This window comes from Xenopus laevis, chromosome 5L (genome assembly GCF_017654675.1).
Source record: "Xenopus laevis strain J_2021 chromosome 5L, Xenopus_laevis_v10.1, whole genome shotgun sequence".
Taxonomy (NCBI): Eukaryota; Metazoa; Chordata; class Amphibia; order Anura; family Pipidae; genus Xenopus; species Xenopus laevis.
The window spans coordinates 9095204-9167292 of NC_054379.1; positions in this window are offsets into that span (position 1 = coordinate 9095204).

Consider the following 72089-nt stretch of genomic DNA (forward strand, 5'->3'; position numbering starts at 1 on the left):
AGTGATATTCTTTAACAATGTGTAATTGGTTTTAATTTTTTCTTATTTATGGTTTTTGAGTTATTTAGCTTTTTATTCAGCAGTTCTCCAGTTTGTGATTTAAGCAATCTGGTTGCTAGTGTCCAAACTACCCTACCAATGAGCATTAATTTGAATACGAGACTGGAATATGAATAGGAAAGGCCTGACTAGAATTTGCATTCTGCTTGTGCCTATCAGGAACTCCCTAGTTTTGAACCAAGGACCTGTTGTATATATTGGCTGCTTCTGTTTAAACCACAGGAGGCAATGTGTTTGCTCCCCCCCCCCCATCAATAGTCCCTGGTCAACACCCGTTGCCCATCTGCAGGCAATGGCTCATTAAAGGGCTATTTCAGCCCACTTCCCTGACTCCCTGGTGCTGGATCAATGGCCCATCTGCCTTGTCCAAGTCTTGAGCTACTGTTCCTTTGATCTTGTTCCTGCTCCTGAGACCTTGTTTCTGTTCCTGAGATCCTGTTCTGGTCCTGATCCTAAGTTCTTGTTTCAGTAAATCCTGTCCTGCCCTTTGTTCTCCATTATCTAGTTCTGACTCCCCAGTTGGACTGTTGGCCAGTTTTCTGGATTCATGTTGTCTGTCATCTGCCCTTGACCTTTAGCCTTCAGCCTATTTATATGGACTTGATTCTTTGCTGCTAGTCCTGACCCTCAGCCTTCCTAAAAGACTCTCAGCCTTCCTAAAAGACTTTGTTTTTCTGTCTGAAACTGACATTTTCAGTTTATTAAATATTGTTTAAGATGCAGTTCATGCCTAGTTTACAAGTGGTAATTACTCAGCACATAGGCTCCTGTCAGTTAAATCCCCATGGAGAGGGTCAGCAACCTTTACAATAGTCTTTTGACTGGGACATAATGGGGCTCATTTATCAATACTGGGCAAATTTGCCCATGGGCAGTTACCTATAGCAACCAATCAGTGATTAGCTTTTTAAAGCCAACTGTAAGAAGAACAATGAATGCAGCAATTTGATTGGTTGCAATGGGTTACTGCCCATGGGCAAATTTGCCCAGTGTTAATAAATGACCCTCAATGTCTTTAGAAGAAGAAATAAGGGGTGTGCTCTATTTATCCCTGGTTATCTGTGCAGAGCTTCTACCTGATAGACACATCTATTTGTAAAACCCAGCATTGGTTGACAAGAGTTCTGAAAATGCCATATAATTGGCCTCAATGTAAAAAAATTACTTAAATTGTGTAATAGGAAAGATTTTTTGTCATTACAAGATTGAGTCATTTTCCCACGTGGATTGACTTGGTGGTCAATCACACAACTTTGAGCAGGTGGAAAACTTTTTGCCCTAAGTTGCCTATACTTTCTAGTGAGAAACATACTTTTAGTTCAAGGAAAACAACATAGATGTTCTTTTGTTTTTACTAATTCTCCAATGGTCGTCTTTGAAATAAGACAGAAATACTATATATTGCATATTCTATATATTAACCCATATTTTCTTCTTCTACAGATTATTTTACAGATATGGAATCCATTATCCAAAATGGCTGGGATCTTGCTTTTCCATAATTTGTTGTGCTATCCTGGTGGATTTAGACTGGGTTAGGTAATGGCAATTATACATCATTTCCTTATTATAATTCGGAGAAAGGATAGAATTATTTATTCAAAGAATATACCGTATGGAATGGAATTGCCGGCTTTCAGAGTTTTCTCAATAATAAGCTCCTGGATGATAGATCCCATACCTGTACAATGTTTGGCTGTGTCTTACATATTAAAAAAAAGTATTTAAAAGACTTTGAGGATCTCTGTTATGAAGCCAAAATGGATTAATGAACCGCGGAAATACTTTCTCCCAGATAGGTGGGTATAAATAGAACATTATGTGTAAATCCGGATAAAGAATGTCTTGCACAATATACACAAGGATCTTCTGGAATTTCAGGCAGAAATAGAATTGGGGGTCTCAGTTACCAGCGAGTGCAAGAGAGACATTTTAACACCAATTTTATTAGGTGCAGGCTGACCTTACACAATCTATTGGAAACAGACAAACCTATATATTTGTCAACATGAAAAGTGACTCTCACACTCCAGGAAGACCTTGATACAAATATAGCCTCTTGCAATTACATCTCTATGAGCGTGCATAGCAACGCCAACACACAAAGTCGTTATATAGACACAGATACTTCGGCCATAGAGATACATACATCTAGAGTGACAGTTCTATTAACATACGAGCCAATTGCATAGAGATGTCCAACGTGATTAGTGTTCTTTACAAAATGTGTTTATTTTATGATCAGTTGGGAGGCTCTGGGAGAATTTCAGTGTTAGAGAAGGTTGTTATAGAGTCATATTAAGTGTAGGTTAATGCAAAGTAAAGTTGCATTAAAGGATAAGAGATGTACCAAGGTTCGTATGGTAAATTCGAATTTGAATTTGAATTTTCGAGTTGTTTTTTTGGACAAAACTCACATTTTCAGGTTTAAACCCACCAACTCAAATTCAAATTCGAAATTCATATCTGGATTCAAAGTAGAGATGTATCATCCCCTACCCTGGAAGTAACTCGAATTCAATAGGTCACCACCTGCCGAGTTCATGTAGGAGTCAATGGCTGAGGTCCTCTGACTTATTTGAAGAAGTTAATAGTCTCCCAGAAGTTTTTTTCATTGAAAAACTCGATTCAAATTGCATTCGAATTCGATTCGAGTTTTCAAGTTGTAACATTAATTCTAGATGTTTGAATTTTTTCTTAAATAAGATACCATTCGAGTTTCGAGGTCATTCAAGGTAAAAAAAAAACCTAACATTTGACCTTTGATATATCAGTCCCTAATTTTCAAAGAGAGCTCCCTCCTGGTGTGAATGTCCTAGCGCTGGCAGGGCCAATTTTTTTCTAAAGACATTACTGTTACCCCCAACCAGAGTGAGGGCTCTATTTGTCTGCACCTTTGGTGGGGGAAAATATTTTAGGGCAACAGGTGCCCTTCAAATGGACACTGCAGTCCCATGGGCAAGTGTTAACATGATACTTGCTGGGAAATGTTCACTATTTGTTAGTGAGACCAGGACCAATCATAAACTATGACCAGTCAAAAGACTTTGCAATGTAGCCAGTGTGAACCTTCCTTTTGATATTGTCAATGATATGCTGCGGTTCAACTCTGTAAAATAAACAAATTGCTCCCCCATGGTTGATTGAATTACGATTATTAAAAATTCAAGAAACGGTATTGTGAGGGTATCTGGAATAGCGCGGTGGTCCTTTGCGCTCGCCGATTCTTCTTTGATGTCGTGCCTCGCCACATATGACATCATCGTGCATGGTGCGAAGTTCAAATATTTAAAGGTGCCATGTACAGTACTTTTTCGCATTGCCCAATGTAAGGTCTATTCCTTTAGTTCTTGGGTGTGTTTTTCAAGTCTGGTCTTTGTTCCTGACCCTTGCCTGTCCCTGACTTTGCTATCCTGCTGCCTGTACTGATTCTGACTCTGTACTGCATTACTATTTGGTTTTTGACCCCAGCCTGTGATCTTCACTATTTCTCTGTTTCCTGATCTAGTACTGCATTGCCTGTTCCTACCCAGCCTGGTCATAGACTATGCTTCTGATTTCCCATTCTACCACTACACGTTTGGTTCCCTAGCCTGCCCAGAACTCTCTCCTTGGTCCTCTCACATTAAGACCTGGTGGCATCTGAGTAGCAAAGGTGGCCACTATAGGCAGAAGGGTGAGCCGAGACTGGGTCTTTGGAGTTAGTTCTGGATTTTGGATACCTTACGTTACACGTATTAACAAATCATCTAGAAATATATCTGAGAAAATGTGATCGATTCAACACAACAGGATACACCAAACCTCTTCACCATAGGAAAACCATTCATTCCTCATTTAATGAGAAAAGTTGAGGAATTGCCTTTGTAAAAAGTTTTATCAGCATATACAGACCATAAAAAAAAAGTTAAGACTGATGTTCTGATATTAAATGCCTAAAGTTTCAAAATCCTTATATCAGTAATGATTCAGGCCTTCAAAGTTGAGCACAGGAGGTCACCATTTATTTGCCAGGCGCAAATTTGCGGTGAATTTGTGCGATTCAGCGCCGGCATAAAAAAAATGGATGCCGGCGTCCGTCTTATGGACGCTGGCGAATGTGTGCTAGTGTCCAAAAAACGGATGCCAGCGTCAAAAACGAGACACCAGTGCCGTTTCGCAAATTTTTCGGCGTTTCGTGAATTTCTCTGGAAATTCGCAAATTCGCCCATCACTACTTAATTAACCAAACATAAACCAAACATTCAAGTTTTTGAAAATTTAATTCGAATTTGGTTTTTTGTGCAGAAAATTTTTTGAATTGTGGCAAAAATTTTAAATCAAATGTTGATAAATCACCCACATAGAGGCAGGAGAATTGGTTCCTAATAAAACTGGCCCGGTGTGTGTGGATGTGAGTGTGTGTGGTACAGGGACTGATGTATAATCTCTGTAAATTGCTACAGAATATGTTGACGCTATATAAATAATATTAGTACAGGTATGGGACCTGTTATCCAGAATGCTTGGGACCTAGGATAGATAACTTTCTGTAATTTGGATCGTCCTCCCTTAAGTCAACAGTTCTAGAAAATCCAAACATTAAGAGGGTTATTTCTCAAAACCTGAGTTTTTCAGATTTTTTTTTAAATAAAAGTCTGACCAAGCTAGAATCCACTATTTGACTTTATTTATTATTTGAAAAGCTTGATTTAATCAACTCAAGTAAGAACTCGATAAAATTGAACGAAAACCTGAATCGTAAGATTTTTGCCTAAAAAGCCAGCAAAAGTCGGATTTTCGGGCTAATTCCAGCGCAGACCACAGAAACTTCAAAATTGGATAGGAAACTCTGCCATTGACTTATACACTTGGTGGATGTTTGGATTTTGGCTTTTTGCTGTGTTTGTCTTTAATAAATCTCGAAAAAAATCGAGTTTTGCCACAAAACACCTGACCGGAGTTTAGTAAACAACCCCCTAAATAAGCCCAATAGAATTGTTTTGCTTCCAAAACAGGATTAATTATATTTTAGTTGGGATCAAGTACAGGCTACAGGAAAGGGAAATGATTTTCAAACATTTGGATGATTCGGATAAAATTGAGTCTATGGAGATGGCCTTTCTGTAATTCTGAGCTTTCTAGATAACGGGTTTCCGGATAAAGGCTCCCATACCTGTAATAATAACTTGTGAAATGATGGAACGTCTTAAATAGACAAATCTGGAATGGAACACTCCAGCAATATCCGCACCGCAGTTGTCTGTACACTCATCTCCAGCGTTTAGTGCATTAGTCCTCAAATGTATCATCGTTTGCATTACTCAGATGAAGCAGACACTCTGTCATTGACCCATTAGGGTACAATCTTCTATATATTTACAGGAATGACCATTGAACTGGGACTAGTTTGGCCGTACAATGTTGCGTTTCTCCCTCTCGCATTTCCATATGCTAAAACAGAGCCATAGCTGTTTACATAGCAGTTACTCTGTTGCTTCCATTGCATTACCAAATACTAGTCTGGTGCTATAACGTTTAGTTACCGTCTGAGCGCAGCTTGTTTACCCGCTGAATGGCTTTGCTTATTTGGCTGTATCAAAGAACAAAGACGGAAAGGTGTGATTTTCTGGGATTTGAAATAAGATAACGCTCCTTAGTTTCCACCAGGATGGGGTGGAGATGGACAACAACCTTAAAAACGAAACCGAACAGAAAGCCTCTCTCTTCCAGAGCACCAATAATATACGGCAATAAAAATTAATGAAGGGAAAGGAAAATCCAGACATTTAAATTCATTCTTTGTTTTCAGCTGTGTAACATAATCAGTATTTTATGGTGTGTCCTCTGATAACATGAAATAGCTCCCTGTATTTTCAGAGACATTCGTGGAGCAAAAGGGGCGAATTCAGCGAGAGATTTCTGAATCACAAGGGCGCTCTTTTCTTTTCAAATGTGAAATCTCACACGTGAAAGATAAAATGAGAGCACTGTGCAAGCGACTAGCTCCCTGGCCGGTCATTCATTCATTCAACAAAATTAATATATATAAGTAATTAATTTCTAACTAATATTGTTTTAAGTGTTTGGCAAGAAAGTTGATGCTAAGAATAGGAATTTAACGTTAATACGAGTTTAGTTTTGGTTTATGCACAGGCCTTGATTTGGGGGGAGTATGCACTTGAGAGGGTGCGGGAGCTAGGACCCAGCGGGCCTAGGGATGCCCAAGCCCGAAATCTGGGCCTGTTTATGCAACAATAAGATGGAAGGAGGTCTAGGGCAAAATTAACTTTGTTTGGGTCCTTAGGACCCTACTACCTATAGCCATTGTTGAAGGACACAAGTTGACCTTCAACAGCTGTTAAGATCTGTAGGTCAACAACCCTAATATGATGTTTTTGTTCCACCATCTTTCCCAAATGTCACTATTTTGCATTGCTAGGTTCTCCTACCTACAGCTCTTTGAGTCTCTTCTCCCTGTATACACCCTCCTCCCCGAAAACATCTGCTAAAAAAGGTTCATTGACAACAGAGAATAAAGAGAGTGTGTAGGACCTTAATATGGAAACACTGGAACCACCTTCTCAGCAGCAGTTTGGCAATAAAATGTGAATAAAAACACGTAACCTTGTTATAGTGCTGTGTCAACCCAGTAAGGCGTTATCATAGGCAAAAATGGTAGTACAAGACATCTAGTAAAGGTGTGGTGAGGTTCAAAATCAAACCCCAAGTTATAGAGGCCCATTTTTTTCAAAGGTCAAATCTCAATCTTATTAGAGTTTTTTGAAAGCATGATTAAACTCTACGGGGTATATTTATCGAAGAGTGAAGTCAGAAATCGCACAGTCCACTAGAGTGAAATTCTGCCACTCTCCATTCATTTCTATGCGGTCTTATTATTATTTTATTATTAACATGTATTTATATAGCGCCAACATATTGTGTAGGCGCATTTATCAAAGGACGAATACTCTTTTAAAAATTCCATAGAAATGAATGGAGAGTGGCGAAATTTCCCTCTAGAGGACTGTGGTGATCTCTAACTTCCCTCTTTGATAAATATACCCCTACTTCTCTAAAACCACGAATGCCATGAGAGATATGAAAAGATCTGAATTAAAAAAAAAAAAAAAGTACGAACAGGAAAAAAAACTCTGAACGATGCACTAAAAATTACAAATATCTTTGAAACCTTTAAAAATTGGAGTTTTCCTGGGTGCTCCTAATTATTGTTCTGATTTGATTCTCTGGTTCCTGACCTGCTTTGACTTTCTAATTGCTTATCACTGCCTGCCCTGATCCTATTGCCTGAACAGACCACAAACTTTCTTATCCCTTCGGAAACCATGAATAGAATTTTACTGCATCCAGCTTCCTCCTTGGTCCCGAATCCTAAGCAACTGAGCCGTATAACCTTGACACCTCACTTCTCATCCCACTTCGAATCTTCAAGTCCACCATGATGCTCTCAATACAACTGTGTCTCATGGCAGGGTAAAGAACAGGTCTGGGGCCCATCAGGTTATCTCCCGGTGCCCTGCCAGTCCAGTCGAACATTTTTCATTGAAAGTGTTTGGTAAATTTGTAAAATTCGGCTGCGTCAAAAAATTTTGGACGTGCGTCTGAAAAGTCACTTGCGTCAAAATCGCCGCACATTAACACTATTTGGACGCCCATTGACTTTAACGCCAGCGTCAACATTGACTTTTCGGACGCACATCCAATATTGGACGGGGGCGTCAATTTACGATTTTCAAAATTTTTTCACGAATTTTTCGGAAGAAATTTCACCCATCACTGGTGTTTGCCCATGCACAAATTGACATCCTTAACAACTACAAAAACACAAACGTGTTCTTGTGTGAAGCAGAAGGTTTTCATCTCATGATTTTGTTTTATCATTAGAAACCAAAGTGGTAATTATGCCATTGACTGTCACTAGCCTTAGGGCTAAGAATAAGTGGGATTCACTATCAACCTTTTCTTCTAAATTCATGTCATCAGATAAGGCTTCATTGGTGGTTACTGTTGACTCTCATAATCAAGGTGTAATTGATAAGGCATATAATGAGCCCTGTTCATTGATGATTTTGGCTTTTTGGTGAGGCACATCATCAACATTTACATTTAAATTGCATTTGAGAAGCCCCCTTTCTGCTGGAAACGTGTTGCATGAACTGATCAGTGGTTGCTCCATCACAGTGAACAATGATGTGTTCCATCACCCTGAACAATGCCAGGACATAGCAGCTGGCGCTGAAAGTTTGAATTTAAAATATTTATGTTGCTTCTAAGGACATGATATCATAATTGTTTGAAAGAAGTGCATATTTCTGACAAGAGTAAATCCATAAATACCAGAAGGACCATATAAACAGTGGAAGATGACACACGTGTTCTTTTTTAAAGCACAAAAATGTCTATAAATCAAACGTCACATCTTAGTCCTCATTCATTAGTATCTTGGTGAGTGTGAGATCTTCAGGCTGGTCAAGTGACTGCACAATGATTCTTTTGTTCTACCTTCATACCCCAAACTGCACTAATTGCACTTATTCACACACACAACTTCTATATAGATAAGAACCATAACAACATAATAAAAGTAGATGCAGGAGGGGACATTTACAGAAACCCCAGAAGCAAGAGCTCTACGGGTGCCAAACATGGGCCTTTAAGCTTCTTCAAATGGCACTGGTGTCTGGGTGTGCTTTGCACCTTGTGCTGGACAAGAAGAGGGTTCCACTGTAGGCAGAAAAGTTGATATGTAGTGAGATTTGCCAAAAAATCCAAAACAAAAGTAAATTAAAAATATAAAACTGTTTATTAGGACATAAGATAGGAGGCCTAATGCGTTTCATGCCTATTGGGGCACTATTGGTTCCACTGTTGCCTTCACCTGTCGGTGGTTCTTGCTTGGGCATCTGAATGCTATGCAATAGTGATGGGCGAATTTCTCCCGTTTCACTTCGGCGAAATATTATCGAATTCGTGAAACTTGAATTCTGATGCCCGCGTCAATCCGCGTCAATTTTGTCGCCGGTGTTAAAGTCAATGGGCGGCCGAATGGTGTTGATGCACAATGTTTTTGACACAAGCGACCTTTCCGACGCGCATCCACATTTTTTGGACGCCGGCAGCGAAACCTTAAAATTTGCAGCAAATTCGCGCCTGCCCAATTTATTCGCCCATCACTACTATGCAAGTTAGGGGACGGGTAACAGAGAGAGGACACTTAGGTGCAACCTCCATGGCTTGGGTGCAGGGCTGATCCTATCAAATGTGGGGCCCAATTGGGACCATGTTGGCGGGGCCCCTAGACAAAGTGTTGCTGGCTACTGACACACCAAGTATTTAGGAAAATAAGGGCATACAGGCACAAAATAGAAAGGAAAGGGGCAGACAAGGTAAGAGAATGAGAGGGATGAAATAGGGGCACATAATAGGGGCACACAGGGTAAGAGAGAAAGGGAGGAAATAGGAGAGTGGACTGGGCCAATTAGTTTGGGGCAGGCTGGGCCGATTCAGCTTGGGAGCAGGCTTGGTTGGATTGGGGGCAGGCAGGGCCTATCAATGTTGGAGGAAAGATGGGCCTATGAGAGTTGGGGGCAGGCTAGACCTATGGAGTTGGGGGATAGGCTGGCTTATCAGAGTTGGAGGTGGGCTGGACCTATGGATTTGGGGATGGGCTGGACTCTCAAAGTTGGGGGCAGGCCAGGCAGCATCATGTGCTGAGGGAAATATTATCTGTGCTGCCCTGTGGTGCGGGGCCCCCAGAGGTGCTGGGCCCTATTGGGCCCAATTAGTCCAATAGGCCTAAGGCAGGCCCTGCTTGGGTGAGAGCTACAACATGGAGCTGGTCACAGTTCCTGTATAAACTATAGCAAAAAAGTTGTGCTCACCACTAAATTTGAAACTATTAGGTGAGATTGTGACCACAAACTTCATACAGACAAAGACAAGAGCTCGTCTGCACTCAACGCATTATCAATAAATAGAGAACACTGAGACATTTTGCACCTAAAGTTACTAAAAAATGCCTTAAGCTGGCCATAGACACACAGATCCTATCGTACGAATCGAGGATTCGTACGATTTTCGGATCGTGTGTGGTGTGTGATCTTTCGTCCGGTGGAGATCGTTCGATCGGTCAGGTTTGATTTTGACCCGATCGATCCCGCCGGAGCCCATGGAACATCGTAATCGGATCGTTCGGCCATATGGTGGAACAATCAGATTACCCCCGATATAGCCATGCTCGTTAATGGCATATCGGGGAAAGATCCGCTCTTTTGGCGATGTTGCCAAAACGAGCAGATCTTTGCGTCTATGGCCACCTTTACACTTTAAGCTGGCCATAGACGCAAAGATCCGATTGATCCGACTGATCTCCACTGGGTGAGAAATGTCGGGACTCTCCACACACAGTCCGAAAATCGTACGAATCCTCGATTCCTACGATCGGATCTTTGCGTCTATGGCCAGCTTTAATCAAATAGCAAATGACAGTAAACAATAGTCTTCACTATCAGCACCTACTTGGACTTTGTCCAGATGGCAGTCAGAAAAAGTGGGTGCCAAAAGTCACACTCAAACTCATATGTTCCCCCTGTCTCTGTTTCTTACAGTATCAGGCAACATTTAAAGGGTAAGAAAGACATAACTGCACAGCACTAATAGGGAGATAACAACGGTATTATCTTCATTCCATGTACAATGATCTCTTTTTTTACTCTTCAACGAGAAAATAACCAAAAATGTATATCCCACGGCAACATTTTCATCATGCTTGTACCACTTGAAGAACGGATAGTTCTGCCCTTTTCCCTGGCCAGGGTTTTTTTTAAAAAAAATATAATTTTGTTGGAAAAATACTGGTGCTCAGCATATACTGTGTGGCAGCTCTTGTGCCAGTGTAGAACCCAAGTGCCACCTAGTGGCAGCTCAACACACAGTTCATGAAATCATTTTTTTAATTGAATTTATACCTGTTTTAAGGTGCTTAAAGGTATGGAACCTGTTATCCAGACCTTGGGTTTTCTGGATAAGGCATCTTTCCATAATTTGGATCTCCATTCCTTATGTCTACTTAAAATACATTAAAACATGAATTAAACCCAATAAGATTGTTTTGCCTCCAATAAGGATTAATTATATCTTAGTTGGGATCAAGTACAAGCGATTGTTTTATTATTACACAGAAAAGGGAAATAATTTTTAAAAATGTGGATTATTTCAATAAAATTCAGCCTATGGGAGATGGCCTTTCCATAATGTTGATCTTTCAGATTTTCAGATAAAATATCCCATACCTGTACTAGGTGGCCAACACTTTGTCTCAGGCTCTTTAACATTGTGTTTTTGAGTTACTGGAAAAAACTGAAATTGTAATGACAATAGTGGTTTCTTGCACTGTTGAAACTGGTGTGTTTGCTTCAGAAAGACTACTATAGTTTATAAAAACAAGCTGCTGTGTAACCATGGGGGCAGCCATTCAAGCATAGGATACACAGTAGATAACAGATAAGTACTACTATAGTTTATATAAGCAAACTGCTGTGTAACCATGGGGGCAGCCATTCAAGCACAGGATACACAGTAGATAACAGATAAGTACTACTATAGTTTATATAAACAAGCTGCTGTGTAGCCATGGGGGCAGCCATTCAAGCATAGGATACACAGTAGATAACAGATAAGTACTACTATAGTTTATATAAGCAAACTGCTGTGTAACCATGGGGGCAGCCATTCAAGCACAGGATACACAGTAGAGAACAGATAAGTACTACTATAGTTTATATAAACAAGCTGCTGTGTAGCCATGGGGGCAGCCATTCAAGCACAGGATACACCGTAGATAACAGATAAGTACTACTATAGTTTATATAAACAAGCTGCTGTGTAGCCATGGGGGCAGCCATTCAAGCACAGGATACACAGTAGATAACAGATAAGTACTACTATAGTTTATATAAACAAGCTGCTGTGTAGCCATGGGGGCAGCCATTCAAGCACAGGATACACAGCAGAGAACAGATAAAACACTATTGTATTGGACAGGACTACACAGCAGTTCATTTCTATTAACTATAGTAGTACTTATCCATTATCTACTGTGTATCCTGTGTATTTATATAAACTATACTAGTCTTTCTGAAGCAAACACACAGCTTTTCCCAGTGCATGCTGGCAGTTTATTAATGTTAATTACTTTAAATGCTTTCATTTTTTTGGGGTTACTCTTCCTTTAAAGGAGAAGTAAACCCTTCGTGTAGGCCTTTGCAAAGACCCCTTTCCCCAGCTGCATTAGAATCTGTCAACAGAATGATCCTCCGCTGGTTCTACACATAAAGGGCAATGGCTCTAGATAAGACTGACAGGAGGGCAATGGGGCAAGCACTGCGTATCTTGACAGCGCTATATAAATAAATGATGATGATGATGATGATGATGATGGGGTAAGAAGGCGACAGTAGGACTTGTTTAACATCCGACTGAAAATCTGGATTTCACTTTATTCTCCTGACAAGGATAGAACATTGAGTAACGCAAACGGACAAGCATCTTATATACAGTACAAGTAGGTAACAAGTCACATAACAAATACAATAAATATATATATAAGTACAGAAAGCTTAAAGGGACTTTAAATTAATGCGTCATATGATGTAGAGAGGGATATTCTAAGATGATTTGCAATTGGTTTTCACTTTTTATTATTTGTGTTTTTAGAGTTATTTAGCTTTTTATTCAGCAGCTCTCCAGTTTGCGATTTCAGCCATCTGGTTGCTAGGGTCCAAATTCCCCTAGCAACCATGCACTGATTTGAATAAGAGACTGGAATATGAATAGGAGAAGCCTGAATAGACAGATGAGTAATAAAAAGTAACAATAACAATACATTTGTAGCCTTACAGAGCATTTTGTTTTTTAGATGGGGTCAGTGACCCCCATTTGAAAGCTGGAAAGAATCAGAAGAAGACGGTAAATAATTAAAAAACTATGAAAAAGAAAAAAGGCCAATTGTAAAGTTTTCTTAGAATTAGTCAGTCTATAACATACTAAAAATTAACTTAAAGGTGAACCATCCCTTTAAGTGCCATGTAGTAAGAGAAATACTAGGAAGGAGGTCCCTGCCCCATGGAGCTTACAATCTAAGTGACAAACAAAATATATAAAATACAAAATATTGTATTTTATATTGAAGATACCAGAATAAATAAGACACAGCATCAATCTTAATTCATTTCTTGTAACAAATGCAAAACCTCAATTTTTTTTTTTATTTTGAATTCAGGTCACTGTACAGCCCGTTTGCCACTTTTGGTGTGACACTGCCACCTACCAGTCTGAATGGGAATTACATGTGTGGATATGGCCTGCAGTATCTGATGTTATAACAAGTATTTGATGTTATGGCAACAAGTTGCAATAATGATCATATTCTGCTAAATGCACTTGATCATCTCTGAAAAAATGGGAAAATTTTAAATTCTGATAATTATTATAAGGTAAGTAAAGGTTGGCTTTCTTTCTTTATTATTATTATTATTGTTATTGTTATTATTATTGTTATTATTATTATTATTATTACAGAATATTGTCTGTATCTTTTCATGTTGGCTAAGCCACTGCTGCATTACTGTATGCACAAAAAACAGAGTTACTGCAATTAAAGGGGATCTAAATCCAAAAGATAAATTCATGCAAATGGACTCAGCACTTTTGCAATGTTTTATTCATTTTTAGTGGTCTCTACGATATCAGCAGTGAGACTGCTAAGTGTCAGCAAGCTGAAGTGTCTGTCACTTTCTATGAACTTCCCGGTATATTCAGTCAACTGTAGGGCTGGTTGACTTTTGGAGTGAGCAATTGAGCCAAAAGCCTTGGTATTAGCAGTCTAAAACTGCTAATATCTCAGAAGCCACTAAACAAAAAAAAAATGCAAACTACGAAAGTGATCAAAGGCATTCTGTGAGGAGTAAGTTTGCATAAATTAATCATTTCAAATTGGGGGGTTATTTACCAAATTTATCTCATATTTTTTTTCGAGCAAAAACCCAAATGACTTCTAATGATGTTAATTAAGTATTATTGCAACTCAATCCTCTTTCTCAGTTGTGGATTCGGTTATAATGTATTCTTAGGGGTTATTTATTAAAGCTCAATTTTTTTCTGTTTAGGCGTTTAAAGAAAACTCAAATTTTTCGAGAAAAAAAAACCTCAATATTTATTAAAACCTTAAGCTGCTAAAAGTCCATCCGAAAATACTCGGATGGACTTTTTTCCCGAATTGCTTGAATTTTACAGGATATTTTCTGAATAGCTCAAATTTTTTCGAGTTTTTGCCGGAAACCCCTGAAAAAGTCGGATTTTGGTCTAAAATTTCAAATCGAGATAGGTGCCTCTCCCATTGACTTATACAGGGCCTTGTCAGGTTTGAGATGGTGGATTTTTGGATTCTGCCTTTTTGCAGCATCGGGATATAATAAATCTCAAAATATTCCAGTTTTTTCTCTGTAAAAATGTGAGTTTTCTAGTGAAAAAACCCTGAATATTTTGAGATTTTAACAAATAACCCCCCCTAGGTGTAGTGTTTATAGCCTAATATTCTTTTTAAGCTTTAGTTCTCCTTTAGGGGGAAAAATCTGGCTCTGGCTACATGAAGTCCTAATGACATAGCAGAACTAGATATTGCTGGACTCTTTATAGAGAAAGACCTAGCCATAGGGGCAAATTCACTAAGCGCCGAAGCGCCTAACGCTAGCGTCAATTCGCTGGCGTTGGTCATTTTCGTTACTTCGCAAATTCACTAACGAACGCTGGCGTAAATTCGCTAGTGTTACTTCGCACCCTTACGCCTGGCAAATTTGTGCAACGGACGTAACTACGCAAATTCACTAACACGCATATTGTACTGAACGCTACCTTTTACGCCAGACTTCCTTCGCCACCTCAGACCAGGCGAAGCGCAATAGAGTAGATAGGGATTGCTTCAAAAAAAGTTAAAATTTTTTCTAAGTCCCAAAAACGCTGGCGTTTTTTCTATATTATGGGTGATAGACTGAAAAAGATCGAAAAAAATTTTGGGGCTCCCCTCCTTCCCCCCTACATTTCCAGACTCATGGCAACTTAACTATACAGTGGGCACATGTGTAGGGCAAAAAAAAAAAATTATTTGATGTTTTGAAGGTTTCCCAGGTATTTGTAGTGATTCTACGTATTCCTCCATTTATATTTGAATTTGGCGCCATATGCAAATTAACCATTGCTAGCGTAACTTCGCTTCGCTTAGCGAATCAACACTAGTGCAACTTCGCAACCTTACGCTACCCCTGAGCGCAACTTTGGATTTTAGTGAATTTACGGAGCGCTGGCGAAACTTTGCCTGGCGAAGTGTCGCGAAGTGCGGTGAAGTTATGCCTGGCGCAACTACGAATCTTAGTGAATTTGCCCCATGGGGTCTGATTCTTCTATAGTTGCTCCACTAGAAGAAGCCCCCTGTCCTCTACTGCTTCTACCATGTACAACCCTTTCCTTGCTGCTCACATTCATCAGCCCTCCACATGCTTCACCATGAATCCCCATCCAAAGGGAGAATGAAACTGCCATTTAGACTGTCGGGGTGAGTGTTTCAAACAGTTGGGGCTGCCACACTAGGCCCAGGCATTTGTAGCCTGGTAGCTCTTCTCTCTTGTAAAGTTTTCAACAAAAAACATAAAACCTATATAGTTTAACTAATGTCTTTTTCTTTAGAATAAACAAAGAAGGAAATTATATGTCCCTGAGCCCCCATGTCCGTACCATTCTGGACCCCTTTGTAACGCAAATTGTATATTCAAATGAATTTACTGAAATATTGAAGCCACGTGTCATATCCCAAGGGAGGGCCCTCAAAGAAGTTTCTCATCTGTCCATTCCATGACAACATTTTTGTTCAATTCGTGTTTTGACCTCTGCCTGCCTGACTATTCTGAATTCGGCTAATCCCGACCCTTGTCTGCCTGACTATCCTTGAACTCTGCCTGTACCAACCCAGACCTGATTGACCTCGCTTGAACGCCACCTATACCGACCACTGCCTGTCTGACCCTGCTTGTACCTTCCGTCCAAAACCTCGGTAATGACCGTGTCCCTTTGTCTGTCCAGAACTCTTGCTTTGCTCCCTTCAAGTTAAGACCTGGCGGCATCTGCTACAGGCGGAAGCGGAGCTGTGACCAGGGAGCTTAGCACTTGTTCGGGATTTAGGAAGCCGATCGTGACATATTCACATTTTCACTTGTCCTTATTAAGTAAAGGTTTGAATTTATTAGGTAGGGTTTTTTTTTTAAATATACAATGGTAATTAAATACATAAAAACAGCAAATAAAATTGTTGATGGCTTGTGTCTTCCATCTTTGCATCCTCAGGTTTGTGTGAAGCCTAGGAAGGTAAATTCAGAATGTATTATTGATATAATATTTAGGGGGCTATTTAATAAAGTTACTAAAAGCTTTTTGGCGCAAAACTTGAATTTTTGGGGGGATTTATTAAAGTCAGATGCTTCAAAAATCCTCCATCCCTGTATATAAGTCAAGGTGGAGAGGTCCCTATCCTATATGAAAGTTTCTGTGGTGTGCACTGGAATTAACTAGAAACTCCGACTATTTTGGACTTTTCTGGCATTTGTACAAAATTGTTTGATTTTTTTAGAGGCTTTTCCCGAATTTTACGTTTTCTTCTGACTTTTTCCCGAAAAGCGAGAAAAAAACTTATGATTCGGGAAAAACCTTTTCGGAAAAATTGTACGATTCGGGTTTCCCCCCCGATCCAATTAAATTGTGTTTTTTTAATAACAAATAAGGTCCAATCATGGATTCTAGTTGGACTTTTTTAAATTAAAATAATCAGAAAAATTCAGATTTTAGTAAATAACCCTCCCCGTGTTTATTATGAATATTTCAAACTCCAGTGCAAAATGTGTTACAATTCTGCTGATGGGGAATTTTCAATATTACATTGTACAAATCACGTGTGCAAAGTCCAATTTGGGAATGTTTTTACCCACATGAGGTGGGACATGAGGGGGGACATTGTGGACATTGTAAATTAACCCAATGGTATTCTAAAGGGCAGATTTATTAAGGGTCGAATTTCGAAGTGGAAAATACTTCGATATTCGACCATCAAATAGAATCCTCCGACATTCGAATTCAAAATCAGAGGATTTTATTCATCGTACGATCGTATTCTGATCGTTCTCCGATCTTACTTCGAATCGTACAATTTGAACGATTTTCCTTCGAAGTCAAAGTTTTTTAAAGAGACAGTACTTTGATTATCGAATGGTCGAATAGTCAAGCGATTTTTACATCGAAGTCGAAATTAAGCGTGTGAATTAAGCAGTCAACTATAAGCATAACTGGTATGCAAATTTGGGCCTGGGCCTCCTATTCTAACCAAAAAAGAAAATCTCCCTTATCATTGCCAATTTCTTCATCAAATCTTCTCTATCTACCCATATACTTTCCCCCATGAAGGTTTTGTCTTCCATCTTTGAATCCTCAGGTTTGTGCGAAGCCTAGGAAGGTAAATTCAGAATTTTTTATTAATATAATATTTAGGGGGTTATTTACTAAAGTTACTAAAAGCTTTTTGGTGCAAAACTTGAATTTTTGGGGGGATTTATTAAAATCCTCCATCCCTGTATATAAGTCAGGGGGAGAGGTCCCTATCCTATATGGAAGTTTCTGTGGTGTGCACTGGAATTAGCTAGAAACTCAAACTATTTTTGACTTTTTTGGCAATTGTACGAAATTGTTTGATTTTTTCAGAGGCTTTTCCCGAATTTTACGTTTTCTTCTGACTTTTTCCCGGAAAGCCAGAAAAAAACGTATGATTCGGGGGAAAAACCTTTCAGAAAAATTGTACGATTCGGGTTTTCCCCCCGATCCAATTAAATTGTGTTTTTTAAATAATAAATAAGGTCCAATCATGGATTCTAGTTTGGGCAAACTTTTTTAAATTAAAATAATCAGAAAAATTCGGATTTTAGTAAATAACCCTCCCCGTGTTTATTATCAATATTTCCAACTCCAGTGCAAAATGTGTTACAACTCTGCTGATGGGGAATTTTCCAATATTACATTGTACAAATCACGTGTGCAAAGTCCAATTTGGGAATGTTTTTACCCACAAGAGGTGGGACATGAGGGGGACATTGTGGACATTGTAAATTAACCCAATGGTATTCTAAAGGGCAGATTTATCAAGGGTCGAATTTCAAAGTGGAAAATACTTCGATATTCGACCATCGAATAGAATCCTCCGACATTCGAATTCGAAGTCGGAGGATTTTATTCATCGTACGATCGTATTCCAATCGTACTCCGATCGTACTTCGAATAATACAATTTGAACGATTTTCCTTCGAAGTCGAAGTTTTTTTAAAGAGACAGTACTTTGATTATGAATGGTCGAATAGTCAAGCGATTTTTACATCGAAGTCGAAATTAAGCGTGTGAATTAAGCAGTCAACTAAAAGCATAACTGGTATGCAAATTTGGGCCTGGGCCTCCTATTCTAACCAAAAAGAATATCTCCCTTATCATTGCCAATTTCTTCATCAAATCTTCTCTATCTACCCATATACTTTCCCCCATGAAGGTTTTGTCTTCCATCTTTGCATCCTCAGGTTTGTGTGAAGCCTAGGAAGGTAAATTCAGAATTTATTATTAATATAATATTTAGGGGGTTATTTACTAAAGTTACTAAAAGCTTTTTGGTGCAAAACTTGAATTTTTGGGGGGATTTATTAAAGTCCGATGCTGCAAAAATCCTCCATCCCTGTATATAAGTCAGGGGAGAGGTCCCTATCCTATATGAAAGTTTCTGTGGTGTGCACTGGAATTAGCTAGAAACTGCAACTATTTTGGACTTTTTTGGCAATTGTACGAAATTGTTTGATTTTTTTCAGAGGCTTTTCCCGAATTTTACGTTTTCTTCTGACTTTTTCCCGAAAAGCCAGAAAAAAACGTATGATTCGGGGAAAAACCTTTCAGAAAAAATTGTACTATTCGGGTTTTCCCCCGATTAAATTGTGTTTTTTAAATAATAAATAAGGTCCAATCATGGATTCTAGTTTGGGCAGACCTTTTTAAATTAAAATAATCCGAAAAATTCGGATTTCAGTAAATAACCCTCCCCGTGATTATTATGAATATTTCAAACTCCAGTGCAAAATGTGTTACAATTCTGCTGATGGGGAATTTTCAATATTACATTGTACAAATCACGTGTGCAAAGTCCAATTTGGGAATGTTTTTACCCACATGAGGGGGGACATGAGGGGGGACATTGTGGACATTGTAAATTAACCCAATGGTATTCTAAAGGGCAGATTTATCAAGGGTCGAATTTCGAAGGGGAAAATACTTCAATATTCGACCATCGAAAAGAATCCTCCAACATTCGAATTCGAAGTCGGAGGATTTTATTCATCGTACGATCGTATTCCGATCGTACTCCGATCGTACTTCGAATCGTACAATTTGAACGATTTAGGGGGTTATTTACTAAAGTTACTAAAAGCTTTTTGGTGCAAAACTTGAATTTTTGGGGGGATTTATTAAAATCCTCCATCCCTGTATATAAGTCAGGGGGAGAGGTCCCTATCCTATATGGAAGTTTCTGTGGCGTGCACTGGAATTAGCTAAAAACTCAAACTATTTTTGACTTTTTTGGCAATTGTACGAAATTGTTTGATTTTTTCAGAGGCTTTTCCCGAATTTTACGTTTTCTTCTGACTTTTTCCCGGAAAGCCAGAAAAAAACGTATGATTCGGGGGAAAAACCTTTCAGAAAAATTGTACGATTCGGGTTTTCCCCCCGATCCAATTAAATTGTGTTTTTTTAAATAATAAATAAGGTCCAATCATGGATTCTAGTTTGGGCAAACTTTTTTAAATTAAAATAATCAGAAAAATTCGGATTTTAGTAAATAACCCTCCCCGTGTTTATTATCAATATTTCCAACTCCAGTGCAAAATGTGTTACAACTCTGCTGATGGGGAATTTTCCAATATTACATTGTACAAATCACGTGTGCAAAGTCCAATTTGGGAATGTTTTTACCCACAAGAGGTGGGACATGAGGGGGGACATTGTGGACATTGTAAATTAACCCAATGGTATTCTAAAGGGCAGATTTATCAAGGGTCGAATTTCGAAGTGGAAAATACTTCGATATTCGACCATCGAATAGAATCCTCCGACATTCGAATTCGAAGTCGGAGGATTTTATTCATCGTACGATCGTATTCCAATCGTACTCCGATCGTACTTCGAATAATACAATTTGAACGATTTTCCTTCGAAGTCGAAGTTTTTTTAAAGAGACAGTACTTTGATTATGAATGGTCGAATAGTCAAGCGATTTTTACATCGAAGTCGAAATTAAGCGTGTGAATTAAGCAGTCAACTAAAAGCATAACTGGTATGCAAATTTGGGCCTGGGCCTCCTATTCTAACCAAAAAAGAATATCTCCCTTATCATTGCCAATTTCTTCATCAAATCTTCTCTATCTACCCATATACTTTCCCCCATGAAGGTTTTGTCTTCCATCTTTGCATCCTCAGGTTTGTGTGAAGCCTAGGAAGGTAAATTCAGAATTTATTATTAATATAATATTTAGGGGGTTATTTACTAAAGTTACTAAAAGCTTTTTGGTGCAAAACTTGAATTTTTGGGGGGATTTATTAAAGTCCGATGCTGCAAAAATCCTCCATCCCTGTATATAAGTCAGGGGGAGAGGTCCCTATCCTATATGAAAGTTTCTGTGGTGTGCACTGGAATTAGCTAGAAACTGCAACTATTTTGGACTTTTTTGGCAATTGTACGAAATTGTTTGATTTTTTCAGAGGCTTTTCCCGAATTTTACGTTTTCTTCTGACTTTTTCCCGAAAAGCCAGAAAAAAACGTATGATTCGGGGAAAAACCTTTCAGAAAAATTGTACTATTCGGGTTTTCCCCCGATTAAATTGTGTTTTTTAAATAATAAATAAGGTCCAATCATGGATTCTAGTTTGGGCAGACCTTTTTAAATTAAAATAATCCGAAAAATTCGGATTTCAGTAAATAACCCTCCCCGTGATTATTATGAATATTTCAAACTCCAGTGCAAAATGTGTTACAATTCTGCTGATGGGGAATTTTCAATATTACATTGTACAAATCACGTGTGCAAAGTCCAATTTGGGAATGTTTTTACCCACATGAGGGGGGACATGAGGGGGGACATTGTGGACATTGTAAATTAACCCAATGGTATTCTAAAGGGCAGATTTATCAAGGGTCGAATTTCGAAGGGGAAAATACTTCAATATTCGACCATCGAAAAGAATCCTCCAACATTCGAATTCGAAGTCGGAGGATTTTATTCATCGTACGATCGTATTCCGATCGTACTCCGATCGTACTTCGAATCGTACAATTTGAACGATTTAGGGGGTTATTTACTAAAGTTACTAAAAGCTTTTTGGTGCAAAACTTGAATTTTTGGGGGATTTATTAAAATCCTCCATCCCTGTATATAAGTCAGGGGGAGAGGTCCCTATCCTATATGGAAGTTTCTGTGGCGTGCACTGGAATTAGCTAAAAACTCAAACTATTTTTTGACTTTTTTGGCAATTGTACGAAATTGTTTGATTTTTTCAGAGGCTTTTCCCGAATTTTACGTTTTCTTCTGACTTTTTCCCGGAAAGCCAGAAAAAAACGTATGATTCGGGGGAAAAACCTTTCAGAAAAATTGTACGATTCGGGTTTTCCCCCCGATCCAATTAAATTGTGTTTTTTAAATAATAAATAAGGTCCAATCATGGATTCTAGTTTGGGCAAACTTTTTTAAATTAAAATAATCAGAAAAATTCGGATTTTAGTAAATAACCCTCCCCGTGTTTATTATCAATATTTCCAACTCCAGTGCAAAATGTGTTACAACTCTGCTGATGGGGAATTTTCCAATATTACATTGTACAAATCACGTGTGCAAAGTCCAATTTGGGAATGTTTTTACCCACAAGAGGTGGGACATGAGGGGGGACATTGTGGACATTGTAAATTAACCCAATGGTATTCTAAAGGGCAGATTTATCAAGGGTCGAATTTCGAAGTGGAAAATACTTCGATATTCGACCATCGAATAGAATCCTCCGACATTCGAATTCGAAGTCGGAGGATTTTATTCATCGTACGATCGTATTCCAATCGTACTCCGATCGTACTTCGAATAATACAATTTGAACGATTTTCCTTCGAAGTCGAAGTTTTTTTAAAGAGACAGTACTTTGATTATGAATGGTCGAATAGTCAAGCGATTTTTACATCGAAGTCGAAATTAAGCGTGTGAATTAAGCAGTCAACTAAAAGCATAACTGGTATGCAAATTTGGGCCTGGGCCTCCTATTCTAACCAAAAAAGAATATCTCCCTTATCATTGCCAATTTCTTCATCAAATCTTCTCTATCTACCCATATACTTTCCCCCATGAAGGTTTTGTCTTCCATCTTTGCATCCTCAGGTTTGTGTGAAGCCTAGGAAGGTAAATTCAGAATTTATTATTAATATAATATTTAGGGGGTTATTTACTAAAGTTACTAAAAGCTTTTTGGTGCAAAACTTGAATTTTTGGGGGGATTTATTAAAATCCTCCATCCCTGTATATAAGTCAGGGGGAGAGGTCCCTATCCTATATGGAAGTTTCTGTGGTGTGCACTGGAATTAGCTAGAAACTCAAACTATTTTTGACTTTTTTGGCAATTGTACGAAATTGTTTGATTTTTTCAGAGGCTTTTCCCGAATTTTACGTTTTCTTCTGACTTTTTCCCGGAAAGCCAGAAAAAAAACGTATGATTCGGGGGAAAAACCTTTCAGAAAAATTGTACGATTCGGGTTTTCCCCCCGATCCAATTAAATTGTGTTTTTTAAATAATAAATAAGGTCCAATCATGGATTCTAGTTTGGGCAAACTTTTTTAAATTAAAATAATCAGAAAAATTCGGATTTTAGTAAATAACCCTCCCCGTGTTTATTATCAATATTTCCAACTCCAGTGCAAAATGTGTTACAACTCTGCTGATGGGGAATTTTCAATATTACATTGTACAAATCACGTGTGCAAAGTCCAATTTGGGAATGTTTTTACCCACATGAGGGGGGACATGAGGTGGGACATTGTAAATTAACCCAATGGTATTCTAAAGGGCAGATTTATCAAGGGTCTAATTTCTAAGGGGAAAATACTTCGATATTCGACCATCTAAAAAAAATCCTCCGACATTCGAATTCGAAGTCGGAGGATTTTATTCATCGTACGATCGTATTCCGATCGTACTTCGAATCATACAATTTGAACGGTTTTCCTTCTCATTACAGGTTTCATTTATAATGGAGGTACAATGGGTTGAAATCGTTGCACCCATTTATGTATTGAGCACTGGCAGTTCCAACTACTACAGGGGTAGCACATGCATTTGTGCCAATAAAAAGTTAATTATCCATCCCCTTTTTTTTCCTCTGACTTTAACAAAAAGATTGTTTGGAGATCAGGACTACTGTGGTGCTCCTGGCAAGAGGCAAAGGCGGCAGTTAGAATTTCTCTGCAGAACAGATACCAGTAAAGGAGCAATATTTGTACGGAATCTGAATATATTTATAGATTTCTATTATGAGAAACAGCTGCAGAAAGATATACCAGTAACATCTCTCCATCAACATAAGATCTTTCTCTTTGTAGCTTTCCTTGGAAGGAAATGCTTTGTCTTGTATTGCTCATGAGTATTCCCACTTGTCCTTTAAGAATAAATGCTTTATCCCAGTCTCAGCTGAGGGGTTTGTGCAGCTGGGCTGAAAACGTCTTCTTCATTCATATGCTTAGGGGGAAGTACGTGGCTCAAAGGGTTAATCAGAAGTCATTAAAAAAAATCCTGCCAGAAGCAGAAATATCTACAACGGAAACAAAAAAAAGTACAGATGTTTTTAAACTTTGTAATTTCAGAGTAGCCAAAAATACAGGCTGCATAAAAGAAATAACAGAAAAAAAATGTGCTGAATCCAATATTTTCACCAATAATGTTTGCTTAAAGGATAAGACAACAGGATGGATTTATTGTGTTCACGTTTCATTGGCCATATGCAAAGCTCTTCCAAAGGACTGAAGATACTCAATGGCTTTCACTAGGATGGTCATCGCAATTTATGGGGCTGTTTACCCTAGTGGGGCTTAAAACCTTGGTGGGGGGGGCGCAGAATAAAGGTCAATTAGGAGAAATTATTTTTTGCTTGGTTAATTCTTAAAGCAAAGTTTTAAGATAAATTAGACTGAGATTTGGGGGTGAACGCTTATCTACTGACCTGGATATTCTTGGAACTATGATCAATATAGTGATGTTTACTTACTGTACGTCTGTAACTTTGTTATGAGCTAAGGGGGCCCAGCCAAATGTTGGATCTGAAAAGAGGATGACCTGAAAAAGTCCAAAAAACAAAAACCTCTAGTAATTTATGTGTAGTGGGTCAAACAATGAGAACAACAATGAGAAAACCCAATGTAGCGAGTAAGTAAGGACAGAAAACAGAAATGTTGGAGGGTTTATTGCCCACATATATAAGTTGTAGAAGTGAGTAACAGGAGTGGAGAGGCATGTAGGAATCCCGCTTCCACCCCTAACTTTTACTGGTCACAAATGAAACATACTCTTTAGAAAGCGCTATCTCTCCACCACCAAGATAATTTGAAGTAGGAACGTTCATAATGGAGATGGCAAGTTCTTTGCTCTATGTGCCTTGACCAAACTTTTTCAAACTCAATGTATGTTTGGGTAGGTGAAATTAATTTATATTGATTGGAGTCTATAATAACCCTTACTTTGAACAAAAAGATAGGGTGATCCGTTGGATGGCTATCAAACCTTATGTTCCTAGTGGGAACAGCCAGGTGGCAGAATTAACAGGTAAAACAACAAAATTTGTATTGTTTGGGTTTTTTTGTTTAATAGTGAGAGAGAATAAAATTTTGTCTATGCGGATTCCCCAATGAGCCCCCTGACTTGGATGTATTCTGTTCTCAAGCTAGCCTCGGTCACTAGTATCCTGGCCTTGAGGCACAACCAATTTTTTGGCCCTAAGCGCAGTTCTTTGTTTTTTGTGCTGTGGAGCAATATCTCTGTGCGCTTCCACCTGTAAATCCCTTTCATTCCTGTATGCGTATATATAGTTACATACAGTAGTTACATAGTTACATAGTTAAATTGGGTTGAAGAAAGAAAAAGTCCATCAAGTACAACCCCTCCAAATGAAAACCCAGCATCCATACACACACCCCTCCATGCCTTCACATAAAATATATATACCCATATCTATACTAACTATAGAGTAACTATAGTATGTCCAATAAATCATCCAAGCCACTCTTAAAGGCATTAACAGAATCACAACACCCGGCAGTGCATTCCACAACCTCACTGTCCTGACTGTGATGAACCCCCTACTCTGTTCCTTTAAATGAAACTTCTTTTCCTCTAGTCTAAAGGGGAGGCCTCTGGTACGTGATTCTCTTTATGGGTAAAAAGGTCCCCTGCTATTTGTCTATAATGTCCTCTAATGTACTTGTAAAGTCTAATCATGTCCCCTCGCAAGCGCCTTTTTTCCCTCCCTCTAACCAGTTTAGTTGCACTTAGTCTCTGCACTCTCTCCAGCTCATTTATATCCCTCTTAAGGACTGGAGTCCAAAACTGCCCCACATACTCCAGATGAGGCCTTACCAGGGACCTATAAAGAGGCAAAATGATGTTTTCATCCCTTGTCATCCATTTTTTGTCATCATCTCATGTCATCCATTCCCAAGTCTATAAAAACTCTGTGATTCCTTTGTTTGAGGTTTCTGACTCTATGTGAGTTCAGAATCCATGGAGCTTATGTCAAATAAAGTTTATCTTATACCAGCAATAGTTTTAGAAACACAAGAGGGTCAGGACCATAACGTTCACACTCCACCGCATGTCAAGTAGTGAGGAAGCAAGAGGTATTTTTGGTGCACCAGCCTAGCTTTAGAAAAAGAGGATAGGTTCTACAGCCATAGAGTGGGAAAAGGCACTGATCGACAATCAGAAAGGGGTCCAGTTTCCTTGCAATCTTTTTTAATATTAAGGCAGCTCCTGTGTTCTCTTGAATGTCTACATATTGATTTTAAAATGTTGGTTTGGACTTTGTTAACTGATTTTGGCTAGGTTTACAAAGTTGACTAGCATAAGCACGTTATGGGAAGTGTTACACCCCTCTGTATTTATTAAATCTTCCAGAAATTGGTGACTCACACTAAGGATACCTTCATATTGTTTCTGCCTCCCAAACATTCCTAATATAAAATAAATTGTGTATTGTGACCACAGCAATAGTAGAATTAGAAAAAATGACACAAACTAATCTATTCCATACCCTGCTCACTTTTGGTTCAACCACATCCCTTTTAAGTCAGTGAATGACGATGTCCAGACCGGCGTTGTATAACCTTTTCCATATAGTGGGCCAATTATTTGCTATTATTCAAAAAGCAGGGTTACAGTTCAGTTATTGAACTAGCTATGGCATTTTTAGGAACATACACCCATGAAAAGCAATTGATTTCCTTGTGGGCCGATTTGTGCCGGCATTTTATTCTGATGCTCCTTGATATCACTTAAAAAGCCTCTTGGGAAACCACTGCAAAATCCCATTAAAAGAAGAGCATACTTAAAATTGACGTTGATGTTAAAGGAGCCGTCACATTTTCAACCACAAAAGTCAATTAATTAAACAGTAAAATGTCTGGTTTCATAACTGGGCCCCTAAACACCAATAACATTCCAAAATCCTGAAAATATGCCTGCTCGTTAATTGGGAAAGTTTGTATGTTCCACAAAAATGTATTATTTTTTTTATAAATGATATAAACCCCATGTTGTCATTCTAGAGTCTACACAATGGCTATCCTACAACAGGCAAAATATATAAGTAGGAGGGTAGAGGAATGGGGAAGAGAGAAACTGCATGGGTGCATATTAATTATTTTGTTGGTTTGAAAAAACCAACATCATGTTCTTCGACTTCAGCTTGTTCTTCAGCTTCTTATTGTTAGCGCCCCCCATTTTCTAAACGCTTCTCCTCCTACAGTTTTAGGGGTACAACACCCAAACTCTCCACACTTCTTCATCCTATAGCAGAGCAGGTTGCTTGTGCTTTTATAGTGAGCCAACCCTCCCTCTTTTTGGGGCACCACTCCCAACATCCCAATCTTTCCATTGACTTTGACAGGGAAGATTTTCAAACTGCTGCCACTCTTACAGTTTTTAAGCCGCACTCACCAAACTTAAAACACAGAGTCATGGGGTCATCCTGAATTAAACAGTGTCATTTGTTGGATGCCACAAAATGGGAGGAGCCAAAGACAACCAATCAATTTTCACCCGTTGACTTTCAATGGGGAAATTTAAACTGCTGCCAATGTTAGAGTTTTGAGGCCGCACTCACCAAACTTGAATCACATAGTTATGGGGGTGAACCCAAATGAAAATACCATATTAGAGGGATTGCCTAAAGTGGGAGGAGCCAATAACAGCATTGACTGTGAATAGGAACTTTGAATTGCTGCCACTCTTACAGACTTGAGGCTACACTCAACCCAACTTGAATCACATAGATATGGGGTGAAATTTAATGAAAATGCGGTATTGGTTGGATGCCCAAAATTGGGAGGAGCCAACAACAGCCAGATTTCATTCAGTGAGCTTACATATTTTTTCACACCTTTCTAGTTCTTTCTGATTTTTTAATTGCATGTACACATTCTGAATCAGGTGTTCCGTATCAAAATATATATATTTACTATAACATAATTAGATTACATTAGCAGTTACTGTATGTCTTAAATGGTAATGTGATTTATGTGAGTTCCTCCATGCAATCTTTCTAGACCTGATGACTTAGGCAATCAGAATTCAGGGATCTTTCTGCACCCAGTCATGTTTATCAAGGGCTAAAAATAAATAACTTGAATTCATATTTTGTTAGAGGCTAAACTGAGCCCATGCTTAGCAGATGCCCAGATATTATACAAATCCAACATAGTACAGAAGATAAACTACAGATTGGAGTGGAATTTGAGATTGATGTTGAAGAGCCATGAAACAGGTCTCTTCCTGTCACATACCTTATAGGAGTTCAGAAAATGGTGATGAAAGACCCAGCTATAATAAACACATGATTAAAGATCTTGTTAACGATTAAGTCCAAGATATTCATGCCACCACTAGAGGATTTGAAGACAACATTCTTGACCAAGAAAGAACTCAGCGTTGCTCAGTGTTGATCACAATTAAACTCAACTGTCAACTCCTTGACATGTTTAGAAAGGAAAACCTTTGAAAAAACTCAACTGTTTTAATTTTCAGGAATATAAACCTGACCACCACAAAAATCACATGTGCATTTCTTTTTTTTTTAATATAAATTCTACTACTGTAAATTATAAAATAGCTTGAATGTTGAAAATACACTTCCCATTCTCTTCTATAGAAGCTCATCAGGTTTTAGCTGCCAATTTTTTTATTAGAATTTTTGAGATTTTTGTGTTAAAGATTCAACAATTTTGATTAAAAAAATCTCATTCAAAAAGAAATAAATGCTCACATATACTACTACTACACTACTGATATTGTAGTGAGATTACTTTACACCAAATACGCAGGGTATTTATGGGAGCCTTGGTAAAGGTTTCTGTAGCAAACCAAAGTTGTGTGCTACTAAAACTCGAATTGATCCAATTTTTTATGGAAGCAAATCCGACCAAACTCCCTTCCACAATTTAAAAATGTCAACAAAATGTCACAACAAAATTGAGTGTTAATTTCTATCATACGACTGGCGCTCTGTTTATCAGTTTTCTATGCAAACACTCAACTCAGATTATCGGCCAAAAAAACCCCCAAATTTTTTGGATTATCCAGCGCAGATCACAATGTAAAAAAACTAAAAACTATAAGGATATCTGCCATTGACTTTTACCTGTCCTTGACAGGTTTGAGATGGAATATTTTCTAATCGGATTTTTAGCAACTTTGGGGTGTGATAAATTTTTAAAAATTTGAGTTTCTTTTTCCCTAAAAATTTCAACCAGAAAAAATTGAAGTTTAATAAATGGGCCCCTATATTTTGGGCTATGGCAATAGGTAATCAAAGGGTATTCTTTTGTGAGGGCAACCACTGTCTCTAATAACTAATAATAAAGAAGATGTTCCTGGCATAAGCCATAATCATCAATAGTTCATATAAAAGACTGGTGTTGATGTGATGTTGATATAACACAAATGGAAAGGGTAAATGATACTCAATATGACAGAAGTTCTAGAGTTGCCAATGACTCAGCTGTTCAGTCAAAATAAGGGATATCATTATAAATAAGGGCAACCCATAAAGGGATACTGACACATTTTAATAATTGTGCCATTGTGCTCCTCCATAACTATAGTCCAGGGGTGGATGTAATGGCACAGGCCTTAGCACCCACTAGCAGCTGTGAAAATGAGCTGCGTCTATCAGAGAAAGTTGTCAATTTTCCAAATTTCCAAAACTGGTAAAAGGTGAAGGGGTCAAAAATAAGAATGTCTGTACTGCAGGGGAAAAATTATTCCTTTTAAAAATGAAAAGTGCCCTTCCCAGGACATAGAATCCAGCAAAGTTTTCTGGCACAGTGTGACAGCCCTTTTTGACAGTCCGCACATCTCTATGAAATTCAAATGAAAGAGAAATATTTGTAGAGCAAGACAGAAACTGGTTTGGAAGCCAAAGTCAATGGTTGAACATTTTGTAACTTTATAAAGAAATATGTGCATCGTGGTTGTTGATACATGGATCAGTTGTACCTTGTAGGTCTATTTATATGTAGTTACCTAGGTTGTCCTCTGCATAATCACAACACAGTGGAAAAGAACAGTTCATCCAGAGTAGACTGATTTCTCGATGAATCAGCTAAAGGTCTAGACATGATCTTCAGTTTTTCAGATAATAAAAGATGAAGTAAACGAGTCTAGAGTCCATAAAGCTGTAAAATCTGTGTTCTATTAGCTTTTATTCTTTTAATCTTTTATCTTTATTTGGCTTTTACTTTTTTCACAAATTATCGAACTACTTTATAGTATATAATTTTACTTTGGGCATATTGTAGGATGCTAATGTTATAATAAGTAAGGATGGAAAATGTTACAGGTAGTGATTGGCAAAATTTGCCCTTTTTGAGCCAACAAAAAAATATGTAAAGCCACAGAAGAATTTGCAAATGTGTGGGACCCATAGGGTTACTATGCCCCTATGGCTTTAAATCCCTACCCTTCCTCCTTTTCCCAAGTTGCTGGGCAAAAGCCCATGTATCTAGTTATATTTATATATCCAGTGTTATTGGCCAAGAGCAGGGATGGGCGAATTTGACCCCTTTCGTTTCGCCAAAAATTCGCCGCCGGCGAAATGTCGCAGACGCCCATTAAAGTCTATGGGCGTCAAAAAAAATTTGTCGTGCGGCGAAATTATTTTTATCCCTAGCCAAGAGGTGTAATGACCACTTCCTTCCACACTTTAATATAGTGCTTGGAAAGGGGTAGATCTTACTCTTTGGCTTCTGGTGTCCTAACCATCTGGATGTTCCCACTGAGCCTGGGTACACCAAGGCCCAGTAAAGCCCTTATGCCCTAGAGGGACCAGTACCTCTAGTGTCTGAGTTCGGGAGCAGGGACCCCGTGAACGAGGTTAGATAAAGACAGGATTAGATCTGTTATAGACTCTCTAGGAGAGTAAGATAGAGAGGGGGAGAGAAAGAGCAGCTTTGTGCTCCATCGAGGATCTGTAGCAGGGAGTAGCTTCCCAAGGCTCCTAGATTGCCTTTAGTGAAGGGATAGGGTGTCAGGCTTAGACTCCTTCTCCCTGACCACTCCACTGGGTGGGATCCAAACCACTTTAAGGTACATCTGCCTGGAGGTCTGTCTTACAACTTGACTTCATCTTCATGGGAGTCACATTCTCAGCTGTCTCATCTGCCTGTCCTAGTCTGCTGGTATTTTATACTGCATGTGCCTCGTAAGTAACCCTGTGGGTCATTTGTCTTAGACAAATAAACTGTTACTCCTTTGTTTTCACTGCAAGAACCTCCTGGCGTCTATTCTTTCTATTTTTATAGCACAGTAGCCTGTGGGAGTTGTAGTTACACTACACCACAGCTTTAGGGCTCTGCCTAAAGTGTTAGAGTCACATGTAACCATGCTCTAATCACTAGCTGGACATTAACCCCATTTGGTCTGCCTAGCCCAAGTTAGCGTTACAAATGTAATTTAGCTCCGTAACAGGATATACATTGCCCTACCATGTTCGAAAAAAGACACCCATGTTGCCACTTTCTTCCAAACACAGGCCCCTTTAGTTTCTTAGACAAACAAAGGAGGGCTCTAATCGGTTTGGTTGGTGTAGAAGGCAAGGTGAACATAATTATGACATTAGCATTTTTCTTTTGGTACAAAAACCTGCACAATGCCAAATTTTTAGCACAGATTTGGGAACATTTTCATCACTGCCGAAAACATGAATTTCTCCACTAAACCTCCCGAGGCAAAACAGTTTAAAGGCCTACCTCAATGAGACATAGGCATATTGCAGTTCATCATGCCACTCAGATCCTTGTAGATCTTTAGAATACTTAGATCCATTAAATACCATTTTGTTACTCAGGACCTGCCAAATTTAGCTGGAAGGTCAGTTAGGGATAGTTTTGGGGAGTACCATCTTGCTGCCCTAGATATTCTTGGAACTACGACTGAATGACTGATGCAGCAATCTTTTTATTTATCTGTACCTTGTTTTGAGCAAATGGGGCTTCTGAATGGTGAATCTCAAAGGGGATCTTGAACCAAAAAAGTCAGGAAACCCTGCGTAATGCAATTGCAGGTGAATAATACAATATGTATCAGTGAAGCAGAGTTTAGAACTGCTGCCTTGCATCAGTCCAGCCAAGCCAACATCTACAGAGAGTTTGTATGTTCTTGCTGTAGGTTTCATCCAAGTACCCTGTTTTCCTCCCATACTCCAAAGACAAACAGACTAGTTAACTGGATCCTGATAAAATTTACCATAGTATGCATGAATGTGGACCATAGATTGGCTCCCCTGGGCCAGGCACGGAATGATGTATTCCCTGAGGATTGAAAATGTCTGAATATGAAAATCCAGCATCTCAGACCTGCCAAGATTGCATATAAGTCAATGGGAGAAGTCCCAAAGATTTTTCTGATCTGTGCTGGGTTTTATGAAATAATCTGAAGTTTCCGGAGTTTTCTGGTGGAAATTCCGAAAAATTCGTAAAACTCGTATTTTGTTCAATTTTTTCCCTTAACCAACATTTTCAGCAAACCGTTTAAATAAATGAGCAGAGTTTTTTGGTCAGAGTTTTATTCAGAAAATATTGAGATAAATTCGGACTTTGATAAATTACCCCCACAGTTTCTCCCGTATGGAATTATGTTGAATTGTTTGGTGCTTTTTGCTTCGATTTTGGTATTGAATTTGATACCTTTCTTACTTGGTTTGTACTCAGCGTTAATTAATGTTCTTTTGTTTTAGTCCGCCTACATCTGGGAGTACACAAATGTTTTTTTCAAGTGGGTGTGTTCCCAGTGTTGATTGGTGGATGCTAATTTTATCCTACCTGATTGATAATTTGTACTGACACCTGTGATTGGTGGAAATTACCTTGATCATGATTGGTGTAAATCCCTTTAAATATTTTGTGCTGAGTATTTGTGATTAGCCTATGACCATGTTTGTGAACACATAGTAGGTTATTTACTAAACTCCGAATCTATCTGGTCTGGCTTTTTGGGGAAAAAAGTCAGAAAATAACAGATGATTCGGGTTTTCGTTCGATTTTATCATTTTTTTGCCCTGATCCAATTAATCATAGTTTTTAAATCAATAAATAAGGTCAAATTGTGCATGGGAATTTGGTTGTGTTTTTTTAATAAAATAATGAGATAAATTTGGAGTTTAGTAAATAACCCCCGAAATGTGTACGACCACCCTCATGTCTAAAAGGGGGGCTCTTGTTCATTGTTCTTTATTATGTGAAAAAAAATCCCCACTATCTGTCTATAATATCCTCTAATGTACCTGTAAAGAGCAACTCAGTATTTAATTGAATTTCATTCGTCAAACCATTGTTGTGAAAGTCATTTTCTAAATAGCTTAATCATGCAGACTTTCATGTTAAACATGGGGAAGAGAAATAAAATAAAAACCGCCTTATGAAGAGTTGCTTGGCCAATTGTAGAGAACCAAGCCATTTTCAGACCACATATGATGAACTAACATGATTATGCTTGGGATGTAATAAATGTAATAATCAAATAAATTGTAATCCTCCAGACGCGCTGACCGGCGGGTTCATGTAGAACCCACCAGTCTACCATGGCGCATTCTCCTACGGCGCTCAGGCACCCATCAGTGACGCGCTCAGAATGCATGGGTTCTGCGCATGTGCAGCCAGTTTCGGCGCAGGCATGTGCATGTACATTTGGCACATGTGCACTTGACACTTATCCCAATTAAACTGGCGCCTGTGTCCAATTGGACACTGATTGTTCTATTGTTCAGCTATTGGTCCCCTTCACTGTCCATCCTTGATTCTTTTCTCCCATTGGGTCCCTTTGCCTTAAATAGTGGCTTCCCCTTGCCTTCCTTGCCCAAGCTGGCTTCTGTTTAATCAGTTCCTGCTCAAGCTTTATACATGTCACTATACTAGTTTTGACACCTGCCTACCTTTGACTCTGATTCCTGTCCCTACTCGTGTCCACTATTACCGGTTTTGACTCCTGCCTGTCTATTGACTTTGACCCTTGCTGCCTGTACCGAACCCTGCCTGTCCTGACTTCGCTCTACGCTTTATCCTTGCTTGTGTTATTGTTACCATTGACGTGTTCAGGGTTCTCTGATTGATTCTGCAGCAGAAAGTCCGGGGCCCCAAAAGGGCATTGGTGAACACAAGTATCATCAGGGGTAACCTTGTTCACTTAAAGGTACTTGCCAGCAGTCTTCTTGGGTTCCTCATCAACAACTGTTACATAAATACATCTCACAAACAGTATAGTTTGTTTTTTTACTTATGTCAACGAAACATCTAAACATGAAGTTTTTTTTGTTTGGTAACAGGGAATATGCGTCTGACTATTGAAAGTCGTGTATTCGGCAAATTTAGACTATAAAGCAAGGATAACGTTCTGAATAAGCTCAAAGCACCAAGAGGACTATTTCTGTTCCCAATCAATTTGACCTACTCTGTGGTTTATCTTATTAACTTGTGGTTTGGCTTGTCTGAACATTTTTTTGGTTCACTACCAAAGCAAACTGAAAACATCTGCTGAAAGCCTCTTTAAAATATTACCCAGACACTATCACACAAATGGAATTGTTTTGCTAGATGCATGCTTAGACTTTAAATTACGCTTTGGTTTATCTTGAGTGATCCTAAGTTCCTAGTAAGCTCTATGGAAGCAAAGAATACATAAACATGAGTGAACTACACCTTTAGTGTATGGGATTTGTTATCCTGAATGCTTGGGACTTGGGTTTTCCAGATAAGGAATCTTTCTGTCATTTGAAACCTCATACCTTAAGTCTGTTAAAAAATCATTAAAACATTAGGGGGCCCACTTATTAAACCACAAACTTATTTTTAAAAGGGGAAAACACACACTTTTAGAGGAAAAAAACTAAATTTGAGATTTATCATACTCCAAAGCTGCTAAAAATCCAAATCTTAAAATACTCCATCTCAAACCTGTTGTCACGGCCGGCACCCAATACCAGAACAGGTGCCAAGTACCCTGGTCTCGGCTCGGCTTCACCAGTAGTGTGACCACCGTTGGGCTTCGGGAGGAGCTCTCAGCTTACTTGGGTGCCACCTGGACTTAATGAGGGATACAAGGCAAGATGTTCTGGCTAGCAGAGGGGCACGGCAGGTAGCAGAGTCTTTTGGGCCGAGGGTCACGGTACAAAACAGGAAACAGAATCGTAATCAGTACAGGCCGGGTCGGGGCAGGCGGAAGTCAATCGTAAACAGGCAGGCCAAGGTCAAAACTGGGTAATCAATCAGACAGAAGGGTTCAGCAGAAGGATAGTCGATATTCAGGCAAGGGTCAGATATAGAAGTCAGGATAATCGTAAAGCCAGGCAGGGGTCAAAACCAGAATCAGAAAACAGAATCAGAATCGCAACAAAGCACCAGGAACAAGATCCTATCACGGGCAATTACAAGCACCAACCCTGGTGCTTGTAATTTGAATATCACGCCTTTGCGCGCTGACGTGTGACGTCAGCGCGCCTTTAAATCCCCAGGAGGCGCGCCGCGCGTGCCCTAGAGAAGCCGGCACCAGCGAAGACATGCTGGCGCGGCTAGAGAGGAGAGCAGTGCAGCGGGCGTCCCCGCCGCACAGGTACTCTGACACCTGTCAAGGTCACGTAGAAGTCAAGAGCAGATATCTCTGAAGATGTTTTGTGAACTGCGATGAATAATCCAATAAAGTCGCGTTTTTCATCTGATAAGATGGAAAAGTCGAGTTTCTGCTGTGAAAATTTGATAAAGTCGAGTTTTTGGACCGTCAATTGTACGATAAGAATTGATGCTCGATTTTGTCTCGCTGTTTTTTGTCGCTCTGACTTTTTGAAAAAAATTATTGATAAACGAGTTCAATTCGAGTTTTAGTAAATAACCCCCGAGATAAACCCAACAGGGTTGTTTTCCTGCTGATAAGAATTAATCTTGTCTTATTTGGGATCAAGCACAAGGTACTGTTTTATTATTACAGAAAATAAAAGGAAATATATTTTAAAATTTCGAATTATTTAATTAAAAATGGAGTAGGGGAGAGAATTAGTGATGGGCGAATTTGGGGTGTTTCTCTGAAAAATTCACGAATTTCTCACAAAATCCACAAAATGGCAAAAAATTCACGAAACTGAGCCGCCATCTAGTATTTGATGCCGGCGTCGGTTTTTTGGACGCCTGTGAATTTTCGCAGCGGTTTCGCTAATTTATTTGCCGGCCGCGAATCGCGGGAATTTTGCTGCAAATTCGCCCATCACTTGAGACAATGTTCCTGTAATTCAGAGCTTTCTGGATAACACATTTACAGATAACAGACCCTATACCTGTACCTTGATATCATGACATTTCTTAAAGCTGAATATTGGCAACTATACACTAACAGGACTAATTGCATCACATTCACTAAAATTTCTGCCATTGACTACTTTACTTTCAAACAATTCCACAGATTCCAAGCCCTACACAAATCATGTGATAATTACATTTATGCAACATTGGCAGTAATAGGATACACAGGGGTTTAATATATTGAGTTATATAAGTTGGAAAGAGAGTCCTGAGAATTCATTCAATGGAAGGAAGAATTAGGTCCCAAAGTCTTTGAAGAGAAGACATCATACAGAAATAAAAAGGAGACAAAAAGCAAATACCTGCATAATAGTGAAGAACATTTGTAAAGTTCTGCTGAATTGTTTCTTGTCTTTATCTGACCCTAATGAAAGGATTATTTGAAAGAAATGTTTATGGTTGAGACTATTCTAGAGGGTAACAAAAAAGACAGACTTTATTATTATATGATGACCAAAGGGGGCAATAGGGGTGGTATTGTGAGAAAAGATTAGATAATTAAGAAGTAGCAGAGGAATGTAAAAGTTAAATGAGAAATAGAAGACCTTGTACAAGGTAACACAAGTTCTCATTAGTACTAGAGGAGACAAATCCTGCAACCACGGGGTCTGCTGTCTGTATAGTTACTCAACTACGATGAAGATGCCCCCAGTAGCTCCCGATCTTCTTCTCTGCTGATTTCCAACACATGTTCTGTGCTGCTGTCACTTACAATCAGCTCTGTAGCTTGACAGGAGAACCTTGTTCTTTTGCTTGATTATAAGCCCTAATCTTAGTTCAACAACTGCTGCCCAGAGCACACTGAGCATGTGCAGTGCCACTGACTCTCCTGATACTGATCATTACTATTATAGAGATGCTGAACTTTTAGATTGATACAGTAAGTTCAGTATATAAAATATGGCATTTCTATCTTTTTTAAGGATGAGCAAATTCTTTCACCTGATTCTCATTTTTGCAAACGGCGAACATTTTTGCAAATCAAAGACGGGAGAAAAAAATGCCTTATTGATATCAATGCATTTGAGTAAAGTTCAGTGAAATGTTGCCATTTCACCAATTTTTTCCCCAGTTTGCAAATGTTTCGGTGCAGTAAAATAGAGCAGTTTGGCTCATCAGTACATATTTGTTTTTAGGGTTTGGTTCTTCTTTAAAACCCAAGAAAAAGGCACACAACTTTGTACAAGTAAAGATTATGTAACACTTTCTTGGGCAATCCAGACCACAAATATTGTCCAGCTAGTGATATGAGCATGGGTTACACGTGGCTCACACTCCAGGATCAGGACCTTTGCTAAGTGGAAGATTCCAATAAGGGTGTAGTGCAACTACAACTCTCAAGCTACTGCACATGTAAAATAGGAAAATTATTGGACACCAGGAGGTTCTTATGGTGAAGCTAAAGAATGGTAGTTTATTGTTAGAAGAACAATGTCCCCAGGTGTACTTACATCAGATGAGGTATAGGCAGATGTAACATCATATGCTAGAACAGGTAGATGACACAGCTGAGGAATGTGACTCCCATAAGGCATTGTAGTCAAGTAGTACATCAATTCCGTCAGGCAGATATACCTCAAAGTGGTCCTTATCCCACCCAGCGGAGTGTTCAGGGAGAAGGAGTATAAGCCTGACACCCTATCCACTGTGGTTCCTTCATCTAGGAGAGTTGGAAAGCTACTCCCTGCTACAGATCCTCGATGGAGCACAAAGCTGCTCTTGCTATCTGAACTCTCTATCTTACTCTGCTAGAGAGTCTATAACATATATAACCTGATTCTAGCTAACCTCGTTCACGGGGTTTCCTGGTCCCCGACTTAATAACTAAAGGTTCAGGTCCCTTTAGGGCAATGGCTTTACTGGGCCTTGGTGTACCCAGGCTCAATGGGAACATCCAGTAGGTAAGGACACCAGCAGCCAAAGAGAAAGATCCAATCCTTTTCCAGCACTATATTGAAGTGTGGTAGGAAGTGGTCATTACACCTCTTGGCCAATAACACTGGTTATGCAAATAACTAACTAGATACATAGGTTTTGCCTAGTAACTAGGGAGAAATGAGGAAGGGTAGGGATTTAAAGGCATAGGGGTGATTTAACCCCTATGGGTCCCTACAATTATGAACACATTTCAGGAGAAATAATAACTTCTGAATGGCTCTGGATACATGATGTTGGTTCTACATATGTATTGCCTTCAAGATTAATATAAACATCAATATATCTGAGAATCTATAGGCTTGAAGTAAAGAACTACAAGCATGTGAGTATTCCACTAATGATACTTATTATGTCCCTAAGATTCTCCTTTGCTTGAAAATCAATCAATGTAAGGGCACATTTAGCTTAGTATCTAATTGACCATGGGAAGCTATCAGGAGTCACATTATCCGTACTTTGCACTGTATAACCAGTTCAAAAGTTGATGATATATTTGCTTATATAATCTTATGAGCAAATAGTTTGAGATCCCTGTAGATCCACATAGTTTCTCTCTGGGAGAGCTTGGAGAGGGATTTTTTTCCAATAATTTATTTGCTAACAATACAAATATCTGTATTTATATATATATATATATATATATATATATATATATATAGTCTTTCAAGCTCCTTGTTTGGCATTCAGGGAAATGAAATATTAGGCTTTTTTATATATCACTAATGCAATCCAGTCTGGCTGTTCTGTCTACATGTAGTTTCCCACATGGGCACTGGATAATATGAACTGCATTCCTTGACAAACGAGTAATATGTTCTCTTATACCATCATTTTCTTCAGTGGGGTGTAAGTAAATGTATTTTTGCTTCAAACGGCTATTATTTTGCATTTTTTTGCAGAGTCGTTTTTTTGGACACATTTTCACCAGCGAATTTGCGCCGGTGTAAAAAAAACGGACGCTGGTGTCAAAAACGGACGCCATCGTCAAAAATTAGATGCTGGTGCGCATTGTTCACAGTTTCGCAAATTTTTAGGTGAACCAAAACGCCCCAAATTCGCCCATCACTACATGCTTGGGTTGCTCTCCAACTGTGGTCCCTACACTTAGGTGGATGTTGACTGAAAGTTATCTCTCTTACTCTACTTCTCCTGTCTGGTCTGTCTAAGTAACAACTCCTAAGAGTGTGCTTTGAAAAAAGCTGACAGCTCCCACTTTTACCTCAGTCATGGTGCTCCTGCTCCCTGGCTTCTCTAAAGTGTTGGTCACAAAAGGGCTCAAAGCTTGATATGCTCCATGTTCCCAACACATCCACCTCTGCTACTAGGTGAAGACCAGGGTGAATAGGAACTCATCACTCAGCCTTGGCCAGTTACACAGTTCATCAAGTCCAAGTTCAACCCCTCCAAATGAATCCCAGCGCACATACCTACACACACCTACTGAAAATATATATATGGCAAAATCTATATTAATTGTAGATTTTAGTATCACAATGGCCTTGGATATTTTTATGCTTGTCCAAGAAATCATCCAAGCCCCTCTGAAAGGCATTTACAGCATCAGCATCACAACATCACCCGGCAGTGCATTCCATGTCCTCACTGTCCTCACTGTGAAGAACCCCCTATGCTGATTCAAATGAAAGTTCTTTTCTTCTAGTCTAAAGGGGTGGCCTCTGGTCCGATGATACATTTTATGGAAAAATAGATCTCCCCCTAGCCCTCTAATGCACTTATAAAGAGTAATCATGTCCCCTCGTAATCGTCTTTTCTCCAGACAAAACAAACCCAACCTTGACAGTCTACCCTTATAGTCTTCCATCCCCATAACCAGTTTAGTTGCACATCTCATTTATATCTTTCATAAGGACTGGAGTCCAAAACTGCACTGCATACTCCAGATGAGGCCTTACAGGGACCTATAAAGAAGCAAAATTATGTTTTCATACCTTATATTTATGGCTTTTTTTATGCAAGACAGAACTTTATTTGCTTTAGTGGCCACAGAATGACACTGCCTGGAATTAGACAACTTGTTATCTACAAAAACCCCAAAGTCCTTCACATTTAAGGAAACCCCCAACACACTGCAAAAGAGAATGTGCTAATAAAGGGCTTCAGAATTCTCTTGGGCTTCTTCTTTCAAGTACACAAACCATTTTCCAATAAAGAATTGAATATATACAATGAAATCCTTTTTATTCAGCTCATTGAGGACTTAATCATAATAAATATAATAAATAGTATATTCTCAACTGTTTACCCATCCTAACCAACGTAAAGCAGAAGATTCCAAACGTGGGCACTTTATCATTCTTTTCCCATAGAAATATACAGTAAGGCCACTCAACAGAGCAAGGCCAGAACTTTCTGTGAAAATCAGCAATTCTCAGCAAAGTTCAGTTCTTCGTCTGTAACGGAAAAATATAAACCTATTTTTAATACCATGTAAGTTCACCAACTGATGCATTATAAAGAGTACAATTTGCGGCGAGAAATAAAAACTATCTATAGTAAAATGCTGGTTCGAAAGAATCTCCAATTACATAGGAAGACAAATGAGTCACTTCTTGATTATTTTGTGAAATAACAAAAGTTGGTAGGAAGGGGACGCATCTGATCAGTTCTCATGAAACTAAAACAGCCAAAAAACAAAGGACTATTTTTATGACTTCCATTCTCTACAGTACCTCTCTGTCTCAGGGCTTTCTTGGGGGAGAGGGGGGGACTTGACTTGAAATGTTCTTCAAGTCAAAACATATGCTTTTTCTACATGTGATTATTATGTGGGCATTATAATTATGAGGTCTAGGGAGGATGCAGTGGCATTTAACTTTATTTTATATAAACTATGCTTATGTTATAAAACCTCTTGTTGGTGCGTGACAGAACAAAGTGGCATTTTGGGAATTGCTTAACACCTTGATTGCCAGACATGTTCCTAAAGTGAAGAGACTGTTCTACAATTAGTATAAAGTATATACATAGATTTACATTGTTTCTGATTTAGAAATGAAAGAGGGCTGCCTTGTGGCTTATGGAGAAGCATTCAGTGTTGAGAAAGGTAGGGATGCGGGTTAACTTACCAGGAAGAAAGGGGGGTCCAGGTGCTCAAGCCCCAGACCTTCAGCTCAGGGAGGCAAATGATATGCAAATAGATAATGAAGAGCTTGGCACATACCAGACCACATTCCTAAAATTTATGTAGTTAAAAAGTATTTATTTAAGCAAAAAACATCACAGCAAAGCCTTACGTGTTTCTTTCCTTAGGGGCACTTAGTAATAGGGCTGCCTTGTGTCCACAAGCAATGTGCTTTGCACCTCATGAACAATTTTTAATTGGCCAAAAATACAATAAGATCCTGGACGCTATTGCTTATTCAATGAACACTAAAGGGAGCAATTTAGACCTCCTACCCTACTGGCTTGTGAAATGCCCTATTAACTTATCCCTCTTGTTTGGTTTAGGCAGTCCTGCTACCTGTAACCTGGATATCTGGGCAGGATGGTGTTCCTTATTGACCTGGGAAGGTGTATGGCCACTTCCTGTGGAGTTTGATATAGTAAGTGGCAGCAGGTTGCTCCTTCTCTTTGGTCTCCACCTGTGGAACATGGTGGATGGTTCTGGGAAACCTTACGCGTTTTGTGCCTTCGGACACTTAGTCATAGGGCTGCCTTGTGTCCACAAGCAATGTGCTTTGCACCTCATGGACAATTTTTAATTGGCCAAAAATACAATAAGATCCTGGACACTATTGCTTATTGCAGTGATCCCCAACCAGTAGCTTGTGAGTAACATGTTGCTCTCCAACCCCTTGGATGTTGCTCTCAGTGGCCTCAAAGCAGGAGCTTATTTTTGAATTCCAGGCTTGGAGGCATGTTTTGGCGGCATAAAAACCAGGTGCACTGCCACACAGAGTCTCAATGTAGGTTGACAATCCACATAGGGACTGCAAAATGACCAACCACAGCCCTTATTTGGCACCCCAGGAACATGTTTCATGCTAGTGTTGCTCTCCAACTCCTTTTACTTCTGAATGTTGCTCACGGGTTCTAAAGGTTGGGGGTCCCTGGCTTATTGAATGAACACTAAAGGGAGCAATTTGGACCTCCTACACTACTGGCTTGTGAAATGCCCTATTAACTTATCCCTGTGGAACATGGTGGATGGTGCTGGGAACCCTGAGAAACAAGGACCAAGTAAAGGTGAATGAGGTATGTAGACAGTGGAAGGTGTAGCTCCAGTTATAGTAAATGCTAGAAGTGAAGAAAGCAGACAAGTTGAGCCCAAAAGAGTAGTTCTGAGCTCCAACCAGGATTGGAAGATTGGAAGTATCTCTCCCAGTTCATACTTTCTGTAGGGAGAGTCCACTGGATGTGATCTAGATCCACTACAGGGTGTCACAGAGATGAAGTGGAATCCTGCCAAGTCTGTTCTTAGTGGAGTGTATGATGCTCTCTGGAAGTTTACATTGCTGTGACCACTTTACTTCACTTTATACACGAGTACTGTATTTTGTGTGCTAAATAAATTTTTGTTATTGGTTCTGAAATCCAGAAATTCTGTTTGTGCACCTAAGAAGTATAGTTCTGCAACACCTCTCCCTTACTCCACACATTGTATTCAAGGGCCTATCTGAGACCAATGGTTACACACTTGTGTCAAAAGGGCTTCATAAATAATGCCTATGTAATCGAGAAGCCTTACATTTAACCAATAACTCAGTGTCTCTGCCGCAATTGCATTAGCCACAAGTGTGTAAAACTGAGATGGAGAGTAAGTATCCACCTCCAGAAATGCCCACGTAATGAATGTACTTGCTTTATGTTATGCAAGTACTGCTCTCTTATTGATATTGCACAGAAAACAATAATACATATTTCTAGCCAGCTACAAATAGCAGCTACCAATGCCCATGCATAACTGGCCCAGAACAACCCATGAAGCATAGTGGATATTCTGTCTGGAATATTATCAGTACAAGTGTACAGTGTTATTGATTCTTGTTCAGCCAACTGTCAAAATACAGTGGAGCAGTGCCAGTCAAATATTCATGGAAAATGGCAAAATGTTTGCTTTTTATAACAAGAGGGGTCATGGGAAGGGTGTAAAGGATAAACAACCCAACAAAGTGTCTCTAAAACATTTCCCTTATGTTAGAGTGATCATTTATAGGCAATGATTCTTTGGCTGCCAACGTGACCTCCATTAGTGAGTTGTCAAAATGTTCTTCTCGCCATATGCTACTGTATCTGATGATCGAAGGGTAGATAAAAGGGATGGAACCAGCCATTGAAACCTTGAATGGTCAACAGGTTTGCACAGCCCCTCTGTTATCTGAAGAGTAAATGATGAGAGCAGATCTGTTTGGCCCACCATTGGCAGGTTTATCTTTCTAGGTATGGCCAACTTTATCAACACTAACAGACATTTTTGATTTCTACATCTCTTATTGGCCAATATCATGTTTAAGGCACAAAATAAGAGTTCCATGTTTATGACGGTTTATTAAAATATAACAGATATCAGCCAAATGAAAGATGTTTTCTCTTTAAAATATTTCTGTTTGTGAGTATACCAAAGAAGTATAGGAAAAAGTATGTGCAGAGAGTACAAACAAAAAAACGTGCATTATTTAGAAACAGATTTTTTTATTAAAAACACATTTCCTATTTGGTGCGTTTATCAACATGTCCCTTTTACTTGTTATATCTCTTACTTTCTGCAAACAATTATGCTCCAGATTGTTATGCCATTAGCATAAGCCAAGTTTAAAGGAAAAAAATAAATCTCATGTTGTCATAGGTTATTGATGTGCCCAATGCCAAATGACTGCTAGTTTGTTTGTTTGTAGTTTGATGTGTTTTTCTCTTGGAGGAAAGGAAGTATTACAAAAATGTACTCAAAGCATGTGTGGCTGGTGTACTTTCCAGGTTAGAAATTATACAATGAACCCAAAGTCTTCTTTTCTTAAATGTTCCTACTTCATGTTTTATGTACTGATAATTAGTGCTGAGCAGGTTTTTAATACTAAAAAGTTGTTCCATCAAGTTCAAAGTTGGCAGCTTATCAAACTGTGTATGGTCTCCTTCCAAAAACTTGCAAGACCATTACCTCTTAGGCAGGTCTGAAAATGCCGTCAAGTGAGGACTGCCTTTGTGTGTTGATGTGGTCATCTCCCAACAAGTTTCCACAATGGCATTTTTACCCTCTTGGACCCACTACCCAACTCAATCCTACAACTTCCTTACTCACATCCCTACCCACTGAACACCATCAAACTGGACATACTGTTGCTGCAAACGGAAGTGACATCATCAGAAGTTTGCAGGGGGTGAAAATAACAGGGAAAAAAGGCTTAAACCTGTTAAAATTGCTTAGACTAAATCCCGAGACCCAACTTGCAGACCGGCATCCATACCAATATCTGCTAATCCTACCCTCAACCCTCAGGTATCTAACCAGATGCAGAACTGTACCATTAGAAATCTAATAAAGCATCCAATGGCGTGAAATGCGTCACAATCGTGATAAATTGTGAGATAAGTTTTTCTGAATTGAATTGAATCTCAAATTGAATCTTGTCTATGGGGCAAATTCACTAACCGGCAAAAATTCGCAAGCTATGGCTTTCCGCACATCGCAACACTTTGACAGGCGTAAATTCGCCTGGACAACGATAATTCACGAAGATCCGAAGTTGCGCATTGGGTACCGAACGCTTTTTGAGGAACTCCTATCTACTCTATTGCACTTCGCCTGGTCTGAGGTGGCGAAGGCAAGTCTGGTGATAGAGGTAACAGACAGTAAAATCAAAAACTTAGTGAATTTGCATAGTAACGCTCTTTCGCCAGACTGAAAATTCGCCTGGCGTTAGAGCGCGAAGTTGCGCCAGAGTCTATCTCCTTGGCGAAATTAAGCCAGCGAAATTACTCCAGCTACAGTTAGTAAATCAGCGAAGTGCCGAAATGACATCACGCGTTAGCCACTTCGTCTTTAGTAAATTTCCCCTATTGGGTCTATTATGCCACACAAAGCCATTTTGCCTTGGAGCTGTGGTGTCTTGTACTAGTGTACCTGTGATTTTAGACTTATTCGAACCTTAATTCTAATTGCAGAAACCTCTTCATACACTTGTCTTTGATGAGTACAAGATTCTCTACATATTAATAACTGTTGAGCAATGAGTATGGGTAAATCCAATGAATTATATGGTGGATATGCAGCTAATAGAAATATTACCCCCTTCCCCAAGGTGGACATGTGAAACACCATTAAATCTGTATAAAACTCAAGAATAAAATGTTTCACTCCATGTTATAAAACAGCTCAGCATTTTATAAACTGCAATGTGTTTCTTCACATAAACTTGGCAAGTGAAAAATGTGCCTATACATTCCTAATTAGTTCAAGATGTCATGTTCGCTTTCTGGATTAAAGAGAAAAAAAAAATAGCCTTGCGTTCAATGAAACAAAAATATCTCAAACTTGTTGACCTGGGATATGTGTTGCAACAAGGATGTTCAATTGGTTAAGAGTAAATGTCTTCATTGAACATGATGATAAACATATGTGTGAAAAGTTGCTGTTAGGTGACTATGTTTTCTTTTCCCACCACGGAAATCTACGGAACTTCAGACCTCTGAGAAATACCTTGGCCAGGGTTTATGTGACTTATTTTCCTCCAGTTTCGCATACTGCACCATTCACTGTACAGAAGTCACAGATCTGTCTCAAATGGAGATCAAAATGTTACACAATGTCGTACACAGTGGAAGAATAATGGGGCCTTCCGTGCCTAAATCCATTTCTTGTTTAACGACCTCCTGTGTTCTTCGGTAATTAGGCAGAATGAGTTACACTTAAGAATGTTTTTTTTTGTATAAATATTCGTCCAATGACACACCAAGTGGTGCATGATTATTCAAATAAACCTGTGTAAAGCAAAATGTGATTAGAAGACAACCTTTGCCCTGTTGAGATAGTCTCAGCTTACGGAAAGAGGTCCCGTCATTGATAGTCACAACCCTTGGATTCCAGTGTCTTTTTAATAGCTTCCAGAATTCTGAAGAATATTTCTGAAATCAAAATCTATATTTTGCAAAGTTGTCTACATTTGCTTTGCTTATAGAGGTAGGAGATCCATTATCTAGAAACCTGCTATCCAGAAAGCTCTGAATAATGGGGAGGTTGTCTCCCATAGACTCAATTTTATCCAAATAATCAAAAATTTTTTAAATTATTTCCTTTTTCTAAGATATAATTAATGCTTATTGGAAGCAAAAACAGCCTATTGGGCTTATTTAATGTTTCAATGATTTTTTTGTAGACATAAGGTATGAAGATCCAATTAAAGGAAGATCTATTATACAAAAAACTCCAAGTCCCAAGCATTCTGGATAACAGGTCCCATACCTGTATTTGTTCTACATGATGACTACCATTGATGCACCACATACTCAAAGCAAAATACACAGTGGGGCCCATCTAGCAACACTGGGCAAATTTGCCCATGGGCAGTAACATACCTCCCAACATTTTGGAAGTAAAAAGAGGGACAACAATTTTTTTCCCGCACGTAGCGCAGCAATTTTTTTGACCACACCCCTTTCTGTGGCTGTTGCCAGGTTATGAAAGTTTGAAAATATTTCTCCTTATCTAAACTGTGTTTTTGTGTCTCAAAATTGTTACAAAGTATCTTATTTGCACCTGTTAGCTGTTCTGGGCTCTCTGCTAAAAGCCAATTAAGTGAGAAACTTTGTTTCTTTTTCTGGCTGTTCAGTGCAGACAAAAGAGGGACTTTCCAGTACAAATGAGGGACTGCGGGTTGAGCTGTCAAAAGAGGGACTGTCCCTCCGAAAAAGGGACAGTTGGGAGGGATGCAGTAACCCATGGCAACCAATCAGATTGCTGCATTCATTGTTCTACTTGCAGCTTGTTTAACATGAGTACTAGTGATGGGCGAATATCTCTGTGAAAATTGTTAAATCAGAAAGTTCACGAAAAAATCGTGACATTCGAACATTTTCACGAAAAAATAAAGCAATTTGAACGTTTTCACGAAAAAAATCGAGCAATTCGAACGTTTTCACTATAAAATCGAGCAATTCAAACCTTTTCACGAAAAAAAATGCGCAATTCAAACGTTTTCACGAAAAAATCGGAAATTGACGCCGGCGAATTTTCACCGGCGAATTTTCACGGGAGATTCGTGAATCTATTCACCGGCGGTGAAACACAGGAATCTGCCACAAATTCATGCCAGGCGAATTAATTCGCCCATCACTAATGAGTACAATGAATAACGCTTGGGGTGAAGATACCTTTTGGCTATTTTTTTTGAGCAGGGCAAAAAGGAGCTACTCCAGACACTATTTACTGGTTGCTTGTTTTATAAAATCTGATTGGTTGCTATGGGTTGCTAGGGGTTGCTAGATATGGACAAACTTTGTGATTCCTCTGTATGCACCCTGAAAAAGCATGTATACACAAGAACTGTGGATGGAAAGCGTTGGTGTTACAGATGAAGTTGCCCAACATATCACAGATAACATAGCAGCTTCCATTCATATTTGCTGTATAAGCAATGTTCTGTGTACACAGTAATCTAGGCCCTCATGCTATAAACGAAGGCCTCTCGTACAGTACATGAGAAATAAATGTTATGTGTGCAGACTGTAAATAGAGTGTACCTGAAAACTACAGTTATTTGATGGCTGAACACATTCAGTAAGGCTTTCTGCATTCTTCATGTCCCAGGTGTATATATAAATATACTGTGTGTGTGTATATATATATTTATATATATATATATATATATATATATATATATATATATATATATATATATATATATATATATATATATATATATATATATATATTGTGGTAGAGTGACTTGGTTAAAAAGGGGTGTTCTTGCTTTGATTTCTCCCCAGTAGAAGATATAGGCACCAGGAAGGGTGTTAATAAACAAAGAAGAGTTGCTCTGTTTATAGGCTTTGGTGGCCAGGTCCTGGAAGCTGGAGTATTCTGGAAGGAACAGGCAAGCCAGGTACCCCGATCCAGAAGTCCAGCTCATGGATTAGAGCTCACCTTCGACAGGAAGGCCGTCCTGTGGGAAGGTATTTAGTTCTAGTGGGTCTGTTAGGAAGGTCTCTCAGAGCAGGACTCAGAGCTGGAAGGACACCTGCCCATGTGAAGAACTCCAAGAGGGGCTGGGGGTGCCATTTGCCATTTGCAGAGAGGAGACCAAGTGGCCAATTGTCCAGTAACTGCAGCACTCTGATGATTATGGTGGTTATTCAATGTTATAATTTTATTGGCTCATTAACTCATGTAGACAAAAATGGCAACGTTTCAGGCCTCACAGGGCCCTTTATCAAGCCTTTGAGGCCCGAAACGTTGCCATTTTTGTCTACATGAGTTAATGAGCCAATAGAATTATAACATTGGATAACCACCATAATCATCAGAGTGCTGCAGTTACTGGACTATGCATAGTATTCCCTTTACCCGAGGCAGGTTGGGCTAATCACTGCTGAGCACCTGATCCAAAAGGATTGTGCACAAGGTTTGAGCACTCCATTTCTGTGTTAAAAAGGAGAAAAGTGTCTGTTGTGGATCCCGCAGCTTACAATATATTTGACATGTATGTAAGTACATGGTGCAATAATCACTAAAATGAATTATTAGGGTTAAATATACAGAATGAATGTAATTCTCAGCAATGACCCTCACAAAACATTTATGGTAATGATCAAGACGCTTTTACTGTAGCTTTTCTGAAGTCCTTTATAAGAACCACTAGGCTTCATTCGATTTGAACCTCAATACTATTCCCCAGTGCAGGACAAAATGATCTTATTTTCTGCTGTATGTACTAAGTATGGACTAAGCTATGGCTGCCACCGGTTTGGTTTTGACGCAAATAATTCGTTTTTTCTTGTCTCAACTGTCTGTTCAGTTTTCAGCCTTCTTAAACCCAAACAATAATTTGTACTCAAAACGCTAAATTAAAATATATTCAAGTCCAATGGAAGTGCTACTGATTTGGCCAATTAAATATATTCAAGTCCAATGGAAGTGCTGCTGATTTGGCCAATTAATCAACGCACGTTCCCTGGCCCCCTGTCTCATAAGTAATTCAGTATAAATGCAAGTGCATGTGTTTACAAAAACAGAGTTTTTTTGTTACAAATTTATGACCATAAAGCTGATAAGCGCCATACCACGTCAACCCCCTTTGTGTATATTCTATTTTTTAGGCAGTTGCCTCCATCAAACCAAATACATGTTCAGAAAAGCGCCTTTACATCTGTGAACAATTTTGACTGTGCTTCTTCGAAGAAGTGTTTCCATGGATCATTGTACTTCATAAGCAAGATTTCCTAAGATTCAAGATTTATAAAACTGTTATCATATGTGCACATGAAAAGCTTTCAGGGGCAGTATGAGACTAAGCGTAAAATATAAAATGCTCTAAGCTATTTCAGACTTTTATTAGTGGCGATGAGCGTCAGAGCCAGGGAGATTTAGTAATTGGGCTACACAGTTTGAGAATTTCTTGACAATTACTAGATTTTCACTTGTACAACATGTTATTATTGGAAATACGTACTGTTTTTTCAGAAGCTGAAAAAAACACAGTGACCGGATGAAACCTACATAAACACAATGAGAATCAAGGTCAGACTGGGCCGGTGGGTCACCGGGAAAAAACCCGGTAGACCCCATGGCTCTTGTGGGTCCCGCCGGCCAAAATCCGCGCCCATATTCGAAATTCAGAAGCTTCTTCCTGCCACGACCTCCCTTTGTTGGGAGGTTGCAGCAAAAACAGTGCAGAATCTTAGCCACAAAATGCCTGTACGGGTATTGGGTAAATTATCCGGAAACCTTTATCCAGAATATGGAAAGGCCATCTGCAATAGACTCCATTTTATCGTACTAATCCAAATTCCTAAAAATTATTTCCTTTTTCTGTGTAATAATAAAACAGTACATTGTATTTGATCCCAACTAAGATATAATTAATCCTTATTGGAAGATAACCAGCCTATTGGGTTTATTCAGGGGCCCATTTACTTAGTTCGAGTGAAGGAATAGAGGAAAAATAATTCGAATTTTGAATGGTCGAATATGGCTACTTCGACCATCGAATGGGCTACTTCGACCTTCGACTACGACCTTCGACTACGACCTTCGACTACGACCTTCAACTTTGAATCGAACGATTCGAACTAAAAATCGTTCGACTGTTCGACCATTCGATAGTCGAAGCACTGTCTCTTTAAAAAATTCTTCGACCCCCTAGTTCGCCACCTAAAACCTACCGAGGCCAATGTTAGCCTATGGGGAAGGTCCCCATAGGCTTCCTAACAATTTTCTGATCGAAGGAATATCCTTTAATCGTTCGATCAAACGATTATTCCTTCAATCATTCGATCGTAGGAGTAGCGGTAAATCCTTTGACTTCGATATTCGAAGTCGAAGGATTTTACTTCGACGGTCGAATATCGAGGGTTAATTAACCCTCGATATTCGACCCTAGGTAAATGTGCCCCTCAATGTTTAAATGATAATTTAGTAGACAAGGTATGAAGATCCAAATTACGGAAAGATCTGTTATTCGGAAAACCCCAGGTCCCAAGAATTTTGGATAAAAGGTCCTGTACTGTATTTTGAACCTGTATTTTGAGCCTTCTATGCCAGTGGTTGTTGCCTTTTTTGAGTTGAAACCCACTTTGGAGGTACAACATTTGGTTAGGGCCCCTGTCAACTGTAAAACATTTAGAGACCTAGGAAAACATTTGATCATTCACAATATAATATCTTTCATTCATCAGATTCAGGACATTGATAATTTCCTGATGGTGTACATAGTTTTAAGCAACCTCATATTCCCATATACTGTATCATAATGGTGAAAGATTTTTCTGGATGATCTGGTGGCCTGGAAACTTAACATGTAGATTTATGAAAAATCAGAAAAATCCCCACTTTTTTAGCACTAATATTGGAACCAGTATAATCCATTTTAAATATGGGGCCAATTTAAGAACGTTTGTGGAAAGTTTGTTTCTCCAATTCGGGCTTCGGTTGTATTTTTCTTATAATACCTTAATACACAATTGTTTCATAATTAATCAAGTGCCCAAGCCATAAAATCCACAAATACAAAAGTACACCAAATAGAAGCTGTTGAGGACATGTAGAAGTCAGTGGAAGCTGCCCTCCTTTTCTTGCAAAGATCTGTCTTTCGTTCCTGATTTTAAAGGTTTTCGATTAGCGGTCTAGAGGTTTTTGTTCAATTTCAGTGATCCATTCAATCATGAAAATTATTGGTTTTTGGAGGTCTCACAGCCTTTTTTGTTTGTGCTTTTTATAAGCTGATCTTTTTATAACGTTCATGGCATTTGTGGTTTTAGAGAAAATGAGTTTAATCGTGGTTTCAAAAAGCTCTAATACCACTGAAATTCTTTTAAAATATTTTTGAGCGCAAGACTGCTACAGATGAACATTACGAATTTCCACCTGGTACAAAAATGACATTGGTGACTAGTGATGAGCACAAATCTGGCAAAAAAATTGGCTAAACACATTGACGTCAATGGATGAAGTACATTTTTTTTTAATGCCTGACAATTTTTTTACTCACTCACAATGGGCATTTTCTTGTGCTGATTTATTTTGTCTTGGCGACTTTTTTGTTTCAGCGACTTTTTTGTCTTGGTGACTTTTTGTCCAAATGCATGAAAGTCAATGGCCGTTTTTTCTTGCGGAGACTTTTTTTGTATTGTGACCTTTTTTTGTCGCTGCAAATTTTTCACACAGAATTTCCAACCACAGTTTCACAGATGGCAAAATGTCGCCGCTAATCCATGCCTGGCAAAAAATTCGCTCATTACTATTGGTGACTTTTTAAATCAAAATTTGGCCAAATCTTTCACAATTACAGTTTATAATGGTTACAAAGGTCTTTGTCCCATTAAACCTCAGATTTGTGTAAAAGACAATAGAAACAATAATTGCTCTTGAAAAAAAATCAGGGAAAATGCCATTTTTACTCTCATTTGCACAGGAGGAAAAAACTATTTCTCTGTCTTTGCGGTGATTTTTTTTTTAACAAAATGAAATTTCAGACCAAAGTGAATTGTAGCTGTATAACAGAATGACATAACCATGCCTTCCAGCTGCAATCAACTATAATTATGGCCTTTAAAGCATAATCAATATGCCGGAATAAAATCCATTATGGCCCACGCTTGATATCTGACCTGGAAACAAATGGATTTAGCAGAAAGCCTGACAGTCTGTCATTAATGTGTTTTAGAAATTGTTTTTTTTTTTTTTGCTTAAAATGAAAGAATGCGATAAGGGAAAAATTTCTGAACAGGAGCGGGCCAAAAGAGCTTAATTAACAATTAATGATCAGGGCACTGCTTTAACCTCTCTTACTCCAGTTCATGCATTCGCCTCTATTAACCATAATATTCTTTAGCATAATATTTAACAAACGTGTAATTAAATAAGAACTGAGAGACTGGAAGACGGAGGCTTCTAGTCTTTTTGAGGGCATTAAAGTCTTCACTTGCAAAAAAGTAGTGCACGATCGCAAACAAAAGCCTTTGATTATAGTTCCCCATAACTTTCCATATCTACATTGAGTTGAAAACAATGTTATTCTTATACTATAGTTATGTGAGTGTATAGAAATATACATAATCACAATACCTGATCCCATCTCCCCAGGCTTTGCATTTCCAGTGGGACCAGTCACAGGGTTTGGACAACTGTCCTGCAATATGCTCTAGAACAGGGTTCCCCAACCTTTTTTTTTTTACCTGTGAACCACATTAAGATGTAAAAAAAGAGTTGGAGATCAACACAAGCATGAAAAATGTTTCTGGTCGATGCAAAATAGGTGCTGTGATTGTCCATTTTGTAGCCCCTATGTGGACTGGCAGTAAATAGGAGGGTCTGTTTGGCAGGACACCTGGTTTTTATGCAACCAAAATGTGCCCCCAAACCAGGAATCCAAAAATAAGCACATGCTTTAAGGCCACTGGGAGCAACATGCAAGGAGTTTGTGAGCAACATGTTGCCCACTGGTTGGGTTCACTGCTCTAAATATTCTGAGCATTTTATAATTGGAGTGGGGTTTTAAATAGGGTGCACAGGGTTCTGTATTGGGTCTAATTTTACATAATGTATTTATTAATGGCTTGGGGGGAGGGTCAAGTGTCAAGCAAAGTGGTAAGTGTATCTTGAAACAAGCTGTAGAAGTTGGGGTGGGGCAACTGCTCCCTCTTGCCCTCTTCTGCGGACACCCATGCTTAAATGTTCTGTAGTAAAAGGGAATAGATAGTAGATGGTCATTCTTCCCCTTTACAAAGCACTGGTAAGGCCCCATTGCAGAATATTTAATGCAGTTTTGGTAGCCAGGTCAAGTCAAATAGGATATTATTGAAAAGTAGAAAATGCAAAGAAGAGCATCAGATGTTGATAAAGGGTATGGCAGGTCTTAGTTATTAAGAAATACTGGCCAGGTTGGGAGTATTAACAATGGAGAAGAGGCACATAAGGGGGAATATTCTAGCTATATAGAAAAATACATATAGAAACCATATAATAAACTGTCTAGAGCATGTTTCACCTTCAGTTACTTACAGTTACAAATTCGCTGTGAATTCCAGCGATTCGCCGCTGGCGAATAAATTTGCAAAACCGCTGCAAAAATTCTCCAGCGTCCAAAAAAAACGGTGCAGTTTCAAAAATTCTTAGCCGTTTTGCGAATTTCGTGGGAAATTCGCAAATTTTTCGGCAAAGCGAAACGCCCCAAATTTGCCCATTACTATTGAACACACAATCATCTCTGAAAACTGATTAGAAATATAATGAAGGCCACATTATTAAAAGTATTGGGCATTACAATATAAACTCACCAAATCCATTTTTATATAAAACAATACTTAAGGGTTTATTTTAAACTCCAAATGCCCAAAAATTTTTTTTTTTAACTATAAAATACGATAAAAATTTTTATTAGGGAAAAAAACTAACATTTTTCGGAATCTATTAAATCCCGAAAGTCGAAATAAAAAAGTAGTTCATGTAGAAGTCAATGGGAGAAGTCCTGAAGATATCCTTATCTGCTCTGGGTTTAGTGCAATAATCCAAAGATTTTGCGTTTTTTGGGCAAAAGGAAACCACACAGGAAAGCTGTATCCATGTGGATTTGGTCGGAATATTTTACCGAAATTTATTAGAAATTTTGGGATTTTGATAAATAATCCCCACCCTGAGAACAGTGGACAACTCTTTCAATAGTGAATGATGAAATGATTGGAAATGACAAATGCATTACAAATATTTCAACCAAACCTCCCGGTAAATTCCTCTGCCAGCACAAAATGTTGAACTCAATGAGAACTCTCAGTCATACCACAATATGTAATAAAAGGCACTAAGTTTGCCCAGGAGCAGTAACCCATAGCAAACAATAAGATGTTTGCTTTTAAACAGGTGACTAGTGAATTGTAGTCAATTGTAGTGAATTGGTTGCTATGGGTTACTGCTCCTGGGAAAACTTAGGGGGTTATTTACTAAACTCCAAATGCAAAAATCACGAAAAATTCTTAATTTTCTTTTATAAAATTGGAATTTTAAAAAATCACAAATTTTTCGGAATTTATTAAACCCGAGGATGGAAAAAGTTTGAATCTGAAAATCCGGCATTTCAGAACTGTCGTGGTTGTATATAAGTCAATGGGAGAAGTCCCAATGATTTTTTGATGTGTGCTGGGTTTTTGGCAATACCTCAAAGTTTTCGGACATAATTCTGAGTTTTCGGGTGAAAAATCTGAAAAAATCATGAAAATCGGATGAAAAAATCTGAAAAAATCTAGAAAACATTTTTTTTTCAGGACAGTGTAGTAATAAATAAGCCCAAAAAAACCTGTGCGGATTTGGTCAGAGTTTTTTTCAAAACATATTGAGATAAATTCAGACTTTGATAAATAATCCCCTTGTCTTTTATTACATTACCCCCTTATACTTTTAAATCCTGTAAAGGACACTGTTGCTTTCCAGCCATGTACCTGTACACATAGATCTTTCATAATATTACACCGACAGTTTGAAAATAATAAACTGCACATTCACATACTCAAGTCGAACAGTTTTTGCAATGTCTTAAAAAAGCTTGGACGGTCATTTTTTTGGCTTGTGGTTTATTTTGTTTCCATTTAGTCACCAAATATAAGCTAAAAGAGGCAGAGTTTTAGATATGGAGTTGGATATAGCACAGATGCAATAACACAGACCTATTTTGGTAAATTAAGTACACAGAGAAACAGGAATTTCTTTAGTTTTTACTGGAAATTCTTTAGTTCCTGTAGTAAGAGAAAATCCAAAGTACAGGTATGGGACCTTTTATCCAGAATGCTCGGGATCTGGAGTTTTCCAGATACATTTTCCATAATTTGGATCTCCATACCTTAAGTCTACTTAAAAGTAGTGATGGGCGAATTTGCACCGCCGTCTCATTTTTTACGCCGGCGTTTGTTTTTTTGACACCGGCGGTCGTTTTTTGACGCCGACGTCCATTTTTTCCGACGCTGGAGAGTTTTTTTGGACGCTGGTGAATTTTTGCAGGCGTTTCGTGAATTTATTCGCTGGCAGCGAATCACGCAAAAATTAGTCAGTTAAAATATTAACTGACAGAACTTTAAGGTCAGATCACATAACTGCTTTAGTTTGAAGACCCATGTCCCACCAGAAATGTTGGTCACAATTAAGGCCCATGAAACACAAAAAATGTTAATCGGAAAATGTGAAACCTCAAGAGTAGCCCTTGACTTGTGGCTGGTAATTGTTGAGCTGAGTATGTTTGTGGCACAATCAATCCATTGTCAACATCTTGCTTGCTTCAACCATCAGGACACTTTATGCACCATAAATCCATGACAATGTTGTGGTAGCTTATAGGGGCGGGACAAGGATTTTCTGAAAGTTACGCATCCAAAACCAGAACAGTTCTAAAGCATAAAAAAGAATAAGATAAGAAACACAAAGATCTGCTCTAGTTCAACAACAGCTGTAGAACTCCATGGGGGCAAATTCACTAAAATTCGTAGTTGCGCCAGTGTCCGCTTTGCCGAACTTCGCCTGGGAAACCTTCAAAACAGCAAATAAAATTGTTATTTTGCCCTACACATGTGCCCACTGTATAGTTAAGGTGCCATGAGTTAGGAAATGTAGGGGGGAAGGAGGGGAGCCCCAAAAATTTTTTCGATCTTTTTCAGCCTATCACCCATAAAAAAAGAAAAAACGCCAGCGTTTTTTAGGACTTAGAAAAATTTGTAACTTTTTTTGAAGCAATCCCTATCTACTCTATTGCGCTTCGCCTGGTCTGAGGTGGCGAAGGAAGTCTGGCGTAAAAGGGAGCGTTCAGAAAAATGCGCGTGTTAGTGAATTTGCGTAGTTACGTCCGTTGCGCAAATTCGTCAGGCATAAGGGTGCGAAGTAACACTAGCGAATTTACGCCAGTGTCCATTAGTGAATTAACGAAAATGCGCTATGCTAGCGAATTAACGCTAGCGTTAGGCGATTCGTCCTTTAGTGAATTTGCCCCCATGATGGACATCCTTGATGTCCAGTCCCCTCTGCCCTACAATAAAACCACCCCTGGCCATAGACTGACTCAAAAAAATCCAAATAGTTTTCCTATTCATTTTAAAGGACTTATTTCAAATGAATCCTTTTAATGTCTACCACCACGTTGCAAATTTTACAATGGGGGGGAGTAGAAATGTTCAGACATTATATCAATATTATTTATAGTAAAGTATAGTTTCAAAGAGGAACGGCACAGGATCTAAAAGAGAAACATGAGCTTCTTTTTCTATTGAATTGCATTTCCATCGGCAGAAAGACTCCCACTGCATGGACAGATGCACTTAGCTTGCAGGCCATCTGTGCAATATATGGATGTTTTTGCCTTCGCAGGAAATGAAGCCTTTCTCAGATGACCTTTTTTCAAATATTTTTTTATTTAAACTCGGCACAGTAGAAGCGCGCTGCTAAAGCTTTCTTTCATTTCAATGTTTTTTTTTTCTCTAAGGCACAGGAAGTCATTCTGAACCAAACATTCTTTTGAGAGTATTCATGACATGTTGAATGAGTTTGTTTAAAGATTCTTGGCTTGGGTACACCATGTGATTGCTGAGTCATTTTCTTATAAGTAAAGGCACATTTAGATCTAATTGTGTTTCTGGTCACATAGAGTTTCTGCAAGCATAGCTTTTAATGTCTGATTCATCATTTATTTTTTTTCAACATTAAAGGCCCTTTATTTCTCTCTGTAGACCATGAATTTACGGTTCTGACCGTTCCACAAGCATTATATTTATTCGAAGGATTGCTGAACAGATTGTGTTGGACTCCAGAATTTGGATTTGTGCAATGAAAACTAAGATAGATCATCCAGGATAGCATGAACATCCCTACATTTCAGGCTTGCTGTGCAAAACTGTGCCAAGGTAGGGAGCTAGTAGTGAGTATAATTAATTTAAGTTGAATGGAGAGAATCTCCTAGATTTAAGTGTTTCATTTCGGTTGTTTTTGACTTTGATAGTCTATCCCACATCTATTCCCCCTTTAGTCTACCTGGTGGCTAGCTGCTGAGGTCTGTGCACTAAGTTGAGTGCAAGTCTTGAGCTCATTCCAGATCTCCAAGAACCTTTATGCTATATAATTGTGCAATGAGTTCCCTGGTCAAAATTAGAAGCACCCACCATCCCAGGAAGGAACCTGGAAGGATGGAGAAGTATAAATATACTGATATTATTAAGAGGGATATCATGAGATTCCAATACACATATACCAGTTCTAAAATGAAGACATTTCATAGAAAGAAGTCATTGCACTTCTGCTACAAAGTGCCACATCATCTACATTAGCAGCGCAGGTGTCAGTCCCATGGATGGGCGATATTTCATGGGCAAATGGTTGAACTTAGATCATGAGCAACTCAGTGCTAGAGCCACTTTAAGCTAAACACTGAAACAGTTCTTTCTGAATGTGCAGCTGTGTCTTTACTGTTGGTACAGGAAGGGGGTGGGGGGGAGAAAACATGCTGATTCAAAGAAAAAAAAGTCTGAAAACGTGAATAGAAGTCCCTTTACACCCATAAAATCACCACACTCTGAGACTGCTAACGGTTTGCTGTCCCTTAATAGTCTTTCTACATAAACCACCAACTTATTGCTTATAAGAGTTTCTTTTTTAAGGAACACTGACCTCTGGAAACAAACAACGTGTACAAAGCTTGTTAGGGGGGGCGGAAAGTCTTGGTGGCAGCAATATAAAATTGTATTTTATTTAACACTTGTTTTGGTCTTTGAAAAATTTATATTAAGGAGGAAAAAGTGGATACATTATATACATAATGAAAAGCAGAGGAGGCAGGTAGGAACCATAGGGTTATCAGGCAAGATGGTAGCAGTAGGACAAGCAACTAAGCTATTTAAGCTAAAGTTGGCCAACATCCGTTATTTTAGTATTATTATTAGTGATGGGTAAATAAATTCACCAGATGCAAATTCGCTGCAAATTTACCCTTTTTCATCTGCGGCAAATAAATTCGTAAAACTGCCGCAAAGATTCGACAGCGTAAAAATAATTTTGACGCGCGTCAGAAAAGTCATTCGCGTAAAAACTGCCGCTCTTCAACATTATTCGGACGCCCATTGATTTTAACTCCAGCATCAAAATTGGCGCGGGTGTCAAAATTTATGTAGGCGTCAAAATTCACAGTTTAGTTCTAATCTAAATTCACAAATTGAAAACCAAGAAGACTTATGAAGAAAGAAGTAGCACAGGCTACTATAGCACATTGTGAAGGCTAGCAAGCTGTCTCTCACACAGGGAACATTTCTTAAGTTGGCCATAACTGGCATCTTATTGTGGCATGTATAGGACCAAAAACAGTGACCTGCTCAATCAATTGTGTCTTAGTCAGATATAGGGGTGGCAGGAAAATCCTATCTATAACGACCACAAACACCATGGAGGCATTTTCAGTGGGCAGCTCAGGGTCTCTGTGTAATTAAATAATTGGTCAAACGATCAAATTAGCCTACACTGAGGGGGTGCAATTAGGTTGTGACAACAAAATTCACATAGCCAAATATAAGAGTCCTCTGCACTCAACCCAATATCAATATATTAAGGACATTGAGACATTTTGTGCCTTAAGCTACTAAAAATTTGTTACCCTTTAAAAAAAACAGGGATTTTTTGTCCATATTATGGCAATATATTCAAGTTGACCAACTACGTCAAAGTCATCCCCGGTGTTACCAGTCCTACACTCAACTTGCATCTGATTCATTAAGAATTCAATTGCTTCATTATACATTTTACAAAGAGACTAGTTTTACCTGCAACTTACTTGCTGCTTTCAATGTAAAACTCCCAAACTTGGCTGCCCTTTTATTGACCACCAGTGGGATCACCTGACTATAGTTCGAAAGGGTGGGAGCTACAACATAGAGCTGGTCACTGCTCCTGTATAAACTATAACAAACAAGGGGAAGTTGTGCTTTATATATTGATAATAGTATGAATGCAGAGGACCTCTTGTATTTGTCTATGCAACACTGATGAGGGTTCATACCAAGCTATGCAACTTAAGAGGTATTTATCCCTAAACCCTGGATGGGAAAACCTTGGGGGGAAAACATGAAGACGTGTACTAGTTTTTGATTTTTCATCTTGCGCCCCTCAAAAATAAGGCCTCATTTATTTTCTCAGTAGGGGGAAATATCTATTTAATTGGTTTTAATCATTACCAGAGAGATTGTCCCCCCTCGTACAATGCTGGTTTAGATCAGTCCTACAAGACTCCTACAATCGTTTTTAGACATGTTCATAAATGAGACATTATTTATAACATAACATCTGGTTATACCTTGGGAAATAACTTCATCGCTTGTGTCCATAGAAGGAAACGGTAAATGTCTTTACATTCAATAACCATGATAAAGTTTATTTAGATCATTGACTAAATAAGGCCTGCTGACATGTGGGATATACTGTTTCTAACAAGGTCAAAATTGTGCCCTTTCCTCTAAACTTCCTTAGATGTACTGAGACCAGCTCTCACGGACATGCAGGAGTTCTATGGGTGCAGTTTATGCAAAAAAAAACTACAGATAATGTTTTCTTTCTTCCATCCTGACTTGCTGGCTTTCTGCTTAGCTGCAGGCCTTTTATCTGCTGGTTGAACTCGCCTTAGGTAAAGAGTGATTTAGGGCATTCTGCCTGCCATGTTTTTTTTTTTTCATTAAAAATGGGTATCAACACAACTGACAATGTTATGTGAATTGTATGAAAATGCAATTACAGGAGTAGGAAGAGTGAGCTGATTTTAGGCATTTTAACATCCCATTTTTAGCAAGGTACAAACACATTAGGCGAAATTCCCAAAACTGCTCTGTGTGCCAGTAGCCTGATTATCTTACATTTGTTATTAGTCAGTTTTTTCTTAACACTGTTTGGTTGTTGTCATCCATTGGAGTTTTGTTAGAACCCGAAATGTTGGCAATAGGGGCCGATACACCTCCATAGCTGATAGTGAGATGGTGGTTGATGGGGTGGCAGATATCTGGGCAGACAGCAGGTATCAGAATGGGTAGTCATGACAAGAAAGTAATTTAAGAACCAGTAGTTCAAGTCATAGGTCAAAGAAGCCAAGCCAGTTATGGGGTATCAATGAGCAACAGGCAGGAGAACTAGGGATAGGGCAAAGTGATTAGGATTTGGACTCATAAAGTAGCTACTATGAACATACCTGTGGACCTGTCTTCACACCACTCTATAAAATGCACTTGTGCAATACAACTTAACTAAACAATGGAGTATTAATCAGAATGCAGTACCAATGTTGGGATGGTACACCACCCCAAAGACATATCTGTGGTTTACTAACTTTGCTTAGTGTCTTATTACACATTTGCTACTACTGTCCTCACTAACTTAACCTGAGCCTAGCCAGCACCTACTATTCACAATCCATATTGTCTTCTTACCTGGACCTATTACACAGTGATCCCCAACCAGTAGCTTGTGAGTAACATTTTGCTCACTAACCCCTTGGATGTTGCTCTCAGAGACCTCAAAGCAGGAGCTTATTTTAGAATTCCTGGCTTGGAGGCAACTTTTGGTTGCATAAAAATCAGGTTTATAGCCAACGAGAGACTCTGTAGTTTGCCTGTCGCATAGGGGTGTCATGGCCTAGCGGGTTCAGTAAGGTTGGATTTGGGACCAAGGAGGAAGCGGTATACAGAAAGACCAATTTGCGGTAAACAAAGGGTTAAGCAAGTTTGTAGTCATATCCAGGCAAATGATTAGGGCACACAGTGAATAACAACATCATAATCAAGGCAGGAAGTCATGAACTAAAGAAGCAAGTCAAAATAGCAATAAAGGATCACCCAGGAGCTTTACCAATAAAGATCTATATTCGGGCATTAAACCTGGGTCTTTGGTGTTCTTTTATTTCAAGTTTGGCACCAAATCATGGCAAAATGAAGTCACGCTGACGGAATGACCCACATGAAACATAGGCGCTGCCATCTTGAATGCAGCTGCGAAAAGGAGAGGATCACCATTGGGCACCTATTTGGCACCCCAGGAAGTTTTTTCATGCTTTTTCTACAATTGAAGCATATACAAGATGGCAGATGGACTGCAAGGTAGCAATGCTAAATACATCACCATCTGTATGGAACCTGTTACCCAGGGACCTGAGGTTTTCTGGATAATGGATCTTTCCATAACCTGGATCTCCATAACTTAAGTCTACTCGAAAATCATGTAAACATTAAATAAACCCAATAGGCTGGTTTTGTCTCCAATAAGGATTAATTATATCTTAGTTGGGATAGCCTGGTTGATTTGGATCGGTTTTGTACAAGTAAAGACTTTTTTTAGTTAACAATGAAGGCCTGTGTTCAGAGCAACATTGCATCTAGTGTCCCAAAGCAATCTGGGATAACTCCTTGTATATTTATCCAATTAACTTTGCCTGCACTATACAGGGTAATAGCTAGTTAATTCTAATGTTTATTATAGATCATGTGGAAAGCATTACAGTTAAAATTGTACATTCGAAAAACATTGTTCTATTATAACACCATTAACAGTCATCTATGTATCATAATTATTATATCTTGTAATAATAACACCACTAATTAATAACGCCCTTTAATTGCAACTTTTGGTAGAATGCTACAGCCACTCACAGTAGTCACATAATTTATACCAAACTGTCAGATTTTGATAATTTGCAGATTCTAAACTTCATAGAAATAACTTTTCTTTATTGTCGCCAGTCAAAAAATATACAAAAACATTCTCCCATTCGAAAGTAATTTTCCAAGTAACCCTAGACATTATATCACGGAGCATTATTGGATATAGTGAATTATGGAGTCTTAGGATGTATTATGGTGTATACCAATGTGTGTGGCTCATGTACTGTATGTGGCCAGGCAGAAAATGGGTGCGTTAAGGTACTTGTAGGATTCACACAGACAAATACAAGAGGTCCTCTGCACTTAACCCATTATGAATATATTAAGGACATTGAAACATTTTGTGCCTTAAGCTACTAAAAATGCCTTACCCTTTATACAAAACAGGTATTGTTTGTCCATATATTGCAATATATAATATATTTAAGTTGGCCAACTACGTCAAAGTCATCCCTGGTGTAGCCCGTTCCTACACTCAACTTTTATCTGATTCATTAAGAATTCTATTGCTTCATTATACTTTTTACACAGGGACTAAGTTTTACCTGCAACTTACTTGCAACCAAGTTTGGGAGTTTTACTTTGAAATCAGCAAGTAAGTTGCGGGTAATGTATAATGAAGCAATTTAATGAATCAGATGAAAATTAAGTGTAGGACTGGCCAGATATGGGATGACTGTGACGTAGTTGGCCAGCTTAAATATATTGCAATATATGGACAAACAATCCCTGTTTTGTTTAAAGGGTAAGGCATGTTTTAGTAGCTCAAGGCACAAAATGTCTCAATGTCCTTAATATATTGATAATGGGTTGAGTGCTGAGGACTCTTGTATTTGTCTATGTGAATTTTGTGGTCACAACCTCATTGCACCACTGCTTAATATTTTTAAAAATTAGTGGTGAGCACAACTTTCCCTTTTGCTGCCCACTCAATTCCCAGGTTTAAACCTCAACATTGAGCACTCACATGACCAGCATTTTCACCAACAGGGTCAAGGTGATTACCATGAAAGTATTTAGTTGGCTGATACTCGGTGTTTGAATGAAGGAAATAATGCCAATTACAAAGCAGTTGCATCAGGAACAACTCCATCCGGTGACTATAATGATGCTCGCATGGGGGGAATGTTGCATTTTGGGTATTGGTAGATGAGGAAGTGAAATAGTTTAAGCTATCTGACACATGTATGGTATCCAACCAATCAGCTTGCAGGCCAGTATGGCCACCTTCAGACTTTGGGCAGATTTAAGGATGAATTAATGATGTATTAGCAAAAACAATTTGGAATGTCATTTTGGTGAAAGCAAAGTGGAAAAGGCTTTACTGGACCAAAACGTCTCCCCAACGAATTTGCATTTTGTTACTCACTTAGGGTGTTAAAACTCAATGCTACACCTAAACTATATTACCTCAATGGAAGAAACAGAGTTTGACTGCTCAGTGTAGTTGTGGCAAACTGGCCCATTTGTCAAAGTGCTTCATAAATGTGCCTTCTTAACTTTTTCAAGCAGTCAAATGCATTTCTATCCTATGGATGTTAGAGTTCAGTCACAGATCTATAAAATCCTATCAAATTGCTAAGCCCCTGGAAATTAAAGAGAGTTGGGTGAATTTTAACACAACACAAGAATTTAATGAATTGTTACAAATCTCAAATGCATTTAGCTCATTACGAGGATAGACAAATCTGCCCCATGAAGTGAGATGCACAGAGCAACCAGCTACGGGGGTCAGTTTCGGACCTCCGGTGTTAAAGAATGTGATTGTCAGGGCTCAGCAGAACAGCTCCAGGTTGAGCTGACGTCACCTCCTGAATCGGCCGGTGTCTCTGCGCCAGCGCCTGTTGTTGGCGCGGGCGCGTGTGCTGATGCGCGCATGCGTCCTGAGGTTAAAAGGACGCTCAGGCCTAGGCTCAATGCGAGGTGATCGTCTCTACTGACACTAAGCGTTTTGACTTTGATGATTCTTCTGCTTACGACCACGGCTTGTTCCTGACTACTCTTCTGATTACCCCTGGATCTTGTGACTGATACTTCTGATTTCGACCTCGGCTTCTCCTGACTACTCTACTCGTTTATTCCCTAACCGGCTCCAGCTTCCTGATTGTCTCTAGTGTATGACCCGGCTTGTTCCTGACTTCGTCTCTTTGTTTGCAGATAAGTGCTGAGTCCTTATTCACAAACTATTATTTTCTGTGGGCTCTATTGGCACTCCTGCTATTCCTTATTTGGGACCGTCCTGTGCCAACCCTCAGGGCGCAGCTCAGTGGGAAGCGTGGGGGGGCTTATACCTTCAGACTTGCCCTGATACCTGACAGTGATTGCATAGCATTTAGATAAGTAGACTAAGAACACACCAAGGAAGAGATTATAACATCTCTATAAATATCATCTCACATACATCATGGGGCAGATTTATTAATGTTCGAGTTGTGACCTCCGTGAAAATCAAGTTTTCAAGTTTTATCTTTTGGTGAAAACTAACATTTGCAGGGTTTTAAAAAAAAAAAAAAAAAAAACTCTAGTTTTTTTAAGATTTATTATACCCCAAAACTGGAAATAGCTAAAATCCAAAAATACACCACTTAAAACCTGTCAAGGTCATGTAGGAGGCAATGGCAGAGATCCCATGAACCATTTGAAGATGAAAGCCTGCATGATGATTAGTGATGGGCGAATTTATTCACCAGGCGTGAATTCGCGGCGAATTTGCGCAATTCGCCACCAGCGAATAAATTCGCAAAACGCCCGTGAAAATTCGCCGGCGTCAAAAAAACATTTTTTTTTTGGCGAAGCAAAACAGCGCAAATTCGCCCATCACTAATGATGCTCAAGTTTTGTCCGTGGGTGTGGCCTGAAAACTCGATCAACTTGAGGGTTCGAGTTTTTCCTGCACAAAACTCGATTAATTTGAGTTTTTGGGACTCAAACTTGCAGAATCTGATTTTTTCCCATTCTAGTTTTTGTCTTAAATAAGAAACCATTTGTGTTGTGAGTTCATTCGAGCTATCAGAACTTGGACACTAGACTTTTAGGGGCAAATTCATCAAGGGTCGAATTTCGAGGGGTTAAATCCCTCGAAATTCGACTGGAGAATAGAATCGAAACGAATCGAATATGCAATTCAGGCGGATTTACGCACTGGCGAATTGGCGAATTGGCGAATATTCGCCAGGCGAATAGGCGCTCGATCGAATAATCGCTCGAAGGATTTTCATTCGATCGAATGCCTTTTTATTCGATCAAAAACTTGGAAAACAAGCCTATAGGCTTTTAAAGCAATTCCGTAGGTTTTAGGTGGCGAAGTAGGCAGTCGAAGTATTTTTAAAAGAGGCAGTACTTCGACTATCGAATGGCGAATAGTCGCAGCGTTTTTGCGCTCGATCTATTCGAATCATTCTACTCAGGCGAATTTACGCCAATTCGATAGTCGAGGAGCACAAAAAACCACTCGAAATTCAAAGTTTTTTTTACTTCGAATCCTTCACTCGAGCTTGGGGAATTGGCCCCTTAATGAATAACCCCTCGCAAATATATGTGTATCCAATTAACTTCAATGACTTTTGAATCTCAAATGTAGGCTGCAATCTGTTGTTTCAGTATTTCTGTGTCAGTCAGTCCAGCCACCCTTCTGTCCCACTGGAAATTCTGACGGGAACGATGCAAGTCGGTCCCAGCGGCCTTCGAAGCGCTACTAGTCATGAGTTTTTCCCTTGCTTTTCTGCATACCAGAGCGCTGTGTCATTTTACCCAAAACATATGACTGTTTAATTGAGGACAGAACTGTAGCATTTCCTTTAAGACAAGAAGAGTAGTATTAAATATGAACGCATATAAATTCCAATTTTAGCTTTCAGCACCAGCATGTGGTTTGAGAAACTGTAAGCAATGTCACCATGATAAATACCAGTGTTTTAACCCATTGCATGCGCAGCAGGTGCCGGATATCTTATGGAATGCTGCAATGGAGGAGCGTTAATCATTATTTTAGCCAATGATCTCCAGGCTTAAAGCCTCAGGGTCCATTTTGGATGCAGGTATGTTGTGGGATAAGTTTTCCCCAAAACTCACCTATTTAATCTTTCGCTCTCAACTGGACGGTTTCCTTCTCAACTAAAACATGCTCTTGTCACCCCCATTCTGAAAAAACCCTCTCTTGATCCCTCCAATCTTAATAACCTCCAACATTTCTCTCTGCTACCTTTCATCTAGTCTACAACCGACTTACCTCATTCCTCTCTGACAATAACCTGCTGGACCCCCTACAATCTGGTTTTAAGCCACAACACTCCACGGAAACTGCCCTGACTCGACTAACTAATGACCTTTTAACCGCTAAAGCCAACAATCATTTCTCACTACTAATACTGCTTGATCTCTCAGCCGCATTTGACACTGTAGATCACCCTCTCCTCCTCCAGTCCCTCCATTTGCTTGGCCTTCGTGACACAGCCCTGTCCTGGTTCTCCGTTCCTTCAGTGTCTCCTACAATGAAGTATCATCTTGTCCCCTACCTCTTTCTGTTGGAATTCCTCAAGGCTCTGTCCTGTGACCATTACTATTCTCCCTCTATACTTCCTCCCTCGGCAAATTAATAAATTCGTATGGTTTCCAATACCACTTCTATGCTGACGTTACTCAGATCTATCTCTCATCTCCTGATCTCAACCCAGAACTCCTAACTCGCGTCTCCTCCTGTCTGTCCGCTATCTCTACCTGGATGTCGCAACACTACCTTAAATTAAACCTCTCTAAATCTGAAATGGTTCTCTTTCCTCCAACTAACACCAGTAACATCCCGGAAGTATCCATCATAGTTAACAATTCCACTATCACCCCCTCTCCCCAGGCCCGGTGCCTTGGGGTTATCCTAGATTCTGCCCTGTCATTCACTCCTCATATCCAGTCACTTATTAAATCATGTCACTTCCACCTAAGGAACATATCCAAAATACGATCATTTATCACCCAAGATGCTGCCAAAATTCTTATTCACTCTCTCATCATATCGCGTCTAGACTACTGTAACTCTCTTTTAATTGGCCTCCCCCTCCAGAGACTGTCACCTCTCCAGTCTATAATGAACACTGCTGCGAGACTCATACACCTCAGCAACCGCTCCTTCTCTGCCTCGCCATTCTATCAATCCCTGCACTGGCTGCCATTACCTTTCAGAATAAAATTCAAATTAATGACACTGACATTCAAAACACTTCATAACTCTGCCCCACCCTACATCTCTGAACTCATCTCTATATACTCACCCAATCGCTTACTACGCTCCTCTACTGACCTGCTACTCAACTCTTCTCTCATTACCTCCTCACATGCTCACATTCAAGACTTTGCAAGGGCTGCACCCTCCTCTGGAATTCTCTCCCACGGTCTGTCCGACTTTCTCCCAACCTTTCTGCTTTCAAGAAATCTCTGAAAACGCACTTCTTTCGAAAAGACTCCCCTCAATCTGCTTAACTAGCAAACGCAACACCCCATAGAATTCCACATTTCTCACCCATTTAATTTGATCTTGCCCACTCCCACACCTTGTGTATTACTCCGTTCCCTTTAGACTGTATGCCTATGCATAGGGCCTTCCTCACCTTTTTGTAACTGTATTGATTGTGATGTTTGTTACGCCATATATTCTATGTATATAATTCATGTGATGTAGTTGTATAATCACATTTACTTTACAGTGCTACGCAATATGTTGGCGCTATATAAATACATGTTAATAATAATAATAATAATGTCTCTTTCCCATTGTAACATATATTTCATTGGTGCTGTATAATATTGGGAAAGTATTCATTTGTACAGGTATAGGATCTGTTATCAGGAAACCTGTTATCCAGAAAGCTCCAATTTACGGGAAGGACATCTTTCATAGACTCCATTTTATCCAAATAATGAAAATTTTAAAAAATGATTTCCTTTTTCTGTGTAATAATAAAACAGTCGCTTGTACTTGATCCCAACTAAGATATAATTAATCCTTATTGGAGGAAAAACTAGCCTATTGGGTTTATTTAATGTTTATATGATTTTCTAGTAGACTTAAGGTAATGCAGATCCACAGAAACATCCATTATCCAGAAAAGTCCAGGTCCTGAGCATTTTGGATAACAGGTTCCATGCCTGTACTCACTTGTGCCAATGGATCTAATAATCTAATCTCCCCAGTAATGGGACAGGCTCACTCACACACACTAGGCCTAGTTTCATCAGAAGCCAATTAGTATATGGGATTCGTTATCTAGAAAGCTCCAAATTATGGAAAGACCATCTTGCATAGACTGCATTGTATCCAAATACAGTAATTCTTAATTTGTAATACTGATTTCCTTTTTCTGTGTAATAATAAAACAGTCGCTTGTACTTGATCCCAACTAAGATCCAATTAATTCTAATTCGAGGCAAAACCAGCCTATTGGGTTTATTTAATGTTTAAATTATTTTTTAGTAGATTTAAATCATAGATCCAAATTACAGAAAGACCCCTTATCTGGAAAACCATAGAAGCATTCTGGATAACAGGTCCCATACCTGTAAGGAAAGATTGCCTTTAAGGTTACCAACTTGGCTACAGTAAGTAGATGATTTCCTTTTTTCTTTAATAATAAACCAGTACCTTGTACTTGATTGTAACCAAGCTGCACTAGTGATGGGCGAATTTGCGCCGCTTCGATTCGCCGAAAAATTCGTGAATTTCCCGCGAAATTTGTGAAATGGCTAAAAATTTGCAAAACGACGCCGGCATCTAGTTTTTAACATTTTGTTTGACGCCGGCAAAAAAAACCTCGAGTTTTTTGAGATTTATTATACCCCAAAACTGGAAATAGCTAAAACCCAAAAATACACCACTTAAAACCTATTGGGTTTATTTAATGTTTAAATTATTTTTTTAGTAGACTTAAATCATAGATCCAAATAACAGAAAGACCCCTTATCTGGAAAACCATAGAAGCATTCTGGATAACAGGTCCCATACCTGTAAGGAAAGATTGCCTTTAAGGTTACCAACTTGGCTACAGTAAGTAGATGACTTTAAGTAGACGATTTCCTTTTTTCATTAATAATAAACCAGTACCTTGTACTTGATTGTAACTAAGCTGCACCAATTTTAAGATACTCCATATATCATGATCATTAAATAATAATATAAAAACTGTTGTAACTGGTTAGCAAGAGCAGGGGGAATATCTATGCACTGGTAATCTAATTATAAAGCTTGCAAGAACCAGACATGTAGTAGCTTCAATCTTCATATTTATCTTAAGACATAACAAAAACAGATAGATTTTTTGTGATTAAAACAATAGACAGAAAGCATGTTGAGCACAATTCGTGGTGAATTCATGCGACTGCCGGTGACGAATACATTTGCGAAACCGCCGAGAAAATTTGCCGGCGTAAAAAAAATGGACATCGGCGCAATTTCGCCAAAAACGGACGCCGGCGTCCAAAAAAACGGATGCCGGCATCAAAAACAGACGCCGCCATCAAAAATGAGACGTGACCCGTTTCGCAAATTTTTCGTTGTTCCGTGAATTTTTCGGTAAATTCGCGAATTTTCCGCTGAAACGCCCCAAATTCGCCCATCACTAAGCACAAGCTCTATTTGTTAAACTCTTTTTAAAAAGGAGGCACACTACCCCTTTAATATAATCCCTGGGTGCATTGTTTTAGTGGCATCTTAAACCACAAGCTCACACATGACCCATCTCAAAGTTCTGCCTTTTGGGATTCACCAAACCACAATTGCTGCTGACAAATCCCTATTCAACCAAAATTAAACAATACCTTTTGTTCTGATTTCAATGGTTTTTGGTTACCACTTTCCAACTGAGCGTAAAAGTAACATTGAGTTTTATCAAAATAAATATTTAAAGCCGTGTCGCATCTCATCTGAATGTACTATAAAACTATTTGCCTGTAAATGAAAGTTTATATAAGAATCAGACCAACTTTCTCAACAGACTGAAACGTCTCTTCATGTTCTGCCAGAAGAAAATATATCAGTGATTCTGTTAATGACTAAAAGCCATTGATAAAAAAAAAGGAATAGTTTGTACAGATCTATTAGATGTTTATGTTTCAGACAAGTTAGGGAATGGTTCCTAAACCTCCCGACTGTTAAAGTATAAAGAATCAGTATAATCCAGTATAAGATCCTAGCCTGGTACCATTGTAATAGTTAAAAATAGTGATGGGTGAATCTGTGCCGTTTCGCCAAAAACTTTGCAAATGTACTGAAAAATTTGCAAAACGGCGAAAAATTCACGAAATGCATTGAATGGGTCATTGGGCACCCAAATAATTTTGCCGGGCAACAATTTTTAGAGACTATTCTGACGCGTGACAATTTTTTTGTTGCACTGGCGAATTTATTCACTGGTGGCAAATCTGTGCCTGGCGAATTTATTCGCCCATTACGAGTCAAATGCAAAACACACCTACCTACTGTATCTTAATATTCCTTTAACCCTGGCCAACTAACTAATCTAGCTAAAAATTGCAAAAAAATAACATTTTGTACAAATTTATTGTTACTTTTATGGCCAACTTCATTTGGGTGACCAGATTTGGGCCTCTATTGGACAAGTTAGCCCATCATTAATGTGCTGACAAATTGGACAATGATTAGTGATGGGCGAATTTATTCGGCAGGCGCGAATTCGAATAAATTCGCGAAACACGCGCGAAAATTCGAGGGAAAAATTCGCTGGCGTCAAAAAAAAATTTTTCCGCAAAAACTGGCGCCGGCATCAAAAACGAGACGCCGGCGCCGTTTCGCGAATTTTTCGCCGTATCGCGAATTTCTCGCGAAATTCGCAAATTTTTTGGCGAAGCGAAACGGCGCAAATTCGCCCATCAATAACAATGATTTGCCCTTTTAAAAGGCAATACAGCTCAATAATCCAAAGCAACCAATCAGATATATACTGTAGGTATGGGGATGTACTGTAGTTAAATTGCATCTTAAATCTTCCCTAGATTGGGCACTGTTGGGGAGCAATACAAGCTTGAAAACATTTTTGGAGGTGCCAAATAATTTGGTAGCCCCTATGTGGACTGGCAGCCTACAGAAGGCTATTTTTGGCAGTACTCTTCTTATTTTTTTTGTATCCAAAACTAGCCTCCAAGCCAGGAATTAAAAAATTAGCACATGTTTTGAGGCTACTGGGAGCAACATCCAAGGGGTTGGTGAGAAACATGATGAGCCACCGGTTGGGGATCACTGTTATAGAGTTTCACATATACATTTTAAAGTCCTTATCTCCTCAACTAGCTTTTGCTATATAAAAGCAAACTCTTTATCCTTCCCCATTACTACTGCCTCCACCATATTTCTTGCACTGCCTATACATGCTAGAATCCCCTACTTAACTCTGTAAAATGATTTATTAAACTACAAATCTTTAAACGTCCCCTGAAATTGTCCAGTTTATAACATCTCAGTTTTTTCATGACCTTAATTGTTCTTAAATGCAGGAATCTGTTGATCTTGTA